At 30.5% G+C, this 72,089-nt stretch overlaps 3 protein-coding genes and 1 long non-coding RNA gene across 4 annotated transcripts; 3 read left to right on the top strand and 1 right to left on the bottom strand.

The window, feature by feature from the left end:
* Positions 1–13,953: 13,953 nt before the first annotated feature.
* On the top strand, positions 13,954–52,804 carry LOC132943725 (uncharacterized). The gene is made up of 14 exons (XM_061012795.1): positions 13,954–14,055; positions 14,287–14,328; positions 15,981–16,034; positions 20,463–20,501; positions 21,780–21,827; positions 22,032–22,070; positions 23,740–23,763; positions 24,159–24,173; positions 34,015–34,032; positions 43,684–43,707; positions 48,183–48,200; positions 51,794–51,817; positions 52,474–52,495; positions 52,741–52,804. Exons 4-14 carry the CDS (start codon positions 20,486–20,488, stop codon positions 52,802–52,804), a joined length of 312 nt encoding a protein of 103 aa, XP_060868778.1. The 5' UTR covers positions 13,954–14,055; positions 14,287–14,328; positions 15,981–16,034; positions 20,463–20,485.
* LOC132936219 (uncharacterized) lies at positions 43,889–46,906 on the top strand. Its single transcript, XM_061002909.1, has 3 exons — positions 43,889–44,223; positions 45,778–46,820; positions 46,893–46,906. Exons 1-3 carry the CDS (start codon positions 43,889–43,891, stop codon positions 46,895–46,897), a joined length of 1,383 nt encoding a protein of 460 aa, XP_060858892.1. The 3' UTR covers positions 46,898–46,906.
* A 171-nt stretch (positions 52,805–52,975) lies between the features above and the next one.
* Positions 52,976–61,389, top strand: LOC132936459 (uncharacterized). The gene is made up of 6 exons (XR_009663466.1): positions 52,976–53,002; positions 55,083–55,121; positions 55,367–55,408; positions 55,487–55,507; positions 56,383–56,439; positions 61,002–61,389. It is a non-coding gene; the product is annotated as an uncharacterized LOC132936459 (long non-coding RNA).
* Positions 61,390–64,625: 3,236 nt separating this feature from the next.
* LOC132943716 (zinc finger MYM-type protein 1-like) lies at positions 64,626–69,232 on the bottom strand. Its single transcript, XM_061012780.1, has 3 exons — positions 69,005–69,232; positions 66,655–67,301; positions 64,626–66,570 (listed from the first exon to the last, which is right to left on the bottom strand). The coding sequence occupies exons 1-3, from the start codon at positions 69,230–69,232 to the stop codon at positions 64,626–64,628; spliced, it is 2,820 nt and encodes a 939-aa protein (XP_060868763.1).
* Positions 69,233–72,089: the final 2,857 nt, after the last annotated feature.

Raw genomic sequence — 72,089 nt, 5'->3', positions numbered from 1 at the left:
TCGCGCTAGTGAGTGCACTCGTATTAAAATGTATAGACATTTAATTTCGCTGCCGCTACCGCTACCGCTGCCGCTTCGGTTTGAGCGAACCTTAATGCAAAATTTTTTTTTTTATGAGATTTATTTCTATAGCCTAAAAATTTAACATAATCGTATTTACACAATCGTAACCACAATTAGTAACGAAAAACCAAAATCAGTAAAAAGTCCACCGAAAAAAGAAGAATTCATAAATGAAAAAATTTCAGATTATACAACAAACCAAATTAATCAATACAATTTTGTTAAGTTTTTAAGTTATAGAAATAAACCTCATAAAATATAAAATTTCGTATTATGTGATTTTTATTATATTTTTTAACTATCATATCATATTATATTTATTTGTGACAATACGCTATAAGATTTTTATTATATTTTTGAATCATCATATATTTATATTTTTGATTCGTATATTCATGTTTAACATTTTCCGCCGTGTAGGAACTAACATAGGTACGTATACCTGGTTTTTACCGTGTAGGAACTTACATATTATATACCTTTTTCTATCATACAGGAACTAAAATGTATTTTTTGTACCTGGTACTCTCGTGTAGGAACTTACATTCACCCAAAATTACAACACAGTTATAATTAATGTAGATACCAAATGATTGTATCCACATCGTGTAATTTAGTTACACGTTTAACATGTATAATTGAATAAAACTATTTTTGATAATTACCTATTCCCAAATTACAATATCTTTATTAGGCAGGTAGTTTAATAATTTAAATAAAAAATAATAGTCGTTATATTAGGTACAAAGTCTGGTATTGTTTTTACAATCTTTACGGATACGTAATAGTCAAAAATACTCGTATATAACTGTGTGGTTTGTGGTTAGAATAGAACCATAGTAAATGCTGCTTATCTTAACAAGTGATTAAATGGAGGTAGCGGAGAGCAGCAGTAACCGCTATCCCCAACCATTGACTATTTTTTAACGGAATTAATGGTAATGGAAGAATCTTTATAGGTATATATTTAATGCCACGGGAAAATACGTGAAATAATTTATTTAATGCATTTTTTTTAGATGTTAAAAGTAAGTTTACTGATTTTAAATGAGTGAAGTATAATTCATAACATAATTTATTTTCATGACGAAATTTTAACACAATTATAATTTATATTTAAAGAAGTTAATTGTTTCTTATTTAATCCCAAGATTTCATCACAATGATTTGAAAAACGACGACCTATCCTATCTAATTCCATACGTCGTGGAACCTATCCGATAGCCATTCCATTATTCATACGTTGCCCATGCCGTAGCAAGACAGCATGACCTGTAAATGAACATGTCTCGGGGGACCGTATTGTGACGTGCTATGCCAACAGTGCTCATGACACAATTAGTGTGGTTATTCCGTGGTATAACGTAGCACACCATAACACCTACTGGTGGCACAAGAACTCTCGGCAAAGCACGCCACAGTAAAATCCACGATAATAACCTACAAACACATATTATGATTTGTATAAGTTCCACAAGACTTTGCATCAATAAAAATCGATAATTTTCTATCGTTATGCTAACAACGTCGTTACCATCATAGTTTTAGAGAGGGTGTAATGACTAATATTATAAAAATGTTCAATTCAGTTGTATAAAAGCGTATATTATAATATGTTTACTTACGGCTGCAAGGATATAAGCTGTAGAGCCTGAACATGACATTAATTTACTCAAATCTTAAATATGTGATGAAACATGGCATCTTGACAACTTTCTTATTGCACGGTGAAAGGGTGATTTCGAAACATAGCTATACCCAATAAAATTTACGACTGTTTATACATTTTGATTTAAAATTGTTTGATTTATCAAATAAATCAATCATAATAATATAGGTGCATCGTATATCATATAACGTGAAATAATATATTTAATGCATTTTTTTTTTAGAAGTTAATGGTAAGTTTACTGATTTTAAATGAGTGAAGTAAAATTTATGACATAATTTATTTTCATGACGAAATTTTAACACAATTATAATTTATATTTAAAGAAGTTAATTGTTTCTTATTTAATCCCAACATTTCATCATAACGATTTTAATAAGAATGCGTCATCTTATAAAAATGTATGGTCCTATTGTCTGTAACCCAACCATAGTTTGTAATACATCTTTGTTATTCATTAGTCAATTTTTAAATAGATACGTACACAATAGCCAGGGACGGATTGACAGAATTTTTCGGCCCGAGAAAATTATTGAGACCGGCCCTCTATACTATAATATCTAATGTTATACATAATATTACTCGTGTTTTTATAGGTGGTTCAACTCCCCCCCCCCCCACAAATCACAATATAAAGTTTTAAAAATTACAATTTTGTTTACTGACTTATATTTATTAAAATAAAATTTGCACATACATAATATAGCAAAATAATTTAATATGAGAGTTCAGAGTTCTTTATTGAGTAATGCACTTTTTTTTTTTAGCTTATTAATGATATTTTCTGTGTCAATATCATTTAACATTTTCTTCTCTACTGCCATTAGCATAAAATCTTCTAAATATGAATCAGATAATGTGCTTCTCAATCTGGTCTTAATACATTTAAGTATAGAGAATGATCTCTCACAAGCTACCTATAAAAAGAAAAGGATATTCTTATAATATTTTAAGTTAAACCTTCAGGAAAAATGATCTTACTTGTGTCGTTGGCAAAGTAAGTAAAAATTTGTAAGCTAAAGTCAATGTGCTATAAGCATTACTATAAAGATTAAATTTCATAAGTAGTGTATAACAACAGGTAGCACAATTCTTACAGGTCGACAGTGTTGTGCAATTATTGTATTTATTTAAATTGTCTTCATCATTATCATCATTATCATCATTATCTTCATCATCAATGTGATTCAAGGTATAGGACTCTGCAATATTTATTTTTAATGACTCCCAGTTATTGGAAAAGTGTATTAATTCTGTCCTTAATTTATCAGCAGTAACTTCTGAATCAAATTTTATTAATTTTGAGACTAGAACATCAAGTGCTTCAGCTGGAAGACCATTTTTAATGTCATTGAAGTTGCTTGGAGATAGACAAGATAAATCAGCATATATTTTTGAATTTGACAAAAATCGTTTTTCAAAACTATTTATTACACCATCCATGACATTATTATAAACTTCAACAACAAATTTCTTATATGGATCAATTATTGGCTCATCTTCTGCTCTATCATCGAATTGCATTTTTTTTTTCTTGACCTTAATGTGGGTAATTTGCTTTCAATAATAAAGTCAATATCACTATTTTCTTCTTGGTTTTTTTCGTCCAATTTGATATTTGCTGTGTTAATAAAATTATCAACACACTTTTTTAGGCCAGCTTCATCTCTCCTTAATAATTTCAATTGTTTTACAGTGTTTTCAACCATAATGTATGCTTTTTGAATATCTATACCCGATGTCTGCAAATATTTTGACAGTGGAGTTGTTATTTCAAATATTTTCATGTACAAAAATGCAGTCAATAATGTTGAGTACTTTAATAATGATTCTTTAAAACTTGTGGCTTTATATCTTACATCTGGAGTAAACTGAACTGAATCCTCAATAGCATGTAGTGAAATTAAGACTTAAACATATAAAGCATTCTGTGAATTATTCGGGGTTCCAAATATTCTTCGAAGAGACAAGTCTTTGGACCACCATCTAGTGTCACCTATAGTTTGTAGCCTTTTGTTTTTATTATCTTGATTGTTAGTCATCCAAACATTCATACGTTTATGGGACTCCTTAAAAAAAACAGCCAAACTGTTCATTAAACTAAACATAGTTGCTGCAGATATTGGTGTTTTCGTAACATCTGATATAACCAAGTTCAAAACATGGCTATAACACCATACGTGCATTTTCCCAGGTGAAGCTTTACCTAACCATGACGAAAACCCATTGTACTGGCCTTGCATGGAGGCCGCCCCATCTGTGGCATTAGCAATACAGTTTTCAATGTTTAAATTATTATTGTAAAGAACTTTTTTTAAGAGTTCAAAAATACCTTTTCCAGAACTGTCTATACAATTAACTACAGCAATTAGTCGTTCCTGAACACCATTTTTATTGACATACCTTAATACGACTGAACATTGATCCTTGACAGAAATATCTTGAGTGGTATCAAGTTCGACAGCAAACATTCCTGCTTCTTGTACTTCTCGTGCAATACATGTCTTAATTTCTTGGCCTATACACTCAATAACCATAATAATTGTTGTTTTTGATATTAGTGTAAACAGTCCACCACGATTTTTGTTTCCAGATTCATGAGACACTTTACTCTTTTTAATTACTAAATCTAAGTGCTCATTTAGAACAATATCAAATTTTTTTAATAATAGAATAATTTCTAAAAAATTTCCATGATCTAAAGAATGGTCTTCAAGAGTATAAGCTGCTTCATATTTATTACCACGATAACTTAGCCCTCGCTTCCCTATAAGCTTGACAACATCAATCACCCGTTCTAGAATTTGTCTGTTTTTATTTATCATTTCCTTTCTTTTATTCATCTGATTAGAAAAAAGTAAAAAATCTATATTTTTTTTATTGTGGTTCAAAAAATATGCCTCAATACTTTTGTTATGCATTTGACTATTTTCATGTTCATTTATGCGTTGATGATGTAACGTTCCCCAGTCAATAGGATTGAAGGATGATGGAATAAATGTAAATCTCGAGTGTTTAGTATAATATGTTTGATTTATTTAACTTTTTCAACTGTGACTGATTATAACAAAATTACTATAAGTCCAAAATTAATAAATGAAGCTAGCGAGATGTGACATTAGTTTACTGATGACTGTTCCAAAGCTCGTCGGTTGTTCGTCTGATGAACGCTTGTCCATCAGCTCTCCTCGATGGGTCTGTCCCTGTCCCTACTTATTCTGGATGACCATACATAGTCATCTTGCGGTTAGGCCTACCGTGGGATTGTCACACGCTTGCACACGGCCGGATGAACATATATGTGTTGTTGTTGCGCATTTGTGGTGTTTGTGTTATTCCACAAATCCACACAGATCTATACGGTCATTTTATACGAGTTATTTATATACGTAAGCATATATATATTGACGCACGCCGTTCAGGGTCACGCGCTCGATATTCTCTGTACTACTACACACGCAGCGCGGACGCTATTACTATTACTATTAATGTTACGCGGCGCGTACTATTATAATATATGATTATATATTATACACTTTTACACTGCCTAAATAAGTGTTATATATTGGGTAATATGATATTAAGTCACAGCTCGCTACAATGAACATGCGTCCATGTTGACATTCCTGACATAAAAGTATTATTTTCATTACTAAAAGCCAAACATACAGTACAAAAAAGTGCTTCCCAATTATATGACAGCCAGAAACGTTGTGTTTTAACTTCTTTAAAAAAAACTTTTTTTGAAATAAATGGATTTTGTATGTCTGGTTGGTGAGGGTGGAACTCAAAAAAGCTATCCAAAACAAGGACTCCAGGTTTTTTAAACATTGATAAATCTAATTCCTCTTTGCTTATTTTTTCCTATAATTTTAACATAAATATTTATATATCAATAAATAAAATATTGAGTTAAAAAAACACAAGCAATTTTAATACACAATGCATTAAGATTATAGAAAAAAAAAACTAATAGTTTTATCTTTATCTATGTCATTACTATAAATTTTTTGTTAATTTGTTATTCCTATCTAAAATAAAAGCATAGGACAATACAACAATAAGATTTTATTACTCACTTTACTTTATAGAATTGTAAGTTGACAAATATGATGTCACAATAGTTATTGAACACAAACATTGATATACAACTATTCAAGCACTGATAATAGTAAACAATAAACATTGGCTATTGGCATGCTAAACACTAAATTATTTCTTTATACATAAAAAAATACGAATAAATAATTTGTTATCACATATATTAGAGGTTTTAATATGAACACAAATTGTGTTACACAATGTGCATACCTTTGCAAATGAAGTAATACCAATTTCACAATTAGAAGGCTTATTGTCATCAGTTAATAATATATTATCTTGAGTCACTGCTTCATTGTCATGTTCTTGCTCCTGACAAAAAGCAAAAACGAATTAACTCCTTTGGTAATATTACCACTTTACTAGTAAAGATAAATATAATACAATTTATACCTTCAATAATGCATTATCTGTGTCACAATTGACAGCTTCTTTTTCTTTTTCATTCAATGCTTTGGTAAATAAATTTTGAATACTATGACAAGATCTTGCTTCATATTGTAGTTTTAATCTTTTTCTTTCCCTAGTTTTTCAGCTCCTCCTTTAGCTTTTTTTTTATCCATCATTTAACTTTAGATGATAACTAGGTAATAAATTACGTACAATAACGAAAAGTCAAAAAAAAAAAATCACTATTTTATTATAATTTTATAAAAGTAAAATACTAAAATCAAATCACAGTATAATCATACATTTATACTATCGTAGTACCACAGAATAGATAAAACAGTCCGTAACGTGATAACTGATAACTCTATGAAATAAAATAATGTACGTGGGCCATAGAGTCGCGGGCACGCATTATCATATTATGAGATAAGAAGTGATAAGAAGTCAGAAATTAAAATAATTATGATAAAGACGTGATAAACTAGTAAATAAATAAATAAAAATAATAAATATTGAAAAATATGAAAAAAAAATGTATGACAATTTATAACAAAATTAAAAACTGTTTGCGTCCATAGCAGCCCTCAAGGATACCGGCCCACCGGGAAGTTTCCCGGTATCCCGATGGGCCAATCCGGCCCTGACAATAGCCATAAAATGGTATCATAATGAAAGTCTTAGATATTTGCAAAACAAAAATTATTTATCAACCATCTATAATATTGACGGGTATAATATTATAAGACATGATATCATGTAATACATAGTATATTTATTATATAGTATGTACCCGGGATTGGATTGTCTCGGCCCTTCGAGAAATATTTTTCTACCGGCCCATATTTGCCGAACGTTATTATTAATAAATAATGGTTACCGTATCAGTAGTTATCACATTTGTTGACAGTATTCTATCATAAATAAAATAGCAACATCATAACAACATTATAAAGAGATATTGTCAAATAGCAGTATCACCGGTCGACTCAACGAAAAATTATCGAGAAAACAAAACAAAATATTTTTATTTATAAAAATTTACTTATTTTTTTTACCCGGTTACCGTACTTTATAGCAGTCAAAAAAATCGTTATATGGCGTTGCTGCTATTAAGTATTTTCCCCTACCAGCCCAAAATGTTAGTGGACCCTCGAGATGTTCTCGAATGCTCGACTGGCCTATCAGCCCTGTCAGTGACAATCATCATATTAAAATGTCATTATATTTATTTAATTCAGTTGTATTTGTATATCTAGATTGCCGAGGTAAGAGGATTCATATAAGTGTAATATATAATTTGTTTTATAATTTATTTATGCACTGTAATCATGATAATATAGCACAATTAGGCTTAACTATCTTTATTATTTAAATCTTTAATGTGTAAGAAACTTCAGCCAAAGGTATTTATTTTATTTTTTTATTTTTATTTTTATTTACGGGCTTAAGTCCTTTGACAAAAGTAAACATATATAAACAATATTATAGTGATGATTTTACAAACAACATATAAATATTACGTATTGGTTCTTTTAAGAACACCACGATGATTACACTATTTTTGAATGACGATGAGGGACTTTAAATTAAATTAAATTAAGACAGAATAATAAATCAGTTTTCCCAGATAATAGCTCGTTTGAGAATTTAAGTCCATCCGAGTGTCTCCGTTTTGCAAGTGTTTCAATGTTAACTGTCAATAACATCAGAGAAGGGCTTATAGTTATTAGGTGGATGTTGAATATGGATATAACCATCAGAGCTAAACAATTTTCGATGGACCGTTTCAATTTGTCAAGAGGTATGCGAATCCTACAAAACAGCGCCGCATTCTAGAATCGGTTGTAGGGTTTTTAAAAATATCAAAGTTTATAATCCTGGGCTAGACTTTTTATATATCCAAGCATTCTGTAGGCTTTACTGCGTATCTATATCATTACTTACATTGAAATTCTATTCACGGAAGGTTGTATATATTTTAAAATAAGGGTCTCAAATAATTTTGAATTATGGGATTGTATGGAAATGGGTCGATTAGTTGAAAACGTTAGATAGACTACCGGGTTTTGGAATTGGGATAACGGAGCTCAGTTTAAAGAATATTGGAAAAGTACCATCATCCAGCAATCGCCTAAAGATTGTTATTGAGGATACGCAATAATCCATTGTATTAGATATAAGAATTCTCCAGGAATTTCGTCTGGACCTACCGATTAATTGCCTTTTAGAAGGGATAATCCTTTAAATACATTATTGGGTAAGTCAAAAGTAGGGATATCACATAGCTTACTGTCAAAATTTACATTATCTGTTGAATAGACTGATGAAAATAGAGTCGCAAAAATATTTGCAACTACTTATTTATCCGATGATACTACAACATTATAATATGACATTTCCTTAGGCACGCCACTACATTTTCGGTTTTTATTAATAAATTTCCAGAAATCATAAGATTTTTAAAAAAAAAAATATTCTACACGATAATTAAATTCGTTTAAACATGCTTTTGGCATAAATTTAAACCGATCTCGAAAAACAGAAAATTTGGTATAGTTGTGTAATGCTCTCCATTAGAATATTAATTTGTATTCAGTATGTGTGCTTTTTTTTTGTGTAAGAATATCCTTTAATTCATTATTATACCATGGGGGATAAATCGATGCTCGAAATTGGAATTTTAACACAAATTTTAAAATAGATTGATTGAATCATTTATCTCAGGTTTTCATTTGAACCACCTTTAAGGTTCTGGACGGAATGATACATGTATTAATTTTACAATGATATGTGTGTTTCTTCTTTTGTATATATTCGTTGTCCGTCGGTCATACCAAAATTAAAAATTCCAAGTACCTACCTATTTTTAGTCATGAGTGACTAACAAAAAAAAAAAAGTTAACATAACACTACAAGTTTTTGTCAAAATTAATAGCTATTCATAATTTGTTTATGATTGAAAAATTTTATTTGTCAGGATATTGATACTTTTGTGTTTGTGTATATAAGTTAGTAGATTTATACACATTGGATTTTTAAAAAATGTTGATTACTTTTAAGCTATTCTTCATTAATTTTTTTCTACTAATCTATTCACGCTGTACTAATATTAAATCGGTTGTCGACAATGACTCAAAAGTTAGGAAGTAGGTAACACTTATATATTATAATAACCTTAAATGTTCACTTGGTGAGAAAAGCAACAGAAAATTTTCAAGTAAGGTTTTTCTAGTTAACTCATGGTTACTGAACTTAGAAAATATTGTCTTAAAAAAAATTTGACTACCCAAATTTGAAATTTGAGATGTATCTTATAGGACACAAAATCTTGAGGCGATTGTTTTACACATATATTCCTGAAAGATACATAATCCATATTCCTTATTACTTAGTTTTATAAATTATATTAGATCTGAAAATCAATTTAGGGTATTTTTTTAAAAAAATTGTTTAGATAATTGTAAATATAAAAAATTGAAAACATAATAATTATATGTTATAACAGAAAACAAATTAACATCTTGTTCAGTCTTTAGTTGCAAACTAAAGTTATCATTTATAGTGAAATATTTTAAAACAGTTCCTACCTTCTATATGACACAGTCTTACGTTACGTTTTAAGCAAAGACACTGGTTTGCCCAGTTGAACAAAAATGACACATTCCTTTTTTGGTAAAATCAGAACAATGGTCTATTTTATTATATCTGATATCATCATATGGTCTTGGGGTAATTTCATTTTTTATTTTTTTGGCAGGAAAATCATTTGTTTTTTCTGAAGGTCTATGTCCAAGTGTTGGCTTGTCCTTACTTGTCAACGCCATCCCTATTTCGTGTCTAAACTCGTTTAGCCTTTTTGTTTCTCACCTAGTGGTGTGCAGTCTCTACGATATAGTATCCATGCATTATTAACACGGATGTCTAACATTTGTGAAAATAATGACATGGACCACTTGTGTGATTTTAATCCTGTTCGATACAAAGCCACAAACATATCAGCTAAATCAACTCCACCCATGTGAGAATTATATTCTTTGAAAATATTAGGATATGGCACAGGGATTCTTTTTTTTGTTTCTTTGGAGTATCTTAAAATAAAGCTAGTATTGTGTGTACTCTCAGTTGTATATGAACTAGCTAAGCATACAATTTTATTACCCAACCATTTTACTATGGAAACTTTTTTTGAATTATCACATAGATAACTTAAATGAACCTCTTGGCTTTTTTAGCATTGTTTTGTCATCAATAAGAGGGCAACCACGCAGATGCTGTTTTCTTAAGGTTCCAAGACTTACAATGCCAAACTTTGATCTCAAATAGCAATTGAGTTGAGGGGTGGTAAAAAAATTATCAAAATATACAACACTAAGTGGTTTGTCAGGTATTGATAAGCACAATGAAATAACTACTTTGGGCCCTAGTCCAAAATAGCTAATTTCATAAGGCGAAAAATGTATATTACAGAATGTACTTTCTCCAGAATATGTTAAAAAGTCATACACCATTCCATCAATACCGGCTCTGACAAATAACTTGAAGCCCCATTTCTTTGGTTTATTTTTCATATATTGTTTTCTTGATCCTGAATTTTCCCTTTGTAGGGCACCATCATCTCATCAATGGAAAATCGATTCCCTTGAGGAACTGAAAGACAATTTATTCGAATAATATCTATAAGTTGCCTAACTTCAAAAAACCTATCAATGTCATCAGTCTCTATATTATTACAAAAATGCAAACAAGGCATAAGCTGCTTATACCTTTTTAGTGACATAACAGTTGATATTTGACTATATCTTGTATATGGTGACCAGTAATCTGAATACGCTGGAATTTTTACAATACCCATAATTAACATAATACCAATTAGGTCTTTTATTTTTGTAACTGTAGTTCAAACTGGTTTATTAAATTTTTGGAATGAATATAAATTAGTTTGTTCCACAATAAAATTAAATATGTCATCAGAAAAAAAAAATTTTAAATATTCCGACGGAGTCTTTTTATATTCATTGACAAGATACTCTTGAGTTAATGCAACTTCAGCTTATAGTACTAGATGTTTTCCATTTAAATTCATAATGTTTTAGAGGAACTTTCTTTATTTTTAGAGTTTTGAGATTGATTAGATTTGGTTGATTATTACTTTGTATTTTATGATTACCCTGATTATCATTGTTTGGTGATTTATGTATTCGTTTTAAACGTCTTGAGCTGGATGAAAGAGTTGATTGAGAAGATGACGGAGTTACTTGAGAACATGATGGAGTTGCATGAGAAGCTGATGGAGTTGCTTGAGAAGGTGATGGAGTAGCTTGCAGAGAATATGTCTGGTTTTTCATAATTAGGTAATGGAGTATCCTGGTATAACTGTGGTTCATCAATAAAATAATTTGGTTCTATATTATGCTCTTGTAATACATTTTCATCAACTGTTTCTTGTTCTCTTTCAAATTCTTTTACTAACGTTTCATTATATTCCTACAATTCAAAATATTTTAGTACCCAAGTAAAAAATATATAAATTAATGATTTAAAAAATAAAATTAACATACCCGATCTTCTAAATCATCGTCCAATAAGGCCATAAGCTTCTCCATTTCATGCTGAGGTACTTCTGATACATTTTCATCATCAGAACCCTCAGAACCACTATCCACAGGGGTACCGGCCAAAGCAATGATCTTCCGTGTTCTTGAAAACATATGTTTAAATGAAACTGAAAAAAAAAAGTAATTGTAAATTAATGTACTAACTGGTGAATTCCGTGAATACTGAATTCAAGAAATTGTATCTTATAGGATACATGTTATAAATAATGGAATTGAATTTTTGTATCTCCATGGACACAACATATTGTAGTTTCTGGGAAATCAATTTGACTTGATGAAATTACTTAAATAATACATTAAAACATTTATTAAGACTTACCTTGATGAATTTGTTAATTTATTTGAACACCAGACGAGCTTTCGCTCCTTGAGAACGATTGAACAAAATGAAAAAATGGTTATCACAATCACTTCACTGATAAGCGTCAATCATGTGGTATCTATTAACTGAAATCTGTTCACATTCCCGCCAAATATTTTTTTTTTGGTCTATCACGAATATATCAAGTGTAGCCAATAGTCCGATAATAAATAATTTTTCAAATGTCACGAAATTTATAGTACAACCATTATGTATCTAGTAAAATACAAAATCTATTTAAGGGTAATAATTAATGGCATAGTTAATGAGATGTATTCGAAAAACGATAATTCAAACTATTTTATTATTTAAAGTAATATACATTTCTATCGTAGCAAAATAAATATAACTTATAAAATAAACTTAGTAATAATAAAGGCTGATAGATACCGCTCAATATCGTTTTTTGCATGTAAATTTCACACAATCGTTACCACTGGACCTAGTACCATGGCCGTATCCAGGATTCATTTTTTTTTTTTTTGGGTGGGGGGGGGGGGGGGGGTTTCATTATAATATAAAACTACACCATCATTTTTATGAATTTTAATTTAATATAACCATGTCATTGCTTAAGGTACCAATAATACAAGAATAAATAAACCTCATTATTCTAAATAGTAAATACATAAGTTTTTATTTTTATTTATACTGTATTTAACAACATTTTTTTTATTAAATTTACAACAAAGTACAAACCAGAATTTTTCAAAGTATCATCATTCTCCTCGACTGTTTCGCAAACCGATTTAGCACCTCTTCTGGATCAACATTTATTTCCCTGTGTATTGACATTAACGCTAATCCGTTGAGACGAGTTTCACCAGTCGAGTTCCTAAGATACGTTTTCAATCTTTTTAAAGAAGAAAATGTTCTTTCTGGTGTCGCTGTTGACATAGGTATAGTGGCTAAGACTTGTAATAGTTTCCATATGTTTGGAAACAAAAGTATGTTACAATTGTCAAGCCCTTCAATCGCTGTATTAGGGCGTGACTCTTCTTTAAGCCACTTTGATTTCCATATTGAAAATTCAGCTTTGAAAACAGTAGGTTCTGTCAATATCCGGGAATAAAACTGTACACAGTCATTCATTTCTTCACTAGTGGAATGTATACATTTACTTGGAATAATTTGTTGTAATGATTTTATTAAAAATTTGTGTTTTTGAAATCTATCAGAAAGCTGTATTCTTATATGGTCAAGAAATGGCAAAAAAATGTTAAGTTTGTAATACTCTTCAGAGTTATTAGCGGGCACAATTGTGTCTACTGTCTATAACCCTCGGTTGGCGATACGATAACGTCACATATTTATTATGATTGTATTCTATTTTTAATTTACGCGATGTTTAATACAGGACGTGGTTTGTCGCGACGAGCTGTTATATCGTATATTGTATTTAATTACAATTGTATCGCAGACCGTCGCGACAAGACCGCGTTCTATATGCCTGGGCCTTTAGAATTATCGCGGAAATTCAATAAAAATATTTTTGATGACTGATGACATTTCGGGGAGGGTTTGAACCCTGAAACCCCCCCCCCCTGAATACGGCCATGCCTAGTACCTAGATACTCAATGACGAGGTACGTTCAATACATTCTACAGACCCACAGTAAGATATCAGAGAGGTTACCTACCTATTGCTCCTGTTGTCCACATGATTTTTGTAAAAACAGACATTGGGCATTTTGAATTTAGCTTTACAAGAGTTGGAACCTACGTTAACTATTTTTAGATCATTATATGTTTGACTAAAATATTTGGCCTTCATTTCAATCAGTTAACTTGGTTAATATAATATTTTTTATGATGTACATGTTTAACAGGTTTTTTATCGGAGTTCGGGTTTTCTGGTATGTACATAATATATTATGTTATATGTGTTAAGATAACAAAAACTTATATAGTAGCTCTTTTTAATAATGATGTGTTGTCAATTAAAGATTATTACAACTTTTTTTATATAATTTGGATAAAATAAGAAAACTATTTTATAATGATTGGTATTACATTTGGTCAATAAGCATCAAATATAAGATCAAGTAACAATATATTTATGATATTTTATATGTACTTACCTACAGATAGTTCTGGATTCGTAAACCTCTGTCTTGCACGTCAATTTAGTAAGTAATTTAAAGTGATAATTATCTATAAATTATAATTTTTAAAGTTTGTAAATAATTTTTATACGGGTTATTTGTATACAACAATATTATATTATACGTTTGAAAGCATTTTTAAGAAAACTATAAAATGTATACCTTACATATTCACATATTGTTTTTCAGTCATTTTTTTTTTCTGATTATGACTCACTTCCTGCAGAATTCTCCACATAATTCTTTTAGTTTTCCTTTGATAATTAATTCAAATCTTAAAACAATCTTTGTGCATCGTTCTTCAGCACACCGATTTTTATCAAGATCTTCTTTTCGAAAACTCTCATGATTCATATCATCCGGTTTTGTGATTAATGGGTGATGAAATGGTAAAAGTTCCACGTGGCTATTTAGAACTTTGTAAAGAATTGTTTTTAACATAGGTACTTTTTTATTTTTGAACTTACACTATTATTAATTACAGGAGTGGTTGAGTGTAGCGCAGTTTCTGCAGATAGGTTTGTTTGCGGGGCTAGTGTAGTATATGAGTAAGGGGTAATTATGTGGGTAAATTAGAATTGGCTATTTCATACTAGTAATAGTACATGTAATCCTTCGTATCATCCACTGTCATTAGTCTATCCAATTACACTTATTTGTAAAAATAGTATATATCAAATATATGATAAGTTTGTATATTTTATCGATATAGCATTTATTAGTTATGGGTAACTTTAAGAAAGGGTTCGGCAAGGATGGATGTGAGCTTGGATTTTAGAGCACTAATCAATAATCATGCATGTATGAAAAAGTAGGTTTTAAAAATACCAATATGGCTCCTTTTGCTTCTAAGTCCAAGTAGTTGTAATTTGGTGTAATACAACGATGATCCATATTATTTTAGTTCATAGAATCGGGATCCAAAGTATACCCACATTCCCACCCATATACATCAAAAACCACTATTGTATAGCAAAAGAATCGTTATATTTATCGTCAATGCTACTGTATCGCTATATACACTTGTAATAATTTTAGTTGTCGAATGTAATGTATTAATAATATATAAAATCACAAGTCCACTACTATTTAAATGTAAAACTAGTTTATGACACTTAATATCTATGTACATTCCTCTATAGTTATGTATTCATAAATGATAAAATCGTAGGTGGTATAACCCGATATGGAGTTAGTTTAACTAATAACTAACCTAACCTAACCGTCATGAACTGAGATAATATGGACTGTAAACAGCACTCGTATCAGTGGCCCAGTTTACGTACGGAAAATCCGTTTAAGGGGAAATTTTGGAGGCTACAGTGCCAGTAACTTGTCTTATCCCGGCGTATAATTCCCATAGTCCTATATATATATTTAATTTTTTATCTATGACCCTATTATAAACGTTTATGAAAATCCCTATACCAAAATTATAATTATAATAATTCTGCACCAGGATCAGAGTGATTCGTCAATTTCCCCTTCCATATAAAATCCGTACGAAAACTGAATCGGCACCCCCACACCGACCAACCACGTAGTTCATGGTTACCGTAAAATGTCTATAATAAATATGATAATAATATTACATTTTATAACAAGTTTATATTTCATGAATTTGTTGTCAATCATCATTTGGATGGATGGTTATCATGAAAAATTTACTATACCAGAAGATTTAAATGAATATAAGAACATTTTGAAAAGAAATAATATTGCATTTGTAGGTGAGTATTTGCCATTATTATACTAAAGTACCAAGGTATTATAGTTTCCGATTTTAATAAACACACTTTTCTGATAAAGGAAACAAACATGGATGATGCTACTGCAACCGTTGCAATTTTCTTTTAATCAACTTTTGTTTTTGCGTCCAACGCACTGTTTATTATTTACAGGTTACTCAACGACTCTATGTACATAGATAACAAAGGCGGTGCGCGAACATTTTGATTTAAAACAGCAGATAAACGATAGGAGAAAAGCTTCTAACGCTCCAACCTCCAAGCGTGGTTAACAAAGTGGCCTCTGATGCGCGCGTTTCTGGTGGTGAATTGTTGTGATAGTTTCGCAAAATAAAGCGTTTGTACTTTGAAATGTATTAGACATAGTTACAATTATCTAACACAAATGTATTAGAATGATGTTGTATACGAGTTTTAGAACACCTGTTTTTGAAAAAAACAAAAGGTTGCTAGATATACTATCATATTGCTAGCGGCCACTTTTCATTCTTCCGACTATATAATGCAAATGCGCTAACATTAATTCTTACTATGACAAAATCGTTAATATTTCGTTTAACAAAAAATAAATTTAGTTGCGTAACGTCCTGTATATCTTGTGTCAATCGTCGTCCTACGTGATGATTATTGTGATAATACTATTATAAATACATGATGGCTGCATAGATATTAAACATATTATGTACCCATGCGACATTAATCCAAAATCGTCAAGCCAATTTAAGGGAGAGAAAAACGACGTTTGTTTCTAGTACGGCGAGAGAAAAGTATAGTGTAATTACGTTTCATAAATTAATATATACTACGAACAAGCTTCATATAAAATATTTCTCTAACTTAACTTACTCGATTAAATAAGATAAAACTAAACGATGGATGATCACGGAATTCTATGAGCCAAAAAATTAAAAATAAACAGACAATTAATTGGCAGTGATGGAGTTAAGATACATTATAGAACAATTAACGTATCAAAACCTTTTAAACAACTTCTATACGATGTTTTTTTAGGCCCGTTCTTACAATGTCCGGTTAAGTGTCGGTTAGCGCTAACCGGAGGTTATACTGATATTTAACGGACAGTTGGTTCTTACATACGTCGGTTATGCAAAAAGTCTCCGGTTACCGGATGTTTTACGGTCAGATTTTTAACCGGCCGAATTCGGCCGGTTATCCTCCGGTTATCTAAAATCTGTCGTTTTGTGTTATCAATAATACATTTTATCATCATTTTATTATTGATTTTTGTTTTAAATTCGACGTTGGAGTTTTCACGTAGTATAGTGTATACATTTTTGTTATTTTTTTTGTTACAATTAACAATTATGAATAGAGTTCTTCATAACTACTGTTTAATCAACCAAGATGAGTGTACGATGAGTGTACAATATCGTTACTCAATATGTAAAACAGTGAGATAATATCCAGTAGCCCAGTACTTCAGTATATATTATATACTGAGGTACTGGGCTACAGACATCGGAGATAAAAAAATTCAAACTATACGATGGATGTAACTTATTATGATTACTTTTTACTATGATAAAAATTAAGCTACATCATAATGTTTATACGTTATTATCATAATGAGTTACGTCCATCGTATATTTTGAATTAAGAAAAAAAACGAAATTCAATTATTTTGAAACAAATTTTTTTGGTTTGACTATTTTTGAAAACCAAAAATCTTCAATTTTTATATTTTATAAAAATTAAAAACTGTGTCTATAACAAAATACTGAGGAGATCAAGTGACCAGTAAAAAATATTTGTTTGACTAATGGGTTCTCGAGTAAACGTAATTTAAAATCAAAACATTTTGAAAAACTTTTACCAGTTGTTTTACTCAAAAACAGTGAAGTATAGGGTTACAAACCTCGGAGATTACATTGTTTATCATAATAAGTTACATCCATTGTATATTTTGAATTTTTTAAAAAAACGAAATTCAATGTTTTTGAAATAGTTTTTAGATTTAACTATTGTTGAACGAAGACGGTCTGCCAACCTATGATACTACTAGGGTAGTATATTTTATGATAATATTGTGAATAAAGGAATTTATATAATATAACCTATTTACGTGGAATCTTGTTTTAAATTTTTAATCCTTAGCTATAAAAGTTAAACATTTTATAAAGTTTCAACTGCAAAATAATTATTAAATCTTAAATTTTGTCAAAAATCGAACTTTGAATGCTTATAAAAAAAAATTGTGACCATTTGTTTTTAATATTTTGCAACTGCTATTGTAACAATATATCAGCAGCCTATATAAAATGCTAATTTAAACATTCAGTCAAAATTTCATATGTCTATGGTAATTTGTTGTAAAGTTACACCAAAAACCAAAATCGATTTAGTCGAAAATCTATTTTGAGTAAATATTTACGTTTTTCCTTAACTTTTCTTTTGTTGTTTTTTCACGGCACTTTTGACCCCCTAAACTAGATTCACTTTCCTATTAACAAAAATCTCATTGAAGAAAATTTAAGCACTTTGTTTTACTGTCCTAAAAGGTGATGAAACAAAAAAAAATTTAAATTAAAAAAAACACACATTGTAATATCAATACATTCAATATAAGATAATAGAACCTACCTGTATTTTGGAAAATTGGAGAGGAGAAAAGAATTCAATGGGGTTTTCTTGATCTTTGATGATTTTTAAGAATTATTTGATATGTATATTAATTATAATTTGTTTTTGTAGATATATAAAAATGCTTAAAACAACAGCAGAGATAATGGAGCTGAAAGTGAAGTTTTATGGATTAGCCCGTTTCCCAAAAGTAATAGGTGCAATAGATTGTACCCACATCAAATTACAATCTCCATCGAGAGAATATGGGGAAAAATACAGAAATAGAAAGGGGTATTTTTCCCTAAATTTCCCTAAATTTTTCCCTGCCAAACATCGTGGTCTGATTTTTTTGCATTCCAACACGTTAGAATATTTTGCGGCCAACTCGACCAACGTATTCTCTTCTGTTGCAGAGAAATTAGTGCAACGAGGTCTTTTCATATTATTTTTCGACATGTTTTTCAAAATTAAAAAACGAAACAGACACAAATAAAGAACATATAACAATATAGGACTATGCAATATTATATCGAATTATCTGACTGATAAATGATAACAACAATAATAAATGATAACTCGAGAACGACGCATGCGTAGAACATTAAAATTTGGTCATGCGCGGTTGTTTTGGGAATCACTTGTATTATAACTGACGGTTAGTTATACGATCGTTAATCGAAGGTTGTAAGAACGGATTGTTGTAAGCTCCGGTAACCGGTATTTAACCGACGACATTACGGTTAGGTAACCAACACTTTACGGACACTTTAACCGGACATTGTAAGAACGGGCCTAATATACAACGGTAAAATATGCAAAAGTATGCATTAAAATTTTTATGAGATCAACACAAAAATAAAGTTACAAAAAAAATTTTTATTTGTTGAAATACATCAGTGATTGGCTGTTTGTCTTAAGGGCCACGTTGTCAGTTATTCAAATTTTCCACAATTCCATAAAATTTAAAAATTAAATTTTATATTTTAGTTGCCACTTCAATTATAAGACTTTTACTCTAATCTACTACCCGATACCTATTTAGAGGGGTTGATAGGATATATTATATCGAAAAAAATTACTTTACGGGAAGAACTCTCAAGCTTTGTAGAATTGTCGGATTTTGATGATTATTTTTTTATCTAAAAGAAGAAGACATCCTACAGCTCGCATCGATCTCTGATTTTGTATTTGATTTCTAATAATTGTATTAAACAATTTGTAAAAAAATGCTTTTTTTTTGTATTTATTTAGACATATTGTAAAGTTTGAGAATAAAATATTGAAAAACAGAGTTCGGATGCGGGCTGTAGAATATTTCCCTCTAGCAATTAAAATAACAATCATAAAATTTGGTTGATTCTACACGGTGCGCGGTGGTATCGTTATTCCGCAGAATGTATTTTTGAGAAAAAAATAAAAACACCACCATTTATCTCATCATGAGGTGATTCGTGAACATTACTGACAAAATCAATAATCAGAAGTCGCAAAAAACAAATGCTGTTACATATGAATCCTAGCCCTGCTTATAACTCATAAACTACTAGTCCTAAATTCAATTTTTATGAATCAGAATACTTAGAAAAATATTATGCTTTGGAATATGAAATTAAAACTCAATGTTGTCATTCAAAAAAGTAAAAACTTAAGAGGTTATAAGGATAAAAATATTTGAAAATAGAATTTTTTAAATAAAACATTTTTTTTAACAAGTTGACACTATGTAAATAAATATTTTCGAAAAAATTAATACTTTTTGAAATATAGAATGTTTTATGATAAAATATTCACGCTGTATAAATCAATAATTATATTTGTCATGAATAGATTTTGAGGATGGATCACGTGAAATGACCGAAAAAGAAGGTATTTATCTAAGAAAATATAAATTAAAATAGTTAAATGTTTAAAAAGAAATCTATTACATCGAACAACCCATAAAATACATACATTTTGAAAGTATACCTACAATATGATGAATTATTTCACAAAATAAATAAATGCATAAAAAATAATTATAATAATAATAACAATTAAATAATAGGTACAAAGTTACATGTATTTATTATGCAATGAAAGGCGTAAATAGCCATGATAGCTTTATAATCTGTTATTTGGACGGATTTATATTTTATTTCTTTTAAATTGAATTAACGAAAAAATTATTTGACGATAATGCTGTATCCACTTTTTTGAATCTATTATATTTTATAGTCTATAATAGGTCTCATAAGAATGGAAGTTGATTTGTCAAACTGTTGAACAACCAAATTAATTTGATGTTCAAAGTTCATTATAAGGTTTTACAATATTATTAACAACAACAAGCATATAATTTTGTAAAAAAAAAAACTTTTCCTTTTTTTAAATATGCTAGGTATATTATATCCTAGAAAATTTTATTAAGTAAGACATACAGCGGACTGCTCACCATGTTAGTTGCCAATTTCACACAGTTTACTACTCAGTACAATGTGTATATGGCTATTTTTAAAAGGATACATATTGAATCACATTAAATAAAAGGAATAAAAATAAAATAGAATAAAACATCAATTGTAACTATTCTAAGTAGTTTAAATAGATATATAAATCATATAAAATAATATTTTCAAAAAGTGCATAATTTATTTAATTTATAATACAAAGAAGAAGTTGTATTGTCAATTAATTTTAATGTTTAAGTTAAATTTTGAAATGGTAATTTATTTTTGTGTATACAAAAAGAGTTTTTGTTTTTTAATATTATATTGCATAACTTCCGGAGGGAATTTATTCCCCCTTTTATTAAATATTTTATCTCCTGCAAATAATTCTTATATTTAAAAGATCCATAATTTTCCAAACCTCTATGTATTTGTACAAACGGATGTATAAGTTTTATGGTGAGAATTCTGAAAACAGATTTGAATTTTTCGTCAAGTCATAATTCCCACGATTTTGATATTATCCCCCAAATTCCTAAAAATGTCATAATAAAAAAGTGTATTTAAAGATTTTTGTATTTAAAATTTTGGAGAAACCAAAATTCACCATAGCATCAATGTTTTGTAACTTCCGGTGCATAGTGGGACATGTATAGATAGGTTAGATAATAAATGTTATAAATATAATTTAAAATTTATTTTTTATTTTAATTTCTAGTTTTATTTACTAAATTCTTCAATGATAACTTTAAAATAAAATTTGAAAGTAAGTATTATTGTTCAATTCAATTGTATTTATTATTATTTACATACATAATTTGTAGTAGAAAGTAGTTAACTATATTCACTACAATAGTTTAACAAAATTATATATTTGTGTTTACAATGCATTGCAATTAGGTACATGTAATGAGTGTAAAAAACAACATTACTGAATACCTACTATATTTATTTTTTTACTTATTTACAGACAATTTATATACCCCAATTGATTATTGTCGTGAACGCAGTGAGTATAAACAATTAAATATACAATCATAACATCGTAAATAATCCAATATAAGTACATAATAATAAATTACATGTTAACTATAATTATATAGAATGGTATGATTTGATTTGGTATATATATATATATATCCTAGATGACTTGGCAAACGTTGTTTTACCATATAAATTAGAATTAGAATTGGAATTACACGGGTGAAATTTTAGTAACATTTTCTAGACATCTTTTAATAATAAATAATATATAAATACTAAATACTACAGAATATCTTTGTATACAACGCTCACATTTTTTTTGTCATTAGACAATACAAACGTGCTTTCTTTAGAGGTTACTCTTGAAAGAGCAGCATATAATTGGCCATGACAAAAACACTCAACCCTCAAATCTAAACCTGCAACGTTGAAAGTTTGACCCTGTGATTTATAAATGGTCATTGCAAAAGATATCTTCACTGAAAATTGTAGGCGTTTAAATTGGGACGGTAAATCCGATGGTATCAGAGGAATTCAGGGAATCAATAATAATAATAAACTAATAATAATTAAATAATAATTTAGTTTATTGTTGCAGATTAAAATAATAATAGTGTATTATATATCGGTTACTATTGAGCGGGCTAATGAAAAGGTTCTATGTCCAATTTTTTCAAAAATGGTATTTTCGCATACATTTATTTAATTTTCTTCACTTTTTTTCCAGTTTTTTGGGTTTTATAAAATGTGTGGATGCCTAATACGTAATATTAACAATGCATCTTACAATAATTGTATTTATTTATTCATTAAAATTATGGTTAAATTCATAAGATAACCTGAAAAAAGATATTGGGTTTTAATGTCAAGAAACGCTCTGCTGAACAATTTGATATTGTGACATATAGAACCTTTTTATTCTCAACCCGCGAATTTGGTTAATCGGGCATGTTTGTTGATTTGTATTATTATTTTTTGTCAATATACAGTGTGATCACGATCACTGCTGAGAATCAGAATTTTTATCCCGGGCAACAGAAAAGTTAAGATAATTTTGAACACCATACACCGAATATTAAAATATTAAAATAACGAATTGAACAAAGATTGAGTCATATAGATTTTGTACGTTTAACGAGCAACGAAGTGCACGGGATCACCTAGTTAACTATAAATACAAGTTACAATGGATTTATTTTAAATAATATTATTAATACAATTTATTATTTTAATTGACTTAAGTAGGTAGGTATACTTAATATTAAATACTCAGTTTTGAGTTGCGTCACTAATTTTTCAGCAAGAAATATACACAAAAAATAATTATTTGAGTTACGAACGGTGACATACTGACATAAGTCAAAATGTTTTCAACTATATTTTGTTGTTAAAATTAAGAGGACGCCCACCCGCATGTGTTGTCTCCGTCTTACACACTTACGACATTGACAAAACGTATTTACGCAGTCTGAATGGAACTCACTATATGTTGGTTCTAAAGTAAAAATACTTATCATACAATTGAATTAAAACAATATTTCTTGGGGCAAGACGTTGCGTTTTTTTTAAAAAATTTGAATATTGAAAAGTAAGGTATTTAATTATAATTTCATTTTTATGAGTAGTATTTAGTATTTACCTCAAATCATAACATTTTATCTACACATCAAATATTTATATTTATAAATTTGCAGATTTTGGCAAACATGGAATTTCGGGTATTATAATAATACATTTATTTTAAATTACAATGATAATTCATATAAATTATATAGATTGAGTAAATTTAATATTCATATATTTATTAATTTATTCTCTTTCCTATAAATTTAAATTGAAAATCATAGTCAGATAATTTTTAATGATAATATGATGACGTGGATGCCAAGTGCTAACTAATATATTCATTAGCTTTTGAGTACATTTTCTTGATTTATATTTAATACATAATATTTAAATAATTATAGTTTATAATACACTGTTAATATAAAATTGTGAAATATTACATAAACATTTTTTTCCATTTATAATAATTATGTAATTGTTCTTAAAATTTACCATTGTATATTCGTAATAATTTATAATTCTTTAATATATGATTATTTGTACATAGGCTGGATATCGCGCTGTAAGTCCACAAATTTGATTCTTAATATTGTATTAAATTTAGTACACTTTAGTGCTGCTAATTACTTAACCATATTGCATGTAAGCATGTAAGTATGCAATCTGGGTGTAACATCATCTTAAAGGACCATAAAACACTCAACATTGACTTTTATTTAAAAAATCAGACTAAAAAATGTTGCCAATAATATTATTCTTGCTTCAATAGTTTTCGAGTTACGAAGTCTTTAAAATCACGCGTGACGTCATAAGATCCTACTCGCGGCGGCAATGTGTACATTACTAATTTTTCTAAATATGTAATTATTATCTTTTTGATATGATACGATGCTATGATATTGTTTATTTAAGACGAATAACATCTGGTTCATATGAGTAACAAAACAATGTATTTTATTACGTATTAATCATTATTATTTATGAACTTACTAGCCAACCCGTCACATCTTCGCCCGTGATTGGTTGTTTATTTTGTTTTCAGACGATGATATGTATAATTTTTTATTTAAATTTTATCAATCAATGTGATTGGCATGTGAATATACAAAACAGTTAATGAAAACGTATTGAAATATTTCTAGCGGTATGAATGGTAAATTAATTTTTATAGCACCTAATTATCCGTAAAAGAAGCGCAAATCTTAAAAAAATATGATTGTTCAACTACTTTTGGATGTTACATGCTGCAGCCTGCATTAAGTGCAACTCAGCCACCCTCGTAGGCAATCCGACTACGTCGAATCGCGGATAAAGGGCAACTCTTTCACCGATCACCTTGGTAGTCAATTTTCAATAATTCGATTTGATACTTAATCTGCCCAAAAGAACCAATGCAACCGATAGTAAATAAACACAAATAATTTCTACTGTTGACTGTAACCAATGGGAACTATTAATAAATAAAAATAAAATTTCCAACTTAAACTTCAATGTCCTTGTTTGAGCACCTCTTTAAAATGAGAATTTTGGCTAATCTATTCTTATTGCACGGTGAAAATATGAAAAGAACCTCTATTCCAAATTTCAAGTTCGTACGTTGCGTAGTTATTGAGTTACAGCGATCAGGAACTAAGTTACTATTTTGATTTTATATGTATAGATAACCAATAGCGAAAAAAAAAATATATTATTATTTAGTTTATTATTTTCCGGACAGATGGCGCCGTTGTTGTATTTTTTTACATCCAAATTTTATACTTTTCCGGTACATTTTCCTAAAATCTTATTACATAAGAACCTTCTCCTGAAAATTACGAACACAACAAAAAATAATTAGCAAAATCGGTCCAGCCGTTCACGTGTGATGCGATGACCAAGGGAAATAGGAATCCATTTTTATATATATAGATTATTATTATTATTGTTATTAGGTGCGTTACCCTGGCACCCCAAGGTCAAATTTTCGACTTGAAAACTGTTGGGTATTATGTTATTTGTTATGTAACAATTTGTAACCACAAAAAAAAATTTTGTAATCACACTGGTACCCCCGAAAAACCACTTTACAAGTTCCGGGTGCCAGGGTAACGTTACCCCGGCACCCCGTACAATAAAAAATGAAAATTTCGACTTGAAAACTGTTGGGTATTATGTTATTTATTATGTAACAATTTGTAACCACAAAAAAAATTTTTGTAATCACACCGGTACCCCCGAAAAACCACTTTACAAATTCCGGGTGCCAGGGTAACGTTACCCCGGCACCCCGTACAACAAAAAATGAAAATTTTGACTTGAAAACTGTTGGGTATTATGTTATTTATTATGTAACAATTTGTAACCACATCGGTGCTTCGGAACTACTGTCTTCTTACATTCATTATTTAGTTCGTATTTAAATTAATTGAAAATTGTATGTTTGAATTATATGCTTACCTGAGTCTCAGAAGTTGAATAGGATTTTTTTCTAAATTAAGATTTTAGAACCAAACTCAATATCTTATGTCCAGTTCAGTTGACAATTTGAACCATTCATTTTAAATTCAAAAAAAAAGTTTTCCATCTATGTTTGTAGTTTCTTAAATATTGATTTCTTCCTTTTATATATATTATATGTATTTAGTGTTTTTTCAATATTTTGGAAGACATTTATATAGATGTGTTTACATTTCAATTTTCAAGTATCTAGAGTTTAGACCATTGTTTTTGAAGTTATGAATGAATATTCAAAATAGTTTTCATGTTTGGACAAATTTTGAATACAATTTTACACTTAGGTTGTACAAAACTCTAAGTTAAAAAAAAATTGTATCCAATTTTCGATGGATTTCCCAAATTGTTGACAAACTATTGATTATTGCTGAAATAGCCTCATTTTACTACCAATTGAGAAATATGAGGTGATATATTTAGATCTAAAGAGAAGTTTCGATTAATACAATTAATTACAGCAATATAAATGTATACTAAAAATATATACTTAGTAGTATGAACTGACAGACTATCGTTTTAATTTATATTGATTTACCTGTGATTTTATTTATTTAATTTTAGTATACTTTTATATTATTTACATTGAATACAATTTTTATAGTTAAATAAGTTAAACTTATACTTTACTAATTCACTCTAATTTTCAGTAAAGTGTTCTTTAGCATTATTTTTAATTAATTGCTAATAATTGTAGTAAGATAACTATGTTTTTATTTATTTTACATAAATGTCACATGCCTGTTGAGCACCTCACGTATTAATTGGAAACGGAATATATTTAAATAAAAATTAATTCGAAATGTTGACGTTTTATATTTACAATTTATTTTGAATACAATAGCATTTCAATATTTTCCTTCTTTTTTGTATTTAATGATATGCCATATCTGAGATCATCATACACTTCCCATTGGTCATTTGATCTGTATGCAAATGCTTTATAGTGTCCTGTGGTCACTCTTAATCCCCACCGGTCTTGTCCACAAAACCCTATAGCTCCTCTCAAAAAATAAATATCATCATTAATTTTTATTGTTTTTGGAATATCATCTAAATACAAATGGACTTCTCCTGCATAATTGTTTTGGATTGCTCCTATATCACTCAGATTGGATATGCTTATTGATGCTTCTAGATCTGAGAATATAGAACAATGTATAAGAATTAAAATGATTAAAAAACATAAATTTATTGATTTTCTTTATCTTTATTTAAAAATGTATAAAGTACCTGTAGGTAATGATAGTAGTTCTATCAACAAATGGTTTTTTATGCTGGCAGTTATAACTCTCTCACTTTTGCAGCTTTTACACTCAATAAATGCCTTATCTAAGAAGTTGTTAATATTTTCTTGAATGTTTATTTTCCCCTCATAAGCAGTCAATGATATTACTTCATATCTATTGTCTAAAGAAAATTCTGGACAGAGAAGATCGGAACACCGGTTAACTTGTATGTATGATGGCATACCTTTTAACAGTTTTCAAGTCGAAATTTTGACCTTGGGGTGCCAGGGTAACGCACCTATTGTTATTATAACTAATACGTTTATTTAGAATTATTATATTATATAGAAGTATTGTATTAAAAAAATAATACATAATATTTGTACATACAGTGAGTAATTAAAAATACAGAAATTAGGTAGAAAGTATCGTTGGGCCAAAATCCTACATAAATACCATATTCTTCTGGATAAGTCTATCTTATTTTATAAATCACACATGATGGAATTACTATCTTATTTCCCGTTCCAATCGTTGTCCTTGCATTTATCCACGAAATAAACTGTTTGTAAGCCAAGTATGGCCAGACTTTATTTTGTGGTTCACTTTTACACAAAACTTTTTTTTTCTGTTTTTTTTTTTACTTTTAAATAATTTTATGATGAGAAGTATTTAAAACATCTTTGTCTAAAACTAGTTTGTTGAATAAAACATTGTTTGTTACACAACCAGCTATTCCACTAACTTGTTTTACTTTTTCACTTTCTTGACAACAGACGCTTTCTTGATCCGTCGTCATAACTACGCACTGTCCACATTTGCACAAATTTAATTTACCACTTCGATTATCTACGTTAATTTCAAAATCATTATTTTCAGTAAAATTGTTTGAATCCTGCTGATTTAAACAACCTGGTTACAATTGATGAGGTTTTACACTCGCCATAACGAACTACAACTGATCCAAAAGTAGACTAAAACATTACTGCAGTAATACTGATCGATAATAATAATAATAATAATAAACTAGAAATGGATAATATTATTGTTTTAATAATAGTTTATAATATTAGCTTATCAATTTACATTTTTCAAAACTATAAATTAACTGTAAATCGTAATGTATAAAAATACTTTGAATGAATTTCTCTCGTATTTTTTTTTTCTTGTGTAAGAAAGCGTCGGAATAAACCACCAGAAATAAAAAATAATTTGAACATGAGCCTATTGTCAGTGTTGAGTTCAGATAGCAAAAATAACATCTAGATAAATATTAGATTACTAGCTAAATCAATATCTAGATTAATATCAAGATAGAATATTCAATTTTTATCTAGATAAATATGTAGATAAAATTTTTTCATCTAGATTTATATCTTACAATAGTTAATTTGTATTAATGCTTGACATGTTATTGGATTCTTGGTTGAGTAATTTTTTAAGGGATGCAAACCAGGAAGGCTCGTTTCAAGGTGTCTAGTGTCAAAAATATATTATCTAATGAATAAATATACATATAAAATATTTAAATACCTATATATTATATTTAGCATACAGTAGGTACCAATTTCAACGTGTAACAAAATATCAAATAACCAAAATCATGGTTAATTACTAATTAACATATATTTTCTGGTTTAAAAAACTAGTTTATATTTTTTATATTACATTCAAATTACAAATTAAAATATAAATGCTAAATTAAAATAAGTACAAAAAAAAAAAATAATAACAAGTAAAAAATCTTTTGTTCCTTTTGAAAATATTAATTATATAATAAAAGGTAAATGATTTATTAAAACAACATACAAATTAATCAACACTCATCAGTCTGTGCTGTATAGGGAGTCGCAATAGTAGTAGCCACTAGTCAGTCAATTATCTAATTGATTAAATGAGTGTGACCACGACTGACCAAAGTATAGTCTAGTGAGTAGTGACTAGTATCTGGTAAAGAAATTAAATTATAGTACAAATATTATTATTTATAACATCCAATTGGGAATTGGTATTGTCAATACAAAATAGATGTGCGTGTGTATTCTTGCCGGTCGAGAACTATTTTTAGTTTTTTCCACATTATTTACTGATCGACGGGATATTATCGTGGGGTATAACAGCTTGTATTGATATACGACCTCGACAGCGTCTGCGGTCGGCGTACGGGTGCTATTGTTAATTCGATAATAATGAATCGTCATTAAACATACTTGCGTAGTATCATATAATTATAATATTTGATGGAAAATGACTAAATGAAAAACGTGCATTATAAAACGAGATTTATCTAGATATTTATGTAGATTTCCATAACTTAAATCTTAGATACCAATTAGATATTATATAATTTATTCATCTAGATAAGATAAAGGTACTTAATTTTCATCTAGATAAATTATCTAGATAAATGTATCTAGATACAACTCAACACTGCCTATTGTTATAATTTTTAACACGTGAAATTACAGTAAAATTACATATAAATAATAGGAAAAATCCTAGACATGGTAATATTGTTTTTAAATATTTGAAAACATTATTAAACTATACTTATTTTTGTAATAATTTACACTACTTAAACCTATAATACTTTTTGATTTTAATTCTTCAATATCTGGTTTTGGTGTCTGTACAATATATTTTGGTGTTAAATTTTTTTCTGGTAGTTTCAGTGGTCCCGAAGAGCCTTCTATTGCCATAAAATGGACCTTGTTCATAATGTCTATTCTCCAATTTCCTTCCGTGTTTTCATAAGTATTTTTTATTGTATACCGTCCTAGAGGTTTGGAATAAACCATTTTATCTCCAATTATTTTTTTGTCGGAATTATCGTTATGATCTAAAATAGCAATTATTGATTGAATATACATGCCTTCGTACTTCAAATGTATACGTTTTGGCATGTACTTTAAACGTGTGTTGAGGTATGACTCTAGGCGGTACGTGTGAATAAAATGTTTAGCATGAGGCGAATCTTTCAATAAATCTTTGGCAATAACAATTTTTTTTAACGCAAAATATACGAATCACCGTTTTTAGGAATCCAGAGTTTATTTTTTGTTTCTTCATCGGTGAGTTGATCATGCTCACATTTTTTTATCTGTTCATTATCATTCCACTGGTGAATATTTGAAATGTGACACAGAACTGATGTAAATTGTTCAACTAATACAGTTCCATTACCATCGCACGTTTGAGCAGACCATCATAAGTGGTTTATTATACTTGTTTTCCACATAAAAGCACTATGATGATTTTTTTCTAAAGACGAACAAAATGTTTTCATTTGATTAAATAATACACCGGATAACGTTGAAGCCGGTCCCATTAAAATGTTTCGTACAAGTCGTTTATCAGATAATGGCTGAGACGTCCATTTGAAAATATGTCTATTTTCACATATAGTTTGTTCGGCCAACATTGCTTCCTTGGTATAATTATGAATATTTTCTACTTTAGCATTACAGTAATGACAAAATATATGAAATAATAAGTACTTCATTATAATTAAAAAATATTATGATATGGTATACTATGCTAAATAAAATAAAACCCCGTTAACTGCTAAGTATATAAGAAGGAATAAACAAATAAATAATAGAACTGTCAACTGATATCAAATTTACTAACAGCTAAAGTAGGACTAAAATAAAATAAAATATATTTGTACATAATTATATTATTTTGAAATTGGTTGGTACTTACCACGAGTATAAGAGTATATTTGAAAATGAAACAAAATAATGATATTGAAAAAAATATCCAAGAGCTACGTAATACGTATGTTCATAAAAAGCGATAATAAATCGACAGAATCACTAATTAATTTAGATTTATAAGACATAAGTAGATACTAGATAGATACCACGGAGTACGGACTAAGATAATTGTGTGCTATCTTCTAAGACCGTGGTGCTTGGTATAAATAAAATTGTTTTCACTAATAAAATAATAATAACGGTCGAACAGTTTGATAACCGATAATGCGTCTATTTTTCCCGGACAACCGTTGCCTCGGTGCGTTGTAGAATTGGATCTTATGACGTCACGCGTAATTTTTATAATTTTTAATTATAGTACAAATATTATTATTTATAACATCCAATTGGGAATTGGTATTGTCAATACAAAATAGATGTGCGTGTGTATTCTTGCCGGTCGAGAACTATTTTTAGTTTTTTCCACATTATTTACTGATCGACGGGATATTATCGTGGGGTATAACAGCTTGTATTGATATACGACCTCGACAGCGTCTGCGGTCGGCGTACGGGTGCTATTGTTAATTCGATAATAATGAATCGTCATTAAACATACTTGCGTAGTATCATATAATTATAATATTTGATGGAAAATGACTAAATGAAAAACGTGCATTATAAAACGAGATTTATCTAGATATTTATGTAGATTTCCATAACTTAAATCTTAGATACCAATTAGATATTATATAATTTATTCATCTAGATAAGATAAAGGTACTTAATTTTCATCTAGATAAATTATCTAGATAAATGTATCTAGATACAACTCAACACTGCCTATTGTTATAATTTTTAACACGTGAAATTACAGTAAAATTACATATAAATAATAGGAAAAATCCTAGACATGGTAATATTGTTTTTAAATATTTGAAAACATTATTAAACTATACTTATTTTTGTAATAATTTACACTACTTAAACCTATAATACTTTTTGATTTTAATTCTTCAATATCTGGTTTTGGTGTCTGTACAATATATTTTGGTGTTAAATTTTTTTCTGGTAGTTTCAGTGGTCCCGAAGAGCCTTCTATTGCCATAAAATGGACCTTGTTCATAATGTCTATTCTCCAATTTCCTTCCGTGTTTTCATAAGTATTTTTTATTGTATACCGTCCTAGAGGTTTGGAATAAACCATTTTATCTCCAATTATTTTTTTGTCGGAATTATCGTTATGATCTAAAATAGCAATTATTGATTGAATATACATGCCTTCGTACTTCAAATGTATACGTTTTGGCATGTACTTTAAACGTGTGTTGAGGTATGACTCTAGGCGGTACGTGTGAATAAAATGTTTAGCATGAGGCGAATCTTTCAATAAATCTTTGGCAATAACAATTTTTTTTAACGCAAAATATACGAATCACCGTTTTTAGGAATCCAGAGTTTATTTTTTGTTTCTTCATCGGTGAGTTGATCATGCTCACATTTTTTTATCTGTTCATTATCATTCCACTGGTGAATATTTGAAATGTGACACAGAACTGATGTAAATTGTTCAACTAATACAGTTCCATTACCATCGCACGTTTGAGCAGACCATCATAAGTGGTTTATTATACTTGTTTTCCACATAAAAGCACTATGATGATTTTTTTCTAAAGACGAACAAAATGTTTTCATTTGATTAAATAATACACCGGATAACGTTGAAGCCGGTCCCATTAAAATGTTTCGTACAAGTCGTTTATCAGATAATGGCTGAGACGTCCATTTGAAAATATGTCTATTTTCACATATAGTTTGTTCGGCCAACATTGCTTCCTTGGTATAATTATGAATATTTTCTACTTTAGCATTACAGTAATGACAAAATATATGAAATAATAAGTACTTCATTATAATTAAAAAATATTATGATATGGTATACTATGCTAAATAAAATAAAACCCCGTTAACTGCTAAGTATATAAGAAGGAATAAACAAATAAATAATAGAACTGTCAACTGATATCAAATTTACTAACAGCTAAAGTAGGACTAAAATAAAATAAAATATATTTGTACATAATTATATTATTTTGAAATTGGTTGGTACTTACCACGAGTATAAGAGTATATTTGAAAATGAAACAAAATAATGATATTGAAAAAAATATCCAAGAGCTACGTAATACGTATGTTCATAAAAAGCGATAATAAATCGACAGAATCACTAATTAATTTAGATTTATAAGACATAAGTAGATACTAGATAGATACCACGGAGTACGGACTAAGATAATTGTGTGCTATCTTCTAAGACCGTGGTGCTTGGTATAAATAAAATTGTTTTCACTAATAAAATAATAATAACGGTCGAACAGTTTGATAACCGATAATGCGTCTATTTTTCCCGGACAACCGTTGCCTCGGTGCGTTGTAGAATTGGATCTTATGACGTCACGCGTAATTTTTATAATTTTTAATTATAGAACGAATCACCGTTGACAACTTTTATTTAAAATTTTTGTCTGTGCAAATTCGTAATAATAATAATAGACAAAAAAAAATTATGATTTTTGTGTTGTATGGTCTTTAACCATATTATTATAGGTATGTAATATGTGGGAAAATAGTCTATACAAGATATTTGATGAGTAATAAAATGATGAGGAATAAAGACGATTTTTTGTTTGATCGAATATTTTAAATAAATGTATAATTTATGTATTTCAATAATTTTGATACCTAGTACGTTACCAAAACTACTTAAATTAATTAAAACTAGCATTTATAACGTATAATGTCAATGTATATATTTTGACTATTTTTGGCACATTTCTGTTTCAATACAAATATATTTTGTTGACAGTTCTATAAATTAAATTGGTGTATTTTATTTGTCATGAAAATAATTATCCTAAACAAAATTATTGAAATATTATAATAGTGTATGTTGCATAACAGTAATCAATTAATTACCTTAATATAGTGATCAATTTCCCTGAAAGTAAGCATATGATTCATTGTATATACTATTTCCCTAATATTTTATAATAAATATGCACATAGATCAGCTTTGAGCTCTATCTGTTATACTTTGTAATAATTAATCAAGCCCGGATTAAGGGGAGCCAGAGTGGGCCATGACCCCGGACCCACAACAGATATCAAACATTAGTGGTCCCCTTAGGGATACGGTTTTTTTTTATTAAATCAGAAAAAATAGAATAAAATACATTTAGGTTTCCCATAGGCTATATTGCTATAATATATCGATAATTGATATGTTATTATTATTATTATTATACTGACAATATTGTCTTTATTTAGCTGGATAATAATTGTAAGGAAATGGGATTTATAGGCGTACTCGAGTTCAGTGAATACCGTCGATTGCGAATTTACGACGATTAAAAGTGAAACATTATTACTAGGTAGGTTAGATTATATAAAATTGTTTTTTATGTTAAATTTTGAATATTACCTAGAATAATGAACACATTCATACAATAATATTTATAATTTGTTATGTTCATTGTTTAAGCACTATCATTTTTTTAAAAAGTATTTAAATAACTAAATATAATATACCTATATAGTAACAAAAAAATGTAATCTCTGAAATATATTTCAATGGTTTTTTGGTGTGTCACCAATATTTTGATTATGTTAATGGGCCCCTAAAATGTTTTCGCCCAGGGCCCAAAATTATCTTAATCCGGGTTTGTGATTAATGAACGAGATTAAGAATTATATAAGGGTGAGGTGCTATTATGGTGCTATTTATGTTAGCAGAAAACACTGTTTTCTTGGAAAAAACATGGAAGAAGTTGTTTATAGATTTGAAGAGTGGTGATGGCGAACAGTGATAAGTACAAGGGAACCGGGAAGGAATTAAGTAGTAGTTAAACAGATATGAATATGTGTGAATTTGGAGAATGTAGTCAAGATATTATCAGGATTAGGTATGTGATGAAGATGTTGGGATATTTAATTTGTCAGTGTGTGTGCATAGGTTCAAGTTTCTACTTAGAATCTATGGATTCTTTGTTTCGTGAAGGGGGGGGGGGGGGTCTGGAGGGTACAGTCAATTGGTCGTGGTAAAATCGGTTGTCTGAAATTGGACATTTGGTAACTTGGTCGTTTGGAAAATTAGTAGTTTCCAAAACAATATGTTCATATAATATAATTATGTAAAAATAGTAATTTGTCTTGATTCTGTCGAAACTACTATATCTAAATAATATTTATCTAGAAATATTTAAAATTATATCAAACATAAAAAAAAATATTAATCATACGAGTTATTCAAATTTGTATAAGAGATAATAATTTTAAATAAATTATAGCATATAATAAATGTATTATTTTTATCAACTACTTTTGACATAACATTGTAGTAATTACAATTTTTTTTTTCAATTATTAAAAAAAAAAACGGGCAAGTGGGCAGCGATATGCAGCACTGTAGGTAGTGTGTAACGGGTTACATTTTAATTCAATGATATAAACGAAAACGATTCTGAGCGAAGACGGTCAGTGAACTTATGATTTCAAAATTATGTATAATATTATAAATCATAATTGTAAAATCAATACATTCATCGCATCGCTCAGAATCTAAAAATAAATCGATTATTATATTATATATTATATACATAATATACAAAATATTTAGAATTATATTAGGTTATAATATTATACTAAAAAAATTAAATTATTGTTTACACAAATTGTAGGTAGGTAAATTGTAAAGGTACCTAAATACCTCTGAAAAAAATCGTCGAAATTACAATATTAATTTGCAAATTCTAAAAATTAAATTGCAATTGTTTGCAATTGATTTGTTTTATTATTGACTTTGGTTTGAAACAGATTGAATTAAGTGAGGAGGAGGGTTCACCTAATATCATTATGATTATTAAAAGAAACAGTTATGACAAAAGTGTACCTACTAATTTCATTGGAATTTTTTTTTCAGATACACTTCTTTAATTTTTAAATGGTTTAATATTTTTTTGTTCATTGAAATTTTTTTAATATTATTATTAGCACTGTTAATTTTGATATAAGTATCCTTCTGTATTGCGTCTTTAATTATATGTAAAAAATGATGGGAGTGCTATATAAATTTGTTCGTTGAAATGAGAATGGAAAGATTCACAATTGTTGGTTGTTCTTTTTAATGTCGCTGTATGTGAAGCCCACATACTTGGCGGAAAATTCGAGTTTTCATCAATTTATTTTTCCAAGATATAATCGGTGTACTTACCATATTTGCTGTCTTCAGGGATGTCTGACATAAAATCAAATGTAAAACAATCTGATACTTCCGAAGTGTCCAAATATGTTAAACCAAAATTGTGTTTTAACCAATCATTTTTTTTATACTCTAAGTTTAAGTCTAATTCTTGTACTGTTCGATACAAACTCTGAATTAAATGAAATCGGCAATCCACCATTATTACTGATGGCCATATTCACAATACAGCTTGGTGAATGGCAATTTCAAAATTAATTGTAATTGACTGTGGTTTGAATAATAAATTTAAATTTAAACATTTTTGCACTACTTCTTTATATGATTCAATCATTTTATCTTTTAGTAAACAAAAAACTAAGGGTATATAATACGTATTAACTAACCCATGTATTGTAAATAATTGGGTAAATAAAGAAGGACAATATGAAAATGTGCCCTCAACAAAAATTATTTCGGATTTACATAACATTTTTAAATAAGTATTGCAGGAAAATATTATTATATAAGAAATGTCATCATTCACTAGTAAAAATTCTTCATCATTAGTCGTCAAAGTATTAACTGAACTTACAGCACTGTAAATATCATCTATTTTTACCTGTTTTTCTCATAACAAATTCCATTTTAACTGTTGTTAAACTGGTGACGAACAGACCAGATACTGAATCGAAATATAATAATTTAACATTTGTCAGAGTTCGGTCGTTTTCTCCAGCGTCTACACACGTACGTAATGAGTTTCGCTCCGTTATCGCAAATGTTATCGCAACGCTTACGGTCTTAATAATTAAGTATTTCGTCTGAGATACACATATTACACGTTGGTCGAAGTCCACGTCTAATGTCGCGCTTTGCCAAATATGCCGTCCAAACGTAATTTATCCGATTCGTCAATTTCACCCAACGCCTACGACAACAAGTCAAAAAAACAATTTTTTGTTTCACCAAATCGGTTCTCCGTTCTCGCTACGGATGATTCCACTGATAGTGCACTCGAAATGCCCGTTTCAAACAGCTCAAACATTCCAGAAAAACCAACTATCATCGAACATGTTGTGGAGCCGGAGCCTCCCCCACTGTATATTAAAAATATTAACAATTTCTCAGCATTTATAAAAGAACTAGCTAGGATTACCAATCCAAACGCCTTTACGTGTAAGTCAACTTCTCATTATCTGATCGTTCGTCCTTGTGATCGTATCAGTTATAATACAATCATTGAGCACTTAATGGTTACTAACGCCAGTTTCCACACTTTCTTACCTCGTCATCTTCGTACATACAGAATCGTGATCAAAAACCTTCACCACACTACTCTGTGCACTGATATTTCCGCCACCTTGTTAGACAAAGGACATTCCGCGAAACACGTAATGAATATAAAAAATAAAAACAAGTGCGCCCTCCCAATGTTTTTTGTCGATTTATTTCCCCGAAGTAACAACAAAGATGTCCTTAATATTACGTCTTTACTCAACACCATTGTCGTCATCGAGAAACCTCATAAAACCCGTCGTGTTCCTCCACAATGTCATCAATGTCAAATCTACGGACACACAAGAAATAATTGTCACCATACTCCTAGGTGCGTCAAATGCAGCGAAGATCATTTTTCCGAGGATTGCACAAAAGACCAAAACAGCCCAGCTACATGCGCCCTCTGTGCCGGTGATCATACGGCCAACTACAAAGGCTGCCCAGTTTTCAATTCACTTTCAAAGCGTCTTAAAAACCATCAGAACAAAAAACGAACGCAGACTCTCAAAATAAATAAACCGGTCGAATTATCTCTTCCAAACACTTCTACTACCTCTCAGTCTAAACCGTCTTATGCATCTGTTGTTTCCAAGCCCAACGATATCAATGCTACTATAAATAACAATAGATCGGATTCATTTAATGACCTTTCCACATTATCTAATTTTCTGTCCGAGCTATCCTCACTAATTAACCCCCTCCTCTCTCTGCTTACAGCCGTTCTACACAAACTTAATACACCATAAATATTATTGTATTCAATGTTATATGCTATATCCCATTGTGCTAACATGCAATCTAGTTATATTTTATACTACCTCTTATAACCTTTATATTTATATTATTATGTAATCTTGTCTGATGTATTATATATTAATTGTTGTGCTGTAATGGTTTATACCGAAAGCAAATAAAAAAAAAAAAAAAAAAAAAAAAAAAACATTTGTCAGATAATTATTGTGTGCAAATTATAAATAAACTTCTATTATCGGCGATTATCAACAACTATCGAATATTATCGACGTATATATTGTTGTACCTATCTTCGCAATTATTTTCAAATGTCATTGCTTTTACCTACATTTTACATGACTATATTTTATACATACCACAACATATATTGCTTAAAAATTAAAACCTATTGTTTCCAAACTTTATTAGACGGAAACGGGATTCGTACCATTTTTGTTTTTGGCGGAAAAGGGGTATAGCGGAAACGGCCAATATTATTTTGGCGGAAACGGGTAACTCCCCACACAGTAACTGAAGTACACTAAAACTGAGATACACTCAAACTGAGATATACCTATATAGCAATGGTTCTTAACCGGTGTTCCGCGGAACACTGGTGCTCCGTGAACTGGTCTAAAGTGGTCCGCCAAAATTATGGTGAAATATTTGGTGTAAAAAATTGGCGTATTTAGCCGATATTTTCAATTATTTAAATACTGTGAATACTAGTATGCAAGGTAAAAATGAAAATATTTTAACGTCCACGGATAAACTATCAGCATTTCAAAAAAAAATATCCATTTGGAGAACGCGTATAGTTTAAAAAAAGACGCTAGACATGTTTCCTTCGGTCCAAAATAATATACCTACATGAAAATATGAAATAATTCCAATTATAACGCAACATTTAGAATTATTAGAAGAAAAAATTACGAAATATTTTCCCGCATTTAATATTGAATACGAAATCCATTTTCTACAATCAATACATTAATTTATGAGATCACGTTACAAGAAGAAGAGGAATTTATTACGTTGTCAACTGATTGTACACTCAAAATTAAATTTTCCGAAATAACAGTTGAAGAATTTTGGATTGATATTCAAACAGAGTTTAAAAATATTTCTGAAAAAGCGATTACAATTTTATTACAATTTTCAACATCATACTTATGTGAGGACGGATTTTCAACATTAACAAATATTAAGACAAAAAAACGTGAAAGGCTAACTAGAAGAGGAAATGAGAGTAGCACTTTCACATATAATACCAAATATTGAAAATATATGAAACAGTCATCAGGGCCAAATATCACATTAAATAATCTAAAAATTTCTTTAAAAATTGTATTTATTTTATATCATTTAGATGCCATGTGGGATTTTATTTACGAGATAAAATAGAATGCGTATGGTAATAAGTCGTTATACAGAATTTTTTATTTATGAGAAACGGTCAAAGTCACTCATTTATAATTATAACTTATTGACAAAGGGCAAAAATATTATAAAATTACATGCAATAGATTTTAAGTCATGATGCGAAAGGGCTGAAATGAAACAGGTATAATATGCAATAGGTCATAAATCATTATAATTTGAAGAAAATAAATAAATACTAAAATATATTTTATAGTAAAATAACAAAACATTTGTTAAACATGATTATGAATACAAAATTTAAAAACATTAAATATTATGTACAAAGTTATAATGTTTTTGTCTCCTGAAAAGTATCAATTTCTCTTAAAAACCGTTCATATATTCTGTAATTATGATAATTAAACATTCATTGTACAAGCTGTTAATCAACTTACTATCGTAAAATGTGTAGGGACAATGTAGGTACATAGAATATATTATAATAATTTGAATTGTCTATTTGTACCTAGATAACGTTCTTAAACCAGTATTTACGTCTCGTGACGAAAATGTATGATGACAATTTACCGAACGACAAATTTTATACGACCAATTTACGTAAACTCAGTACCGGGACATATGCCGTCAGGCCATTTGCGGCCAGTCCCTTTTTCGTGTCAGTTTATATCTACCAGAGTACAAATCAAATGTGCTGTACATTATATTATATACAAAATATATGCTATAATAAATATTAAGATATATTTTAACTTCCATTACACTTTTCCAGGAATAGGACTAGCAGTATTTTTTAATGATGATAGTTTAAAAGATTATTGTTATCATTATTATTCTTACCAAATACCATTTTAATAAATAACTAATTCATTTAATAATACTAAATTTGTCAATCGATTCAGTTAGTAATTTAAGTAAATACTTAAAAAACACTTGTAATTAAATATTCTATATTAAATTTATCAATAATGATACAATTATACCCATAAACAACCAAATGTCAAAATAAAAACAATTTTTTTTAATATCCAATTATAATACGCTTATAATCTCTCCAGTATATGACAACACGTTTTTAACATATATAAGGTACACTATATATTATAATCTAATAAGTTATAAAGAGCCTACAATTTGATATGCAGGTGGATAAAAATAAAATAACCACAAACAGCGCGAAAAAGGTGCTGACCGCATAGGTGCCACCACGTTTTGTTTGCCAAGAAATGTAGTTTTTAATATGACGACATAAATACTTTTGTTTTTCAATGGATGAAGGGGAGATAAGTATCGGATATTTTATGTGTCAAAGGCCAAGATAATTCCGTTAAGATTAAAAGATTTTATAATGGGTTCGTGATGCTGGTCATTTTGTATGGATCGGAATGTCGGACAGTGACATAATATAATTGAAGAGAGGTTTGTTGTAGCAGTAAAGAGAATGCAAAGAACGAGTAATTAGGGTGGAGAGAATAAAAAATAATTCATTAGAGGAAACATGGCTTGCATGGTATTCATTTTAGACAAAATTAGAAAAGACAGGTTGAGTTTTTCGGTTATATTATGAGGAGACGTGACTAGGAGGCAATAAGAGCGTCAGTATGTTAATGAAAATTAATTTACAAGGAACAAGACAGAAAAGATTAGCAGAGCAAAACGTCCAATTTCAGAAAATGTGAATTCCCTAACCAAAAAATATGGTTAAATTTAATACGTTTATAAAAATATTTGTTTAATTTACAATTGTATATTATCTTTAGAATGTGAAAGTAAGATAATCGATTTTATATATAAAACTTTTAAGCTTATCAGTTGTAATAGGAAAGTTATTTTTAAAAATTATATAGCTTAAGTTCTAGAGATTTTAAACTGAACTATTTTAAGTACAAGTTGATCGAATCAAATAATTAACTCTTTATAACCATTTTATATCTGCTGTCTTAAACAACGTTGTATCCTGACTTTTAGTAGTTTTTGATAAAGAAAGATAAAACATAAAAATAATAAATAAAGATACATAATTCTACATAAAGATGCAACGTAACAAATAAAAATACAAATGGTTGACACAAATTACAAATATAATGTCTGTTTATAATGTCTTGCCTCATGGGTCAACAAACTATGTAAGTCATTTAATATATTATTTTATTAATGTAATTCTATGATTTTCACTCATCTTAGTACCTAGTTCTTTTTGCTATAGTTGTAACATGTACGGATCAACTATATATTCTTCCATAGGTTATCACTGATACCAAATCAACATTTATTTTGTTTTAAACCAGCATGTGGTTTAAATTATATCATAAATTCACAATATTTTTATATTCTTATAATTAGATCAACTAATAAAGCAACTTTAATTTACATATTAAACTTGTATGACATGGAATGTCTAAGCTAGTATAAAGTACGCAATAGTTTGTAAAGTAATTGTAATTTCATTAAGTTTTTAGGGAACCTGATATAAGTTTAAATATTATACTTAAGTGAATATCCCACAAATGTTACCCTTTTCTTCGTGTAGTATATTACAACTAAGGTGGAATCTTCGATAATATTACTACCTCCTCACTTGCATAAATTATTGTACAATAATAAAATTAGTGTTCATGCCACTAACTGTCGTTAATTGTAGTCAATAAGAATTAAGTATACGGTGATCATTACGACATCATCGACTTAATTATTGGTATCACTCTCCGTTAACGTAATTCCGACAGCAACCATTGTGCGTTGTGTGAGATGCCACCCAGGTCGTCTAGATGCAATACGCTGTGGATCGACCAACCATCTGCCCCACCTCGGTCACTGATTCTAGGATATTTTGGATCGTTCAATCCATATTGTAACAATTGGACAGATCCGACTACAGAGACCCCAACCCTGTAAAAATAAACTGCACAATCCTATTTCCCATTATGTAGTTTGTATCGTCTACACCTTCGCGTTTCGGTACATGTCAATAAAATTCCATGCTGTCCGTTGTCGCGTCATTGCTACCCACCATCACATCTTTGGGTTGTGTGTTGAATTGCCCATATATTGGAAGTAGGTGCTGTCATATGGTCGTTGTCTGAAACGTTAATCATGCATGCAATTTTGGTTGCCTACCCTTGACGCATTCAATATTTTCGGTAGATAAGCTTACTAGAAGTTCAATCTTTCGAATGGTCCTTCAAAATCATCGTATACCCTACAATTAGGTTCCAGGGAAATATAACAAATCATCAAATAAATACATAATATTGTAAAATAATATAGATCATGTTATAATATTATGTCATGCTGTGATAAGAGACATCGTGATAACACATGTGACTTTTGCAATATAATCACTTTAATTAAGCGACTTTCTTTTTATCTTATTCCATCATGTGTCATTTGTACTGTTATTTAAACTGTATAATTATATTAGATATTAAATAGTGTATCAATATATGATATAGTGTATAAATAATATACTACAAAAATACTACATTATTTTGAAGAAAATGTATTATAAATGTTCTTAGGTATGCATTTATATAGTTTAAATATTATTAATTTATCTTTATATTGTTATGGACGTGCACTTAGCGATTCCGCACAAATAAAATAAAACGAGTTTAAATTACTTTGGCTCAAAATAATATTCTTTATTGAATTGTAATAACGTTTAATTATATGAAATGCTCTAAAATGGTCTGTAATGGTCTGTTGTGACACCAACACTACACTCACTGCTCTGTGTGCGAGCCCCGCATATGAGCTGGTCGTCCGTTCAAAAAGGGTTTATTCAGCAGATTCCATAGACCAGTCGTATGGAGAAGGGAGTCCTACTCGCCTGTGTCACACACGTATCAGTCTACAATATTAAGAAACATTATTAAACAGCAATTTACATTAATACTACTAGAACCATAGAATAATATAACTAACAGTATTCAGGGGTTCTTAACAATATAATTGTATAGTCGTGGTTATTTGTATTAATATCATTCTTTAGGTAACTAATTTGTAAAATATTTTTTTTTCTTACAGAAGAAATAACAAAAAAATATAATGGCAAGTACTTACAATAATTTTAATAACCTAACCAAAATGAACAAGGTTTAGATGTTAAATGATTTTGAGTGCGCGTCAAATATGCAGAATAACATATTTTGATAATTTTTTAACATTTTGATCTTATTTTGGAAAATTAACCGTTATCACTCGCAAATTTCGACTGCTGCATCCAGTTCAAATGAGTCTGTCGTTCTCATGGTGGAGTTGCAATTTACTAAAACCAAAACAGCACCATTGCAATTATACCACACATGACCATCATCAGTCGTCAAGCAAGTATATACATTTTGTACTTCTTCCATATACTCCAGCTGGATCAGCGCTCCTTGGGGAGAACTATCACAGTTTACCAATGCTTGGGAGTAGAGATTTCAACAAAAATTTCAACGGTTCTGAAGCACAGCCACTGCTTGAGTTCTTGAAAGACCAATTCGGATTACAGATTAACTCAAACAGAACTCAACATACAACACAACATGGGACAACCATTGATGTTGTTTTCCAACGGGGGTTGTATACATTGCAAACATAATATGTAACATATTTCAGCTATCACGAATCCCTTATTCCCAAAATTACCCGGACCTCAATTAGCCATTTCACCCAAATCTGTATCATCTTAATTACCTGACACATTATAAATGAAAATAAAGTTACACATATTTTTAAATTTTGTTGAAAAAAGTTATTTATTCCAAAAATCTGAACCGATCAAAATAAGGCGTAAAAGATGTTAACACATCAACATTGAGCGTCAGATACAAACTCTGACACACACCTTTTTGTACCTTTTTGTAGTATAGATTGTATAAGTTCTTTAATTCGAGATTAAAAATAAAAAATAAAAAAAAAAGTTTGTGGCTCATTATTATAGCCCGTCCACTTAAAGCGCAGCGCGAGCCAACCATTCGATATTGTTAGTCATTGACACACACACAAACACACACGTCAATATCGATAAACAATGATTACAACGGTGATTGTGTGTGTGTGTGTGTGACCAGCTGTTCCCCCGTGGCCGATATCTTATTTCTATGCTTAATCTTATATTTGTTATGTTGCGGCGGCAACAAAGGTGGTTGGCCTAGGATGGTTATAAATAGGGAGCGGATGTTTATGCATTTATCATATTTTTTAGTAACATTTAAATCAATGCGGAGTAAGATATAAATTTGTTTCATCACCTTAAGAATTCAAATTTACCAATTTGATTTTGCATATTTTCGCATATTTGTTCGTTTTTTGTTTGATTGATCATATTTTTAAATTTATCATGTTTTTAGTGCATATTTGAGGTTTTTCGTGATATACTAATATTATAGTAATATATTAACGGACTCGACATGCGTAATTAATAGTTCAAAACTTCCCGGCGGCGGTGGCGGCGGCGGGAATAGCGATTATTTCAATTTCTTCGATAAGTTATCGCCTTATCCACATTGTCCCGCGACAAAAATAAATATAAAACACCGTTATTGCCGGAGTCGGTATCGAACAATTTCGTTAATTGAAGTTGTGTTCTACCATTCGTTGTGCTGTGTACTCGTGTTGCGTTTCAGTTGTGTTATAGTTTCGTTTTCGTCCTAAGTGTTTCTATATTGTATAAAGTTTTATACCTATTTACTTAAAAATGCCGAAAATTAATTCCAAATCGTCGAGACTTCGTAATTTTGTTTCTGAATTTAAATTTTTTACTACCGATGGAATTGTTTTATATTGTACATTGTGCGATATTTCAGTAAACGGTGATCGACGTTTTTTAGTTCTTCAGCATATTAATACAAATAAACATATAAAAAATTCCAAAGATAAATCGTTGTCAACAATTAACAAACAGCAACTTGTTTCAAATATTACAAAAAAATTACCTTTTTATGAGGATTTGTGTTCTTCGCTTTTACGTGCGAATATCCCATTAAAAAAAATTAACAATAAAGCCTTTCGTGAATTTTTAAGCAAATATATAAAGCATGATATTCCAGACGAATCCACATTAAGAAAAAATTATGTGGCCGAAATTTATAATAAAACAATTCAAAAAATCCGTGACTATGTAAATAATAATAGAATTTGGATAAGCATTGACGAAACGACTGACGTGGAGGGTCGATATATTGCCAATGTCATTATCGGGACATTAGAGATAAATGAACCAGGACAAATATTTCTTCTTGCATCCGAAATTTTGGAGAAAGCCAATCATCAAGGCATATGTAAGTTGTTTGAAGATTCTCTTTTACTTCTTTGGCCAGATAAAATATGCCGGGAAAATGTTTTATTATTTGTCACGGATGCTGCGCCGTATATGGTGAAGGCTGTAAAAGTTTTACAATCGTTATTCACAAAAATGATTCATATCACCTGTGTTGCACACGGGTTGCATCGTATTTCAGAGGAAGTGCGTAAACATTTTTCAAAAGTCGATAGTTTAATTTCTAATGGTAAAAAAGTGTTTTTAAAGGCTCCATCAAGAATAAATGCTTTTCAAACTATTGCTCCTGAAATTTCTTTACCACCTCAACCAATTATTACACGTTGGGGTACATGGTTGGACGCAGCGGCATATTATTGTGATCACTTTGATACATTTTTTAGAGTTATGCAAACCTTTGATAAAAATGATGCAAGTTCCGTTAATATTACAAAATCGTTGATGGAAGATCCAACTATAAAAAATGATTTAATTTTCATTAAAACACACTTCGGATTTTTAGTGGATAAAATTACTAGCTTGGAAAAACAAGGCGTCCTATTGACAGATTCTATTTTAATAGTCGAAGAAGTTAAAGCTAAAATTTTTCAAGTCCCAGGAAATGTAGGAAAATCTATACAAACCAAACTTGATAGCGTTTATGATAAAAATCATGGACTGAAGAAATTGAATACAATTTCAAACATTTTGGCAGGAAAAAATCATGTTACTATTCAAGACTTGGAAGAAGAACTAACTACGTCAGACCTACCATGTTTCAAATATGCTCCTGTCTCATCTACCGATGTAGAACGCAGTTTTTCAAAATTCAAAATGTTGCTATCGGATAACAGAAGAAAATTTACTTTTGATAATTTAAAGAAAACATTGATCATCCAGTGCAATTCCCAATTACTAGGTATATTTTAAAATTATTTAATGCTTAGTTAGTACTTGGATTCTAATATCTACCCATCTTTATTATTTTCAGATTAACAAAAAATTTACCAACAGTTCTTTTTTAAGTTTTAATTTTAAGAATAATTATTTTATACCTATATATTTTTAATTGTTAATAAACAAAATAAGTTGTAAATAAAAATTTTTTTGATGCATATTTTTAATAAATTCTAAGCATATTTTTAAACTTTAAAGAGCATAATTGCATGCATATTTTATAATTTTTTGGAGCATAAACATCCGCTCCCTAGTTATAAAATAATGTTCACCCCAGAGATTTGGCAACTTTCATACAAGCAACAAGCCGAAATTAATAACACAAGTGTGTAGGTTAAAGCAACGTCGTGCAACAATAAATATAATATAAATAAATGAACAAATACTCGGTGTAAATACCGTACAATAGTATAAAATAATAAATAAAGCTGGCGTCCAGTTAAATATTACAAGTACATAATAATGATGTAGAATAATAAATAATAAATAATACAGCAAGATCACACTTTGACACGGCAATAAGCCGATGATTATAATTATGATGATAATCGAGAAGTGATAACGTTGCGGTTAAAGCAGGGGCCAGTGTGACCACTCCAGTAGTTGACAGTCGTAATGAAGGACCGTTGAAAGCTGGTGTTAGCCGGCAGGTTACTGACCTCCGATAATATGACAATAATATTATAGACACCACGCGTCGCTTCGTCTGCGGCTGATTAGTGATTACCGGTGTCCGAATATGCCCAAGTCTGAATCCCCTTAATGGTGGCAACGAAGGCGATATAATAATATTTGAACACAGAATAATTCAAAAATGGTACACTTACGACCGACGCGTCGGGAATGCTATTTGTAAGAACTCACTCTGCAGTAAAACGATATTGTCACTGACGTCGTCGAAAGAATACACGAGTCTGGACAATGGACGGACGCGTAAAACGGTCGACGGCAAATAATGTAATAATGTACCTAACTTTGATTTTTCTTTTGATTCATAACTTAAATTAAAAAAATATTATATTTAACATGAAAATTAGTACCTACATGTTGGTCTTTAATGTATGTTATATATTTGTTGCTTTTTTATAACTACTTTATCTTTGTTTAAATATTTAGATCCTTGATGTAAAATGTATTGTAAAACTATAGTTGAACTATTTACCCCTATGGGGTGTTTAAACTTTAAATAAATAAAATATTAAACAACCTTAATTATAAAAGTTCTATTATGAATATTTCTAATGTTTAGATTATTATTGGTTAATAAAAATCCAACTGTATTTATGTCACTATTAAATTTGTAACATATATTTTTTTTAAATAGACATAGAAACCACTATATGTAAGTATATTATTATTACTAAACTAACGAATACCTATTTGTTTACAAATGTTGAGCTATTTATAGGCATAAGATAATTTGGATATTTATTAGTTTTTTTTTAACTATTGTCGATAATAAATTGATACCTTTACCTACTTTCCCGCTTTTTGTATTGCTTATTTTTTTCTTTTTCATTAATGAACGATTTATCTATCTAATCAACATCCATTCTTCTTTATTTAATTCATCAGCCTTCATAATATTATGTAGGTACCCGTTACATTCAGCCATTTCAACCGTATAACCTATGAAAGTCTTCGGTCTTCCTCTTCCTTTCATCTATTGATTCTTCCTACAATTATGTTGGTCATGAGGAGATTATATTATAACATAATATCTTATTTTATTAGCTGTAGCTATTTTCCTCCAATAACAAGATACCATGGATAATTCCACTGTCCATTTTCCTTCAATAAATAAATATAATAATAAATTAGTTAATATAAATAATTTTTGCATTTGAAAAAAAAATTCTGTCATATGTTATTTACAATTAAAACTTTGTTCAACTTTTGCTTTTATTGTTATCCAGAATTAAAACGTTATCACAGTTTTGCATTTATCGTTATTTAAAATAGTGTTAATACCTATAAAATTTAAAAATAATAACTTATTCGGATAGGTAATGGCCCGGATACGAAATAAAATATAATCAATTTTTAGATTGTCGAATGAAATAAATATTTCTACGAAACCAATAGACCTTTTAAATAAATAGATTTTAAAATATTTCTACGAAACCAATAGACCTTTTAAATAAATAGATTTTAAAATATTTCGTTTTGCGTTATTTTTCGGTCAATGATATTCTATAATTTACATTTTCGTTATTTTTCATTTAATGATATTTTATAAATTAAGTTTTGCGTTATGTTTTGTTTAATGATATATTAGCTGACCTGCCAATGCTTCGCTAATGCAAGATTACTTAGATATTAATTTGCTATTATTTTATTTTCTGAATGTAAAATAATAATTTTAATTTTGGACCACTTTTAGTCACGTTTCCGTGGTAATGTAGCAATATAAATTTAGCGTCGCCACCGCGGATTCTTCATAATGTTGAAAAAAGTTAAATCGTTTGTGTCAATAGAAAAATTTATGCTTATTGCAAATTTTTTTTATTCAATAGATTTATTGTAATGCTAAAATTATAGTTCGCGTATGTAAATGTTGTAAGTATAACTATGGATGGAACAAAATATATGAATTATGCCAGTATTTTGATAATTCAAAGACTTAAAAAAATTCTTTGTAAACGACGTTATCAACTTTTACTGGATTCGGGGCAAAAAAACCAAATTCAATTTGGATGTCACACGTGACAGGGCGACGTATAGTAAAGTTGATTGTGAGAAAAACATTGAACGCATAGATCTTTTCCAGCAACGTTAAGTGTTTGTCTCTGTGCTTTATGTATAGTCATTGCAAATGCTAATTTAACGGGAAATTGAATACGTCTAAACTTAAAAGGTAAATCTGAGGATATAATTGGTATTCTTGGTATTAAAACAGTTTTTTTCATTACCACAACCCGTTAAGATTATGCACTCGCGTGGTACGCCTTCCCATCCACTCGGTTTGATCTCTCCCGCCAGGAACACAACTTTGCACTTAGATAATGTGAACCATCTATCGGTCAAGGTACTCATGAGGGATGTTCGGAGAAGTAATCACCCGACGCGTCACCTTAAGCGTATAGGAGCTAGCGACGGCTTTCTGTGATTCTCATCTCACGCAATTCAAGCGAGACGTTCGTCAGAGACGCCGTGATTGGATCTCGTGTCCCAGTTGATTCACTTAATCAACCGTAAATGGGACAATGGCTCGGTGTTAGAAAACTTTTCAAAGTCAGTATCCATCCACCGGCGACGTGGACGCCCTGGCCTTCGGCAAGCGCCGTGGTCTGTCAACCCCGCGACGCCCAGCGAAACTCACAGGCCTCACCTCATTGGCTGTGGTTTTGCTAGATATATGCACTCGCAGAATGAACTTCTCAATTTTTTGATTTGTAGTCTTGTACCAGTAAAAATTGTGGTTGAACTCAAATTTCTCATTAAAATAATAGGTGCGCCTATTTTTAAAATCAGTGTATGTGGTGGGACTCCAGAAGGCGTTAAAGAGTTAATAAATTTAGTGTTGGAAATGGACTGCATCCTCCTTTTCTAAAACTGTATCAACTGAATAGTACATTTGTGATTGTGCGTCAAACCTAGATAGAATCAAATCATTTAATTTGTCGACTTCCTCATTTATTGGTGACAAATAGCCCTTTCTTGAAACCGTTTCAGTGATTTAGAAGATATATTTTGAATGTTCAGGTACACGTTTTGAATCAATTTTGTTATAATGGGTACTGAATTACAGAAATTTTTAATATTTATTTTATCATTCGTTGTTTGAAATTCGCTATTGCCTATTAAAATTAAATCTTTGACAAAATTTATATTATCTTGACCGGTAGATAATATTCTCATATTAGTTTCAAGTTCTAATATTTTTATATAAGTAGGATCATTTCAAAGACGCGTTGACTTCATCAGCTCTTGTGCCTCGTGCAATCACAGGCAAGATCTGACGGAAGTCTCACAATACTGTGCAGCCACCCATAGGACTAATATTATTGCATAAGTCTCGCATCGTTCTATCTAAAGCTTCAATTGAAGTTTTTTGAGACATTGACGCTTCGTCCCAAATAATTAAAAAAAACCGACTTCATTTTATAAAGTAGTATAGATAATATATTTTGTTAATTTATTGTTATGTTTTGTTTTGTGGAATTCAATTATTTTTTATTATCGCTTTCCATTATAATTACGTTTACAAATTTCAATCGTATTTGTCAAATACAATGTTATTATAACGTTAGCAAGCCCTGGATAAGGCTAGGATCTCCATCTGTAAAATACGGAATGTAATACTACAATAATGGCTAAAATATTGGAGGAAAATGGATCCGCCCATTTTATTAGCTGTGCCATAAGTTGACCACTCCTCGATCTAATACTAGATATTAATATTCTAATTTCCCTTATTGTTTGAAAAATGTCTGCATTGCTTTTTTTTTCAATCCAGCTACTGTGGAGTAGTCTTCTCCAGGTCCATATTTCCATTGCCTCTAACTGTTTTTTGTTTCTACCATACAACAGAATACTCCGTATGTAGGTAACTTTTACAAAGTTTTTCCAGGTCCTTAGACTAAGATTATTATTCATGAGTAGGTAGTTGTCATTTCTGAGTAGACATTCTTTTTGCATTCGCTATTCGATATTTCATTTCTACTGAACATCTGGTGTCATTGATTCATGTACCTACTCCTTAATATTTGTATTATTGTAGTTGATTAATTTTTTGATAATCAAGTTGTTAACGATAGGTGCTCTGCTTTCTTTACTAACTATCATGGCTTCTATTTTGTTTTTATTGATTTTCATAAGGCATCTATATAAGATTTCATTAAATGTAGAAAGTGATTTATTATATTTTAATAATATTTTTTTTGTGTTTATGTCAATATAAAATTTATAAAATATTATTTTTTTTAATTGTAGTACTACCAAATGGGAATGGTGGTGGCAAGTATATTATTATTATTTATTTATGTATATTTATAAATTATGTAAAAATCTTTTACAACTGAATCAAATAGTTATAACTATGGACTGCCTCAGAAATTTGTAAGATGCTAACATTGTAACTCATAAATTTCGTTTTCTCCTATATATTAATGTTTTACAACATTTTAAATATTAATGGTCTACTAAGAGATTTTCCATTAACCTATCTTCTTTCAATTTTATTTATTGTAAGAACACACACATAGGTACACAAAATATACGGTCAGTCTTTACATCTAAAACTACAAAACAAAAGAACTTTAATTTTGTAAAAATGGTTCCTCAAATGATCTAAATGTGCAATAAGAATGGATTCTCCGATATTCACATTTTAAAGAGTTGGTAAAAAATCAAAAAGGTATCTTAAGATTCAATATGTAAACTGAGTAAGTTTAGATAGTAAGAAGCATGTTAACCATGTTAAAAAAACACCATCTACTAAATCCAACCTGGGACTATGCTCAATTTTTATGAGTGAAAGATGAACATTATATTGATCAAACTGTATTATAAAAGTTTTAACGCGTTTATTTTAATTGTTTAAAATATAATTCATTAATAATAATTTAACCGTCAATATTACATATTTTGTACAATTTTTAATTTTTAAACAGGAAGTATCGAATATGACTGCAAGTATATTATAATTATTAATATAATAAATGACAAATTTATTAAAAAAAAAAATCTTATACCTATAAATCGATAAAACATTTATAATCAGCAGGCGATTGCCTCAGAAATTAATAATTACCTAGCTATCATCGTAATACATACATTTAGTTTTCCCCCATTTTTTGCGTTCTATAAAAATTTAAAATTTAAAAGTATTACTAAGGTTTTATCTATAATGCTATCCTCTATTCATTTTCAATTTTTAGATATTTAAAATTTGATTCTGTGACTTTTAATCATTGGTACGATACAACAAATCTACCTATATAAGAATGCAATAGTTTTGAAGATCATTGTAATTCTATTAAATGTTTATAAAATCTAAAGTAGAGTCTTGCCACAAATGTTTAAGAGATCCGGGACTTTATCAGTGATAAATTGAAACATTAAGAATTATGGTGATGTAAATATTAAATTTGTGAAATATTATTCTTTAAACAGCTACAATATCTCAAACATTTACTAAAGGTATATTATAATAGACGTTAAAAATACATTTTTTATTTTAATATAAAATATTATGTAACTTATCAAAATACCCAAAGTCAGAGTGTATCCACACTGGTGGGCCACCCTCCTCACGTCATTTCATGTTATGTTCCTTAGACTCTTTGAACATATTTTTTAAGTGACTTGCCCTCAAGGTTTATCTTAAAAATATTATTTTTGACAGTTATAATGAACCTAATTACAATTGTATTAACATATAGTTTAACAATAGATGAACTACACATAACTAATTATCTTGAAAGAAATATTATATAGACTGGTGTAAATTAAATCAAATGTGTATATTTTAAAAGGATCTTGGAACTACATTTGTTAGGACTTTTTCAGCCAGCTCGTCTTCTCTCGTCTTCTAACAAGCTGAGAGAATAGTCAAGCGACCAATTTTGGCCGCACCTTCTTCAGTTGCGTTGGCGGCACGTAAGTGGATGTACTCGTCTGATCGTAACTTCCACTGATAGAAATGAACGAAATTGAGACGCTCCGTTTTGAACTTGACGTACATATCGAAGCACTACCGTTGAACATTCAAAAAAAAAATAATAATCTGTACTATAAAAGCGTAATATAAATCTTTGTCATGGGTTGCCGAAACGGCTTGACAGATCTGGATGATTCTTTTTTTGTAGTGTTTGCAACTACTAGGACAAGGTTTTTTTGAAAGCACATTTTAGGAAAATCCACCGGGAAAGTAGAAAATCTGGATGTCAAATATAAATCAGTGGTGCTATCTGTCCAGGAAAAAAATAAACTAAATAATAATATAATTTTGTTTATTGTAAGGTTGCTAATGGTTATGATTTTAGTTGTTAATTTTAAGAATTTTATTAAAATAAAAAGAGGAAATTAAACCTTGGGCGCTCCACAAATAGTACCAAGAGGATGCGCTTATCTAGGAACAATATAGTTGAAGATGAAATTAAATACATGTTTTTGCAGCGATGCCAACGAGGGGTTATTAATCTGGACTCAGCTAAAGCCTAAGAAATAAGAAAATAAGGCTAAGTATTAAGGTTTTGATTGGAGATATGATCATTGTTTGTCCATTTTCTTCTGCGCTGAAATTCAAATCAGAAACTTCTTCAATGTGTTACCCTTATCTATACTAAAGCATGTCCCGATTTTTTGTAATGCATACAAATCCACAACGTATCGTCACCAAATTTTTTACTGTTTTATCTGACAGTCTGCTGAAGATTTTAGAACCACTTTTGTTAATAAAAAATAAGTACTTATAAAGTTCTTGAAAAATAAAAACAAAGCTAATCTACTTATGTAAAATTGCATGGGGTATTTCGGGTATTCCCGTTACCGATCGCGTTAGTGTCTATAGAACATTTGAGTTTCAATCTACCTGCAACCTGACTTTTTTCTTTTGTGTGTGTTTTATCGCCGTTAAATTCTTGACTACCTATGACTTGATAATTTGGAATCCTTATTTCCGAATTAAAATAAAATTAGTTGTACGAGTGCAGATTCACTTCTTACTAAAAATTGATCATCCTTAATTTTTTTATCTACCAGTCATGAATACGCTAAATCTTTGTTCTCTCTAGGAGAGGCGTCTAAGGGCTGATCACAATTTTTTATTAAAATTAATTCAGAGTAATACCAATGCACCACATCTCCTTGAGCATGGCTTTGGCTTATCATAGAGTTTCAGCCGTCCATACTAGATCCCCTGACACCTTTCACATCATAACTTTCCATTCTAACTTTTTATCGAATGATCCTTTTGTTAGAAGCATCCGTAGCTTAAATGATAATGATGTTGATATGAAGGACATATATTGCTATAATTTGAATGTGATTTGTTTAATTTTAAATGTATTAACATTTTTTTTGTCTATTACACTTATGTCATTATGATATTATAATAATTACCTTTATATGTATTATTTCATACTATTTATATGTAAAAGCTGATTGGCGTTTGTATAATAAATAATAAATTATATAAAATTTAAATCTTAAAGTAATATAAGTACAAATAATATGTAATAAAATATTAATACGAGTTTGTATTTATTAAATCTCTTAGAAAATCCATACGAAAATGTCATTATATCATATAATTTAAGTAAGAACATTATTATAGAATACATGTACCTATTTAACTTCAATCGATTAATTAAATTAATTATGCTTTACTAATAAACATTAATACAGATCACATTTCTACAAATTTCAATACAGAAACAAAGCCAGTTTTTAATTTTCACTTTGCAGCCAAAAAAAATGTTTTACAATCGTCTGAGTTATCACGTGTTGCTTTGAAGACTTAAACAATATTTATAATTTACACTTTTTTATTTTATGTTGTAGGTTTTTTCAATTATACTGAGAGTGGCAAAAAAAAAATTATGAGTATGTTAATTATATTGTATTATGTAGACTGTGATGATTAGGGATAGATTAAAAAAAATCTTTTTGCTGTCGTTACAGAAAACTTGATGTCATGGCCAGGTAGATAATTTTTACATAATTTTTCCAAAGTAAAAATTTGAAAAATGTATTCATAACATAAAATTAATAGGCAGTTATTTTTCTGGATCTGTGATTTAATAATATTGATTAAAAATCATAATGATTTTTTTCTAAATTAAAATTCATTTAAGTCAAATAATATAATAAATGAGTAATAAATAAGTAATAAATGATAAATACTTAATACTACCTACATAGTTTTACATTTTAATAAATTCATTTTTCCCTACATATTTACACAATTTGAATAATATAGGAATACGATTATATTTGTAAACTAAATATACATAATTTTCTAATTTTGTGACAATTTCATGTTTCCTATAGTATACGTCCACAAATTAATATATTTAAAGAAATTTAATTTATGGTCGACATAAGTTAGATTATTGAGTTTTATCACCTAGAAAAACGATTGTCAATATTAGTCCACGGTAATAATAATTTTAAATAATTATCCATAAACATGCGTTCAGGACGCGGTTCAGGACGGGATAGTACCATTGGGAGTGGCAGTTAAAGATAAAATGCACAGTGTATTAAATACAAATACTGATTTAAACCACCTACATTCAATCGGAGATATCCATTGCGGAATAAATGGGATATTTTTCATGACAGATCTCACCCGTTTGAACATCGAACATATGATATTTCCACCCCTGTGTTTTCCTTTTTTTATTTAATATATTTACATAATTTGGTTCTTTTAATATATGATAATCCTTGCTTTATTCATAACTAATACCTATTTTAAATATATTGTATATATTGAAATATATTGTCGTTCACCTAAAGTTAAAATATATTATAATTCAAATTATTAAAAAATTTAACAATATTCTTTGTTATAGAATATAAAACACGCTACTTCATTAAGGTGTATGAAGAGTTACAACGCCAGGATAAATGTTTGTATAATTGTGCAAACTTATAATTAATAATTATATTTATTTATTTTCAATTAATAACTAAAATAATGATAAATTATTAAATTCTTAATTTTTATCCGTTTCTATTTTCAGTGCATACAACCTCCCAAATATACGAATTGCCTCACATCTTTAGGATATTTTATATTATACTTATATTGTTAATATATATACATTTTAACTACAAAATCATTTTAGAAGCTTGTGGTTTTACAATGGTATTTATTTATTTATTTTTTTTTACCCTGGATACAAAATTTCTACCAAAAGAAGTGCTTTCATTTCAACATATAGTATCTTATATTTTAGCAAATTGAATCAAGATGGAACTTTAAAGAGGTTCTTTTTCAAATTACTCAATAGTAATTTAAAGCCACAGAAAATCCACCAACAAATTACGAAAAATCACTAAAAACATAATTTTAATTTCTAACGCTTTGTTCATCACCATAGAAACGAATAAAAATAATAATATTATAATATTAGTTCAACTTAAAGGCTATAGGTAATAAATAATAACAATATAAAATATCCAGACTGACAAGAATCTCCGCCAAGAATCATTTTTCTTATACAAAGATATCATATCATTGAATTCAAGTTTTATACAATCCATTATAAATTGACCCACGTGTAACCTACAGTACAACAGAGTGACATCCACTTACCCACTTTTTAAATTTTAAGTTTAATAAATTTTGTCAAAATTAAAACTTTAAATATTTAAAAAAAATTTGCTTATATGTTTTTAATATATTTCAACTGCTATTGTAAAAATATATTAGGAGCTGTGTATTATATTTTCACGATTTTTGATCAAACAAATAAAAATGTATTGATATATCATATATATTAAATAAAAAAAAATTCAATATAAGAAAATCGATACACGGGAAATCAAATGAATCCAATGATGTTAAAATTTGAACTTCAGACTCTCATAAAAATTTAATTTGATTTTCCGGTAAACATTTTTTTTTTTTTGATAAAGGTCGACAAACTTATGAGGAATCTTTTATTAAATTATCAATTATTAGATAGTTAGAAAAAAAATTGTATGAATATCTAACTCAAAATAATTTGCACATTTTCATGATTTTTACGTAATATATCAAAATTTGAACTAAATTCTAATAATAAAAATTGAGACTTTTTTTTAAATATTTTTCAACTGCCATTGTAAGAATATATTAGGAGCCTCGTATTAAATTTCAAGCTTGTTGACTCAATGAATACAATTAATAATTTAGAAAAGTCAAAGACTCTTAACAGCCGTAATAACTAATATGTTGTTTTCTGTAGGTCGGTAAAAAAAGACAATGTGGGGGATATAACCCCTAACTTCCAGATAAAAAAGTACCAAAGATATTCTAAGAATATGATGTTACGTCCAAGGTTCATTGTCACTTTTTTCTAATTTTTAAACTAATTCAGTTATATAAAAACCTTGCAAATAGCTTAATAATGATTTGATTAATTTAATTTGACGCAAAAAAAAAAATTTTTTTATTAAAATTATTATTGTTTGTAGCTAAGGAATACTGGACTAAAACAAAGTGGTGTATGAAATATTACAATCAAAAAAAAATATTACAAACTTTGTCCGGGCAATCTCGTACAACGCCCTACCAATGTATGAACAAATTGAGTATTAAAATGGTATTATTGCGTTGCCCAAAATGTTCGGCCATTGCATAACAATTCCTGATTTCCTACATGGCCCATAACATATACACCAAGTCTGATACTTACATTTATTTATTTAATAGCAACAATGAATAAACATTATTCAGCTTAGCTTAACGGACGGGAGTCCTTTACAAAGTATAACCAAAAGGAAAACGAATAACATATAATTGAATAGTTAAACAGGCGAACTTAAAAGAGTTTATTTTTCAATACATAATATTATATCATATTATTAAGTATACTATATTAGTTTTATAAATTGATCTATTTATTTTGAACTGTTTAGTGAAGTTAATGAACCACTACTTACTTAATTCTATACGGGAGGCAACTAGTCTGAAAATTCTCGAGAGGCCACCCGTATATAATTATGAGCTACCTGGTCATCGGAGACAACTTGTGTAAATTAACCTTTTTATTTGCGAAAAGGATGGGAGGCAATTCGCATATTTTGGGAGGCAACTAGTATGCACTGAAAAAAGAAACTGCCGATAATACGAACCGATCCGTAATTTGAACGACAAAGTGAACACATAGAATATTGCGCATTTGCGCGAACACAATAATTATTTCAAACATTATAGGTAATATAGATAATATTTCATTATCTTAAAATAAAATCCCTACCTATTCGAAATCCAATGATTTTAATAATGTCACGACGTCGCGTAGTCCGTCTTACTACTGTAATATAATGTAATACCATCGGTGTAGATGCAAAAAAATTGGTCGACTTTTGTAACTCAAAGTTCCATAATAGTTGTGTATGTGTTTATAAATTAAGTATAATTTAATGCTACCTTAGTGACTAAGAATCTAAGATGACTTTTTAGTAACAGTGAATTAATAGTTAAATTAAAATTATTAAAATAACTATTATTTAATTATAAATAATATTCATCTTGTTCATGTCAAACCACTTTTAGATAAAAACATGAATTCTTCAGTAGGAGATACCACACATTGGTAGTTGTAATATAGTATCTATTTTATGGTATCTTAATAAATTTATTCTGCATGTAATACTTTGAAGGCCTTTTACATGATAATGTTTCAGTTACTGCTTTTCTTTTTAAAGAGTTACTAATTTCTTGCCTATTAAGTACTTGTTCAGATAATGCTACATGATTATTATGGTTCAACTTACTTTCGTCAAAGATTACTTTTATATAAGCCTTACATATTTTTGAAGTACAGTTTCACCGTTCTTAGATGAAGGGTAACATTTTTTGAAAACAAAATTTAAAGCATTTAATTATTTTAACACATTTGCCCTTTTCACTAATCATGTTTCGCACTTCACATTGATCCATTCTAAAAACTTTTTTAAAAGAATATTTATAAAAATAATATCGTACAAGCAGAACGAGTGTTGAAAATCAACTAAACGTTACTCGATCACGTATATTATTTACATTAGTCTGACTCAGGTCTGGTTTGCATTATATTATGTACAGTGATGTATTTTTTTAATGTGCTTGATATGTAAACGTGTGGCGGCTTCGCCCCCCTCCCCCCAACTCTAATATATACTACGTTATTACCAATAATATATTTAGAATTACATACACTTTACTACTACCTTACCGCAATTGAGCCTCTATAGTTTACAATCATACTCCTAAAATATATGATTATACATTTAAATTTTTTATGATTACCTATGTTAATTTCTTAACCCCCCTATCACTGAAACTCGTTATACGCCCCACTACACCACTGATTATGTATATCTTATCATTACACAAAAAAGTATATCATCTTAATGTACAGCAAGGGCGTCCACCAATCAAAACCTAGGGGGTTGACAATATCTTAAAAAAATAACTAAGAACCAACCAAATTGATTTTATTTAATAACAGAAGATAACAACAAAGAAATACACAACATAGATTAACGATGTACCTTATGTAATATGTCATGTATTATAATATTATCAGAAAAAATATTTTATTATTTATAATAACAACAAATTACGAATCATTTTGCATTTGTCTAGGATGGTGACATGCCACCTTCTTACACCTCCTAATGGAGGCCCTTGATGTTTATGTGTATTATAGATAATAATATTATAATCGTATCAAATATCAAATATAACAAAAGTCATTAATTACGACCATTAAATTACAAACTTATTTTGATACATAATGTTTGAACATGTTTGGTACCACTTATACATTTACTAGATTGCTACCTACCCGTTAGGAGGTAGCTAGTATAGTTGTAATAGGTATCTACTCTTTTCGTTCCCACACAATTTAGGGTGCGTTCGGAGGAGACTCGCATATAGTCGAATGGCAATTCATATAATTTATACCAGAAACTACCCTGAATATTGTAACAACATTTTCCTGTTTTAAAAAGTATTTTGAAACAAAAAAAAAAGAGGAAAGTAGGTAACACTACTTTTACTTTGAGTGTATCTCATCATTTAGTAAGTCAATGTAAAATATGTGTTTAATTTGAATTCGACAATGAATTATTTCATAACGAAAAACGACCCTTATATACAGTTACCTTTTTTCTGGGGCCAAAGACAGATTTTTACTATTGCACTATACATTACACCTAACATGTTTTAGTTTATTACTTTGTTCAATTCGCATTTGTACGGATACAAATCTTCTCATTGTGCTGGCATAAAACTAAACAATCAGTAATCATTTAAAAAAGTACCAAAGATATTCTAAGAATATGATATTACGTCCAAGGTTCATTGTCACTTCTTTCTAATTTTTAAACTAATTCAGTTATATAAAAACCTTGCAAATGGCTTAAAAATGATTTGATTAATTTAATTTGATGCAAAAAATAAAAAAATTTTCATTAAAATCATTATTATTTGTAGCTGAGGAATACTGGACTAAAACAAAGTGGTGCAGGAAATATTACAATCCGGAACCGATTCAAGATAGCACACCTGTAACCAATTGACCTCTTTTATAAGAAATAAAAAACTAGTTAGTTTTATAGAAATGTTATTTAATTTAATACGATCTTTCACTATATTTTAAAAATGTATAATATTTACAAAAACCAAGAAACTTATGCTATATACTAATATTATATTACAAGTGTGAATCAGTCCATTTAAATTATTATTTTATTTTATTTAAAATTGTTGTTTAGAATAGGTACACGTACATATTATAAAGTATGAAAATGTATTAACATTAATGTATAGGATAATAACTTTTATGAATTTACAAAAAATATACTGGTGTGTAACATATTAACATTACTAGTTGTCTTGCTAACTAATAAATGAATAGTTAAATTAACAAAATAAACAGAGTTTAGATAAAATAGTGTAAAAACGGTTATCCAGTTTACCAACTTAGCATGACGCTACAAGTAATCAATAAGAAAATAGTTCTTAACATTAATTTTAGGAATTATTAATTATTTATCGAAACATATGCCATGATTTAATGGGTGTTAGGTGAATGGGGCTAATACAAATATATATATATGTGCGTGTGTTAAGAGGACGCTACACGGGTGAAAATACCGTACAAAACATGGCAATTTTGTTCCAATAATAATAATACGGCTTGAAATTACTGAATGGTTTTAAAACAAAATACCTTAATTAAAAGTTGTAGAGGAGAGTTATATCGGGTGACGTATAAGACTCAATTTTTGATATTTTAATTTTTTATTTATTCACAAATAAAAAAGTGAAAAAAAGTGAAAACGCAAAACAATTTTATCGATTTTGAGAATGAAATATCGAAAATCGAGTCTTATACGTCACCCGATATAACTCTTCTCTACAACTTTTAATAAAGGTATTTTGCTCTTAAACCATTCTGTAAGCCGTATTATTGGAACAAAATTGGCATAATTTATAGAAAAAAATTTTAATTACGGCCGTCATGTGTTGCTTTCTTTTCTAGCGGCAGCGTTTGTCCCGTCCTAGATCTGACATCCAGGATCGCCCACCGCCGGCAGGTCAAAACCGGTCTGTTATCGGCGGTATGCGCTTCGCATGTCGTTGCATTATTTTTATATATACCTATTATGTTCATAATTAATATTGTTATTTACATGAAATGAAATAAAATCAAATCACTAAAATTATGTTGGATATATTACATGCCCGCGACCGTCCTTGCATTACCGTACAGCCCATGGCTGTGAGTAAAAACTTATATTTTTAGTTCCAAAAACACGGCTGACTCACTGGTTTTAGAGCAAAAAACCTCTTATAAAAGTTGAAGAGAAGAGTTGAATCTGTTAACGTAAAGGACTAGATTTTTGGTATTTAAATTAGATGAATGTTAATTTGGGTCTTATTTGGAAGTGTGCTTTAATTTAAGTCATCTTATGTAGCGAGAACTTAGTACCGATTTGGGGCACCTCCTTGTCTACTGTCGAAACCATATAGATACCAGAATAAGCCTAGAAATGCATTATAATTTCTTCGAAGCCTTCAGCCAAATCCTAGACAACACCAACAAAATCATCACATTTCTATAACCTATTGATATGTACAACTTAATTTAAAGAAACTATTGTGTTATTTATATGTAAAATTATTAATTTTACTATAATTTAGAGGTTATAAAAGCTATAATATGTGGCATATATAGTATTTGGGAGACTGATAAATGATGTGAGATTTTGGCCTATTAATATTACCTACCTATATTATATTAAAAATTATTAATTAGAAACTTATTATTACAATTTAAACATTTAAAGTTGTATAATATAAATAACATATATTTTATTAACAACTCACAAGTCTGGAATAACGATTGAGTTTTATCTTCAAATAAATTATTATGTTCAATCTAATTATGGATCAGCTTAATTCGGCGTAGGTTGTACCCAGCGGTGAATACACGTGACTAGTGACAGTAATGGTCCAATTACGTCTTATCAAATAACATTTTGACAATAAGTTACTGTAGGTAGTCATCAAAAGGTACAATCACTAGGGCTGACAATTATATGCCCTCAAGACCAATAATGTATGTATACCTACAGTTTTGCTAAAATATGCTCTACAAAAAAAAAACAATTATTAATCATAATATTTTAATTTAAATTAAATGACTTATATTTTTGTATATTATACTGAAAATATTGATTTATTAATATTGAATGATAAAATTGATTGATTTATTATGCACCGTATGAGTATAAACTAGAAGGATCTATGTCAATTGATATTGGTCAATTGATAGCGCGACAATAGATAGTTGGCAATAGATCGCGCGTAGTATAAACAATTGATAGTGTACGACAATTGGTGGTGTCATGATTTTTAATGTTTTTTTTTAATTTTTTTAATTCTTATTAAATATAAGACCTAATAAATAATTCTCAAATAATTTATCACAATAATTTAAATAATAATAATAATAATAGGTTTTCAGAAACAAACTTTAACAAAGTTCTCAATAATTAAAAATATAATATAATAGTGCCCAATAAAAAAATTAAACTTGCAGTTGAAAATTATGCGCAACCCCTCGTAAATAATCTTTTATACTTCTATTATTATAATCACTGCATATATTTTTAAGTTTTTTTGCTCGATCATTGTATTTTTTTTTTTGACGGTAGTTGATTTCCTGCAACTAATTGTTCAACTTTCAATCGATTGACACGTTCTTCTTTTTGTAGTGCAGTAATAAATTTCCATATAGATGGATGAATTGATGAATTCAACATTGATGACAAGCAGATGGACGGCGGCAGAGGTCCGACGAGGTCGACATGAATGTGTCCAAAACGTCGTTCGGGCGGCGTGAAAGGCGTGATCGGGGAAACGGTGTGTTTATGTACCTTAGTTCGTTGACACGGTTCGCAGCACCGGGTCCATCGTGTGATGTCTTTGTGCATGTCCGGCCAGCTATATCGAGATCTGATCAGACGTAGCGTGGCGCGGTTTCCGCCGTGCGCTAAACCATGTAGCGCGTTAAAAACTCGAAGGCGGTGTACGGACGGTACGAACAAACGCGCATTGCCGGTCGTATAATCCGCGTAGATTACGGCATTACGCCGTCGACTGATACGCGCGGTTGCAAGCGTAGTGAGCTCGTCGCGATACCACTGATAAGCTGTTGCAGCTGCGGGTCGGCGGCTTGATCAGCGGCCCACTGTTGCATCGTCGGAAGGTCAGCTGTTTCGGCGATCTCGATCCGTGATAGCGCGTCTGGCACGACGTTATCAGTACCTTGAATGTGTACGACGTCGTGTACAGGGCCGTAGCAACCGAATATTGCGCCCGGGGCGAAACTTCAAAATGCGCCCTTAAGTATTTTAATTTATAAAAAAACTAAACACTGTGTATTATTTATAAATGCAATATAAATAATGATTTTGCCTTATAATTATGTAAGCGTATGTTAACTTTATTTAAATCAATAACTTATTAAAATATAAATATACATAATTATTATAAGAACATTGATGTAACATAATAAATAATAATATTATTTTTACTTATAAGTAACATTTAAATTGCAATTTTTCTAGCTTTTTTCCCAGCAAAGTCTTCAATAAGTTTGTTTATATCTAAAGTATTTACCACTGTATGTTCAATAGATAAAATAGCCATATCAGATATTCGATCTTGTCCCATAGTCGACCTCAAATAGTTTTTTATGAGCTTTAACTTACTGAATGATCTTTCACACGTCGCCACAGTTATCGGCAAAGTCAAAAATATGCGTAAAGCTATTTCGACATTTGGATATTCAGCACGCAAAGAATATGTTGTAATTAATTGTAGTAGGGCTAAAGGTGTTGCGGCTCTTAAGTCAGGTAAAAGAGAAAATGCTTGAGACTTAAAATCTTTTATTTCAGAGATAAAATCGGAAGAATTTAGATCGGTTTTATACTTCAGAGATAAGTCAGCTGCACATTTTTGTATATAGTCCATAGAGTGGTTCGTCAAGCTACTACCATACAAAAATCCAAAATTTTCATTAATTTCTGACATATTTTCGAATCGATTGCTTAACTCTGTAAGAATTCGATCATAAACTTCAAAAATATCTTTTTTAAATTCATTCTGTTGAGATAAAACTTGCACATTATCTTCAATTATCTCGAAATCTAATTTTTTCACTTTCCTCTTTCGCTTATCAGAAAAATTTGCTTTAATACCGAGATCATTTGCAATCACTTTACTGAATTCAATTGTTTTTTCAATTCCTTCATTTCGCATTGTTTGTACTGATAAGATTAAACCTTTAACCATTTTGGTTGCGCTATCAATCGTTAAACTTTTCTTTTGTAAAGCTAAATTAACGCGATTAATTGTTGTTAATATTTCATTCCATAAATCCAGTAGGCAAAAAAAATTAAAATCAAGATGTTTCAAAAGATTTGTTGCTCCGAGAATTACCTCTTTAGGTAACTTTGGGTTTTCTGACATTTCTTTTAGAACATTATATACATTTTTTAAATTACGTTTAAGTGCTGATACAGAATCTTGTTTTGCAGACCACCGCGTGGCACTAGTACATTTTAATGAAATATTAATACATTTCATTAAAGTTGTCCATCTGCTTGTTGAGGATGAAAAAAAGATAAAAATTTGTTGGACTGTGTCAAAGAACGTTATCATACGTACACATACTTTAGCGGCATCATCGCCAACTAAATTCAAGCTATGAGCATTACATGGTACATATACAGCTAAATTATTAATTTGCATAATACGTGTTTTTACACCTTTATACTTTCCAGACATGTTGGAAGCATTGTCATAACTCTGTCCTCTACAATTGCTTAGTTTTAAATCATCTTTATTTAATTTTTCTATGATTTCTAAAGATAATCCTTCGCCAGTTTTTTCGTGACTTTCCATAAAGTCTATAAAAGTTTCTTCAACTGAAACAGTGCCGTTAGAAATGTACACGTATCTTAAAACCTGGGACATTTGCTCTTTGTGAGACACATCAGGTGTACAATCAAACATAACTGAATAATATTTTGATTCTTTAACACGATTTAACAGTTTTTCCCTAGTTGATTTTCCAAGTAGTGAAATTATTTCGTTTTGAATTTGAGGAGAAAAATAGCTGATAACATTATTCTTAGCGTTTACTTCTTCAATATGCTTTGCCAAAATTGGATTATAATGACTTAACAATTCAAGTGTACTCAAAAATATACCACAATTAGGTTTTCCAATTCGTTCATCAGTACCTCTAAGAGCGAGATTATTTTTCGCACAAAATAAAATAACGTCAAACAAAATTTTTAAAATAGCTTTCCACTTTTCTTTTTCAGATTTTATTGCATTCTGTAAAGTGCAATCAATGGTCTTGCCACCATGAAGTCTTTTTTCAAATTCCTTCCATTTAAATACACTCTCTTTGTGTGAAGGACTTTTCTCGTGATCCGAAATTTTCGGATTTAATTTTTTCCAATTGTTGAATCCCAAAGAAATGCTTGAAAAATATTGAGTATTTTCAATAGAAAAAATAACACATGGAAAACAAAACAATACATTTTTTTGTTTACTATAAAGTAACCAAGCACGTCTTACTTCTTCTCCATTTGGTAAAGTCCTGAAAAGCCATTTTTCATGAAAATGTCTACTAGTTTCATCAAGTGGAAAATTGTAGTTTTTGTAAGTTTCTAACTTTGGACCGTGTTCTACTATGAATTTACGAAATTTATCATTAATTAATGGCCAAGTAACTGGATCTTCGAAATCAAAATTTTCTGACAATTTAATTTCACATGGTGATTCTAGGAGTGAAATAAGAGGAGTAGGTTCAGGTTGTGATATTGCATCAGATAAAAATTGAATGTCATTATTACCATCGGTTTGTTTAGTGGCGGGATTTAAAAATATAACTTCAGAAGTTTTGTTTTGAACTTCAACTTCCAAATCTAAATTTTTTTTTTGTTTTGGGTCTTTGATATTATGAGGATAGTCCACAAGTGTTTGAAGTTTTTCTACTTGATTTTCTTCTAGTTCTACTAATTTAGAAGAGATAGGTAAAGAAATATGATTATCTGGGTCTAAGTGGTTTAATGGTAGATCTACTTTAGGTTTAGATAGCCAGGTATCATTGTTTTTGAAAGTGATTCTTGAGTTTCTTTTTTTTTTTCTCTTAATTTTTTGAAAGCTGCACCGGATAATTTTGGAGCCATATTTAAATGTTTTTGGACCCTTTTTTAAAAATTACACAGCTATTAATATTTAAAAGTAACAATTTCTTAATTATGAAGGCTTAACAAATTGTTGTGAAAAAAAAGTAGCTATAACCCGGGCAAGTAGACGAATCTAAAGTTTGAAGTATTCTCAAATGATTAATTATTATCGCTCAAGTCCAAATTCTACACCAATTTGTAATTTAACTTGTGGAAAAGTTGTAAAAAAAATATCAGTGTCAAAATTTGTTTTTAAACCAATTTTTTTTTAAGTAAAAAAAACAAAATTCGTCATCTTACCCATGTGCTGGAGTAAGTTGACATTTCCCCGGGGTAAGATGATATACATATATAAATAAAACAAATTTAATATTTTATATAATAATATTTTAACAACTTATATTATTAAATGTATTAACATAATTTTGAAATTTGTACCCGTCGGGAGCATACAGTTTTAGTACGCGCGCCCAGTGACCGAAATACTTCGTAACGCACTAACGCTACTTACACACCGATCGACCTGTTAATTATTGGGTATGGTGTCGATGTGTAATGGTGTATATACTAAATATCTCGAATAAACTGTATGGAAAAAGTTCACAGCAACAAATAGATAATACAGAAAACAATAGATTACGGCCCTTTTACCAATACCATAAATAAATAATAAATATACAGCTATTTGAGCTGTTGAGAAAAAGTAATAATAAATAAATGTATTAAATAAACTCACAATTTGGCTATGCCTGCTGGCCACCTGCTGCTAATATAAAATATTAAAATATAATTAACAGTGATCTACTGCGGACACGATATTATAATTAATAATTTGTAAAAAATATTACGTTTAACACGGGAAATAGCGCCCAACAAAGATAATATTACAAAAAAAGTACGTAAACGAGACGATTTGACGACGAATAATAAATAAATACTGGCAATTGGCGCGCTCGCGCATATCGCATATGATTAAAAATAATAATAAATACAAAACTTGTAAACATTGCGACGGACGCATCGATTCGCAATCACGTAATCACGTGACATAATCATAACAATATTAATAATAAATAATAATAGATATATTATAAGATGTATAAGAAATAAGAATAGATGAAATGCTCGGCGACAACGCAAACATAATTGGTAATTCCACATTTCCATAAAATAGTAATTATTTTTAATCAATTATTAAGAATTATTTCTTAAGTGTAAGGTCTTCGGTCTTCCTGTACATTGATAGATTGTATTTACTAACTATTATTGGTTTTATACTTTTATATAAAATATATAATAATTATTAGATATTATTTTCAACTATGCTTCAATTAATATACCTCAAGGACGTTGAAGTTTTTGTAAATAAAATATACAACACTGACCGCTGTAATTTTTAACATAAAATTAAAATTTATAATTTTTGCGCCCTCCCGAGAAAATGCAAATTTTTTCATTTTTTGCGCCCTCCCAGGAATTGCGCCCGGTGCGTAGGCACCTCTTGCCCCCCCCCCCCCCCTTGCTACGGCCCTGGTCGTGTATGTGCTGCGACAGGAACGAAATTTGACGCACTTGCCGGTCGATCGTTTTTTCGGGACTTGAGCGTGAACATGTACGTAAGCGGCTTGTGATCCGTACGTAACGTTGTTTTGCGTCCCTCGATCATGTGGATGAAGTGACGTGTGCCCAAAAAGGCAGCGAGCAGTTCCCGGTCGTACGTACTGTATCTCTGTTCGGTGGGTGAGAGCTTTTTTGAGAAAAAACCGAGGGGCTGCCACTGGTTGTTGACGTGTTGTTCAAGAACGGCGCCCACTGCCACGTTAGATGCGTCGGTGTTGAGACGTAGGGGGGCGTTCTATTCAAGATGCGCGAGTTTCGCGGTGTCGGCGAGGGCTTGACGACACGCATTGAACGCGGCTCGGGTGTCGGCGGTCCATCGCAAAGGTCCATCGCGACTTTTGATTTGCGACACGAGGCTATTCAGGGGGGCTTGTATTTTTGGCGGCTTTCGGGATGAATCGGTGGTAAAAATTTATCGAACCCAAAAATCGTTGGAGCTCTTTTTTTGTGTTCGGTTGGGTCCACTCGTGTATCGCGGTAACGCGTTCGGCGTTCGGTCGGCAAGCGTCTTTGTCGATAACGTGTCTGAGAAATGACATAGTGTCGGTCGCAAAAACGCACTTCGCCGGACTGATTGCGATACCGTATTTTTGAAAAAGTTCGAGAACGGTACGGACGTGCTTGGTGTGTTCGGCCTCATCGCGTGAGGCGATTAACACGTCGTCGATATACGCGAACACGAAATCCAGTCCGCGCAGTATATCGTTGATAACGCGTTGAAACGTTTGCGGAGCGTTGCGAAGTCCAAAACACATGACGGGAATCTCAAACAAACCGAACGGTGTCGTGACCCCGGTCTTGTGTACGTCGTTCGGGGCGATAGGAACTTGGTGATATGCCCGCACCAGATCGAGCTTTGTGAAAACAGTTTTCCCGGCGAGGTTTGCCGTGAAGTCGTGTAGGTGTGGCAACGGGTATCGGTCAGCGACTGTAACGGCGTTGAGTCGGCGATAGTCACCACAGGGTCGGAACGTACCATCTTTTTTAGGCACCAGTAAGAGTGGACTGGCCCATGAACTCGATGACGGCCTGCAGATGCCTTTCTGCAGCATGAAGTCGAACTCTTGACGTGCGATTCGTAGTCGGTCGGGCGGTAGTCGGCGTGGTCGGGCGAACAAAGCCGGACCAGTGGTATGTAATTCGTGAACTACATCGTGTAAAAACTTGCTCGGTACGGGCGATTCACGGGTGACTTCGGGGTAGTCAAGAAGCACGGCGGTCCACTTAGACGGTCGGGCGACGGCACAAATCGCGGTACGGGGCGAAACAGTAGCAGGCGTGATCTTTACTGAACTATTTACTGCGAGATCGACAAGGCGGTATCTGCGTATATCAATGAGCAAACCGTAGTAGTGTAGGAAATCGGCTCCGATAATAGGTCGGGAGACGTCAGCCATTTCGAAAGTCCAGGTAAACAGTCGTTTGAAACCGAGATCGAGATGCAGTTGTTTTGGTCCGTAGGTCTTGATTTGTGAGCCATTTGCGGCGACGAGTCTTATTTCGTTGCTCGTTGAGTTGTGGACGATGTTCTGTTGTAGGTTGGGGGGTCGCGGTAACACCGAAATTTCCGCGCCGGAGTCAATTAAAAATCGACATCCGGTGCGAGTGTCGTTGACGAAGAGTCGGTGTTGGTGTCGCGCGGCGAGGTGTTGATGAAGCACCACCGCCTCACGGATTTTTCCGTGTGGCCGGCACATATGTGCACGGGTCGCGGCATTTTCGGTCGTCTGCGCCGTATCGATCGTGGTAGAAACACCAGCCCGCTGTTATGGTGCTCTGTGGCGGATGCGATAGCGAGCGGGAGCGATCACGTTGCTGGCGCGAGGAACGGTCGTTGGTCGAGCGGGACAGCGCGGCGGCTTGCGACGTCGCAAGAGACGCGACCTGGGCGGTAAGAGCGTGGACGGCTTTTTCGAGAGCAAGGAAGCGTGTGTCCTGATTGGACGAGCTCGTCGGCGTGGATCGTTGAGGTGTCGGCATGTGTTCGCGTGAGTCGTGGTTGTTGTAATTTCCGGAGACGGCGGATATCTCCGTGTTCTGGCATGCTTCCCACACGCAGTCGGCGCGTTCGGCCAAAAAATCTCCGGAACCGGTGAGACTGGCGATGGCGGTGCGGACGGGTGGTGGAAGCTTGCTCAACCAAAACGCAACCAGGGAATTGTCCGACATCCCGTCGGGGTAAACATCCCGCATGTCCCGTAACAGGCGTGATGGGGTACGGTCGCCCATGCCGCCCGGCTGGATCATCCGCTGGAAACGCGTGGCCTGTGGGACGCCGTACGCCGTGATCAGTCGTTGCCGTATGGAGTCGTAAGTTGCGTCGGGCCCCAACAAACCCGTGATTGTCCGCACGCCTTCCTCGTCCAATGCCTCCAGCACGTGGTTCACGCGCGTCAAGTCCGAACGAATCCGTTCGTTCGCAAACATGGCGTCAGCGTGCGTGAACCATTGGGTCGGGGAGTTGTGCCAAAAACCCGGGAGTCTCACGTGCATGACGGACGAGATCTCCGGACTCGTGCTCGTCGTTAGGGTGGTCGGCGTCGTCGTGTCGGTGAGCGACGTGGTGCTGCTTGTCGTAGGGACGATGGTGAGCGGTGCGGAAATTACCGGGGTTTCAGACGGCATGTCGAGGGATCACGCGGATAAAGTCGGGTGTAAAAACAAAAAAAAATAATTGGTTGACTGCGCGAGTCAGTTCGAGAATCGGAGCACGCGGCTAAATCGGTAGTTGTCGACGCACTCGCGGGCGGGTGGACTTTCGGTCGGTAAAACAACGGGCGGAATTGTGAAATTGAGGTCACCAATGTAGTGTCGGTCGTCGTGAGGTTACCAATGTTGGTAGCTACCTACTAGGTGTGCCGGGGCACGGTGTACCGGCAGGACACTATCTTTTACCTGATCAGGAGGTTTTAACAATAAAGTCAACGCAAGTTGTTTTGGCGAAATGAAATAATTTATTATAACAAACAACAAAATAATTATTTCGGTATATAAAAATCGATATATAATATATAAAATGATCGTCGGAACGGAGAGCCGTGACGTAGGGATATGCGCGTCGAGTGGCGTCGAGTAGAGAGCGTGAAAAAGAACAAGCGAGGCGACTGAGGCGAGTGAAAACGAATTCGAGCCCCGTAACGGCGAAAAAGTCGGCGTGCGAGGCGGGAGAAAGCGTCGTGGCGCGGCC

The sequence above is a fragment of the Metopolophium dirhodum genome, chromosome 1 (genome assembly GCF_019925205.1).
Source record: "Metopolophium dirhodum isolate CAU chromosome 1, ASM1992520v1, whole genome shotgun sequence".
Classification (NCBI taxonomy): Eukaryota; Metazoa; Arthropoda; class Insecta; order Hemiptera; family Aphididae; genus Metopolophium; species Metopolophium dirhodum.
Note: the sequence above shows the minus strand (reverse complement) of the source record. Positions and strands in the feature narration are given on the sequence as shown.

Coding starts and splice junctions, on each gene's coding strand:
- LOC132943725 (XM_061012795.1), top strand. Junction 21,828..22,031: donor CTTTAAAATAAAATTTGAAA/GTAAGTATTATT, acceptor ACTTATTTACAG/ACAATTTATATACCCCAATT. Junction 52,496..52,740: donor AGTATCGAATATGACTGCAA/GTATATTATAAT, acceptor TTCAATTTTTAG/ATATTTAAAATTTGATTCTG.
- LOC132936219 (XM_061002909.1), top strand. CDS start 43,889: ATGAGTCTGTCGTTCTCATGGTGGAGTTGCAATTTACTAAAACCAAAA. Junction 44,224..45,777: donor GTTGTTTTCCAACGGGGGTT/GTATACATTGCA, acceptor AAATAATAATAG/AATTTGGATAAGCATTGACG.
- LOC132943716 (XM_061012780.1), bottom strand. CDS start 69,232: ATGGACCTTTGCGATGGACCGCCGACACCCGAGCCGCGTTCAATGCGT. Junction 67,302..69,004: donor ACCCACCGAACAGAGATACA/GTACGTACGACC, acceptor TTTTTAAAAAAG/GGTCCAAAAACATTTAAATA. Junction 66,571..66,654: donor GAAGAAGTAAGACGTGCTTG/GTTACTTTATAG, acceptor ATATTTTTCAAG/CATTTCTTTGGGATTCAACA.